The 71,100-nt window shown below is 44.8% G+C and overlaps 2 protein-coding genes across 3 annotated transcripts; both read left to right on the plus strand.

Moving 5' to 3' along the window:
• The first annotated feature begins 2,345 nt into the window (after nucleotides 1-2,345).
• Nucleotides 2,346-41,265, plus strand: DHDDS (dehydrodolichyl diphosphate synthase subunit). Of its 2 annotated transcripts, XM_070383261.1 has the most exons (10): nucleotides 2,346-2,432; nucleotides 2,962-3,077; nucleotides 5,036-5,152; nucleotides 9,933-10,075; nucleotides 13,434-13,550; nucleotides 14,495-14,596; nucleotides 28,451-28,565; nucleotides 30,756-30,863; nucleotides 39,062-39,301; nucleotides 39,986-41,265. In XM_070383261.1, the coding sequence occupies exons 2-9, from the start codon at nucleotides 3,015-3,017 to the stop codon at nucleotides 39,299-39,301; spliced, it is 1,005 nt and encodes a 334-aa protein (XP_070239362.1). In that variant the 5' UTR covers nucleotides 2,346-2,432; nucleotides 2,962-3,014; the 3' UTR covers nucleotides 39,986-41,265. The 2 variants fall into 2 exon arrangements, with proteins under 2 accessions (XP_070239362.1, XP_070239370.1); XM_070383269.1 differs by having other exon boundaries at nucleotides 39,065-41,265.
• A 1,229-nt stretch (nucleotides 41,266-42,494) lies between these two features.
• On the plus strand, nucleotides 42,495-46,137 carry HMGN2 (high mobility group nucleosomal binding domain 2). The gene is made up of 6 exons (XM_070383279.1): nucleotides 42,495-42,694; nucleotides 43,722-43,766; nucleotides 43,961-43,990; nucleotides 44,317-44,367; nucleotides 44,759-44,854; nucleotides 45,272-46,137. The coding sequence occupies exons 1-6, from the start codon at nucleotides 42,680-42,682 to the stop codon at nucleotides 45,305-45,307; spliced, it is 273 nt and encodes a 90-aa protein (XP_070239380.1). The 5' UTR covers nucleotides 42,495-42,679; the 3' UTR covers nucleotides 45,308-46,137.
• Nucleotides 46,138-71,100: the final 24,963 nt, after the last annotated feature.

A 71,100-nucleotide genomic window follows, 5' to 3' on the forward strand; every position in this document is an offset into this window, starting at 1 on the left:
GAGCAATGAAGGGGGCCTTCCATGTAGAAGGTGGGGCTGGGAGACCACGAAAGGAAAGATGAATGTATATCCAAGTCACTCAGGAACTTTCATGCAGGTGCAAGAAACTTATGTCAAAGTAGCCACAAGATTGTTTAATAGCAGACGGACGAATGTAACTCCATGTTTACTGCTAGAAACCAAAGCTTTGTATGAAATCTTGAATTTAATGGGGAGGGAGGGAGGGAGGGTAGAAAAGCATGTACCCATCTGTTCTTTTCCTCATCCCTTCTCATTCCTGAACTGCAGGACACATAGCCCCTTGGGCTTTGGCGACCCCATCTGGGCAGTGTTTATTTGATGGCTGATTTTGCTGTGCCAGGTACTTCCTTTCCCATTTGCTATCATTTTGTAACACACACGCTGACCCTTTTCCCTTTCCTTTGTTTTCCTTGGGAATATACAATGAATAAAAACTTATTGGTACCGAAACTGTCATCTTGGTTGATACTTAAGGCGCCTTCCTCCGACTGTTATTTCCACCTTCTTGGATTGGGACTCAAGTCATGAGAAGAACCATTAAGTTTTTGGTTCAGCCATTTTCTTAGGAGTGAATCTTGAAAGTTCAGTCTTTTTAGCACCTCATTACAGTGGATTTTTGTTTCTAGTTAGGGCCTCTTGTCCTTTCCTTGGAAGCTGCCACATTCAAAGGGGATTAAGGGCTTGGCATGCATAAGAATGGGGTTGCCTGTGCCACTGGCTGGGATGAAAGGATGGGGCCATGGCTTGGGGCATGAGACCCTAATAATACTTTGTCCCTTGCTCCTCAAAGCCCTTTACAAATCTTAATTAATTAACCCCCTGTAGCAACCCAGGGAGGGAAATACTGGAAACTGGGGAAAGTGAGGCCAGAGGAGATAACACTGACTAGTTACAAACACATGTTAACAAGTTCGCTAGCCTTCTATTTCTTAACATCTAGCTTCCCCCATAAAAAGAGTTTATTTGATTGGAAGCATACCAACTATCACACAAAGTGCAAAAAACCATTAACAAAAACAAGGGTAAGAAGTTTCCCTGGTGGCTCACTGGTAAACAGTTATGCAATGCAGGAGATGATGGTTTGATCCCTGGGTCAAGAAGATCCCCTAGAGAAGGAAATGGCAACTCACTCCAGTATTGCCTGGGAAATCTATTGGACAGAGGATCCTGGCGAGCTACAGTCCATGGGGCTGCAGAGTCAGACATAACGGAGCAACTAAACACTCCAGGGACTTCTACCAAAAGTCAAAGCCGGTCATGGAAGATGTTAAAAGCAGCAAACTACTGGATTTCAGTAAATGGTTTTCCTGCAAAATTGAAGTAATCAGATAGGCACCCTAGATGCCAAGCAGGAAGGATGAAAAAGAAATTCATGGATGGGTTACTCATCTCTAGAGGGCTTTGATCATTTCACTCAAAAATAACCCTTTTATCATAAAGAGTGGAAGACAAAATAATGAATTGGGAGTTATGACTGCAGTATCTCTTGTTTCTTTGATGACACTGGAACAGGAAGGTTCTTTGAAAATGGTAGTTTTTGTTTTCCGCCCTTTGATTTTGAGAAAACCAAACTCCCAATTCCTTTTGTGAGTTAGTAACTTGAATTCCTGAAGCCCTTTTCGTTAAAGGTTTGGTACAGAAAGAATACCCCCGATTTTTCTGTCAGGGTTAGTTGATGGCCTTATAGTTTAGAAGCCATTCTTAAGCAGAGTTCTTTCTGACCTTAATCCTTTTTTTGAGTTCCTTGGGTAGGTCCTGCAAATGCAAACTCTAAAATGTGTGTGCCTTAAGTCAGCACAAAATGGATTGAGGTTAAGTGTCTTGTAAGACTAACGAGAGCCTGGAACTTCGCAAACGATTAAATCCACTAAATAAGACAAAACGGTGTAAACACAGGCTTTTTAAGACTTGTATCAGCTCTAAAGCCAATTCTGCAGCCTTACAGTTAGCAGAACACTGCCTTACCCCTTTATCTCAGCAGTCCTACTCTGCTGCTGGCGGCTGAGAAGTCCCGGCATTTCTGAGATGAGGCTCCCCTGACTCCTAATTCCTGTCCTGTAACCGGATGGTCTACAGACTTAGCGGCTCTCCCAGGTGGTCTGGACCCCTCCTTCCCCAGCGAGGTCCCTGACACTTGGCCCGAAGCCGAGTCGCCCGCCTCACCGCTTCCCGAAAGCCCGGCTCTCGCATTCGCCTCACCCCACCCAGCCCCCAGGCGTTCGAACGGCCGGGAATGCTGGCCTCGTCGCTCCTCCTCCTCAGACCGCGAAAGCGCAGGCTAGGGCTCCGCCCCTTAGGTGACGGGAGAGGCGTGTCCCAGCGCCCAACGATGACGTGTTCTTCTAGCGCCACGTCGTGAGGAAGTGTCGGTTCACTGGAGCAGTTGGAAGGCGCTGGTGGTGCTTGTCAAGGTGCTGGATTCAGGGTGGGGTGGACTGAAGGAGAGAGATTGACTGGGCAAGAGGCAGCTGTGGGACAGGCAAAAGGAACAGTGGAAGTGACAGAGAGTAAATAATTGGGAAATCTCTAGGATAGGAGGTAACGGGTGCAGTAGCTGAAAGGGTTGTCGACCTGGTGCACCGAAAGTCAGAAGCTGCCTGGGGGAGGATGGAAAAGGAAGAAGGGGGAAGGATCAGGATGTAGGCGCTACGATGTGACAGGAAACAGACGTTTTCAATAGATGTTCAGAAAAAGGCGGTGCAGACACTGAGGGAGAAGGGAATATAGCAGCAAGCTCCACCAAGCCCGTGGAGCCAAGAAAAGACCTCTGCCCTCAAAGTCCTGTTGTCTTAAGTCTGGGTGGGGAAAGACTAGAGGCTTAGGCCAGTGCCTTTGGGTTCTAATGCTGGCTGCTCTCTACCATTTTTGGTGAATCCCTGCAAGTCAAACGTAGTTGTTTGCCGGCGTGGTGACTTATGGTTCTCTTTCTTGTTTATACAGAGTTACCTGGTTGGTGTCTGATCGTCCTGTGCTGCTTCTCCAGGGCGGGAACTATGTCATGGGTCAAAGAAGGAGAGCTGTCATTTTGGGAGCGGTTCTGTGCCAATATCATAAAGGTGAGCAGTGGCCCACAGCACCAGCTGGCCTTTTGGTTTGTTGGGTAAACTTATATCAAAACCTGTTATTAAAATTGAGTAACCCCTGACGTTTATGGATTTGTAAGAGAATTTAGCAGTGTTAAAGAATCTTAGAATTGCAAGTCTACGTTTCTGGCAAATTATTGTCCTAACTCCCGCGTTTTCAGGAAACCTAGGACCTCCTGGTGTCACTGGGCAGCACGGCTGTTAGGTTTTCCTGAAATTTGTTTCCGTAGAACTTTGATCGGTTATTCCTAGTACTGTCCTCTGGGTTTAGATAAAATAACTAATCTTTCTTTGATGTGATGGTAGAGCATAATGGTTAAGAGTTTGGGATCTGGAGGCAGACAACTGTGAATGAACATTCTATTGTGTCATGTACTAACCATGTGACTTTATATGGTGGTTTTGAGGATTAGATGAAACTACATAGAAAGCCCTCAGCACAGTGTCTAGCAGTTTTTAATTACTATTGTTGGGGGTGCCTTTCAGCCATTTGAAGACTATAGTCACTGTTTCCTACACTCTCCTTGGTTCCCCTGTCTCTTCCCTCAACTTTTTCTCTAGGAATCACAGCAAAGTTATATCCTCTGCATATGAAAGGTTTGAGATTGGAGCCAGTCAGCTTGGTTTCAGCCCCAGGCTGCCAAGCAGTGGGTAGCAGTGAATTTATGAGTAAGCCTTGAACACCACCTCCCCACACACAAAAAATGCCAAGTGATCTCAGGCAGTGCAGGAAATGGAAAGCGTCTCCTTAGGGAATCACTGCAGTCTTGTGTTGGGAAGAACAAACTTCATGACTTTATTGGAATATTTTTTGGGGGAGGGGCCTATATGTAGGGCAGAGAAGGCGATGGCACCCCACTCCAGTACTCTTGCCTGGAAAATCCCATGGACGGAGGAGCCTGGTGGGCTGCAGTCCATGGGGTCACTAAGAGTTGGACACACGACTGAGTGACTTCACTTTCACTTTTCACTTTTATGCATTGGAGAAGGAAATGGCAACCCACTCCAGTGTTCTTGCCTGGAGAATCCCAGGGACGGGGGAGCCTGGTGGGCTACCATCTATGGGGTCACACAGTCAGACATGACTGAAGCAACTTAGCAGCAGCAGCAGCTCTATGTAGGGGTGAAAATAGAAAATGTCAGAGAGTTGCAGGGGAAGCGGTCTATGAAGAAACCCTCCAATGAGGGAAAATAGTCCAAGGAGTGAATTTTTGCTATGGTGTACAATGTAAGGCTGCTCTAAGCCAGATAAGAAGTTTTGTTTGCCTCCCAAATGCCTTTCTTGTTTGTTTTGAAGTGGCTCCTGACATTGAAATTTTTATAAAAATCTTGAGTGTCTTTTCTTGTGAAATAAGAAGATCCAACAATTTTAGGCCTCTATTCCTGTGTGACAGGACTCAGATGGAAGTGGATGCCTGTTTTATGAGGGGGATGCCCTCTACATTTGACCACATCCATCATTATCTTTCTTGTGTCTTCCAGTTGAAAGCTAATGAAACCAAGCTGGTGGTTAAGGGCATATGGTTAAGGCATGCACTCTGAAAGCACACAGACCTCAGTGTGAATCCCCACTTTGTCTCTTCTTAGCTGTGTAACTTGTGCAGGTCACTTGACCTCTCTGAGCCTCAGTTTTCTCATGTGTAAAGTGCAGATAATACTATTTACTTCATATGTTTGTATGATGGAAAAAAAGCTAAGGTGAAGTATAAAAAATCTAGTATAGCCCTTGATATGTAGTAAGGGCTCAATAAACACATAAATAAAAATAAATAAAAGTGCTTAATGCTTATATATTGAGCAAAAAAATACAGAATACCCAATTCCCTTCCTCAGGACTTTTATCATATAACTCAAGCCTATCATCTTGGCATATTGTCTCCTTTTATCTCTGAGTATTATGTGATGTGTCCGTTTGTCTTCTTACTTGACAGGCAGGCCCCATGCCCAAACACATTGCGTTTATAATGGATGGGAACCGTCGTTATGCCAAGAAGTGCCAAGTGGAGCGGCAGGAGGGCCACTCACAGGGCTTCAACAAACTGGCAGAGGTGGGTATGGGTGGCAGAATCAAGGGTGAATGGTCTGGGGAGAATTGGATTATAGTTAAAATCCAAGCCCTGAGTTTGCTGTGGTTTGGGAGTGCTTTTATAGCTGTTTGTTTTCTTCCTTGCTTGTTTGCTAGCTGTAAGTCTCATACCAACATTCACAAAAAATTAAATCGTCTAGTTAATCATTACAAAGTATTAGATATAAGAGCAAAATTGTCTCCTCTTACCACTTTAATCAACAGTTTATATTGTTCTGTGCCTCATCCCAGTCCTTATAGTATGTTTGACATGACTTAACATCCGTAAAATTATATCTATGCTTTTGAAAAAAATTGTTTATTTTTCAGTTCAGTTCAGTCGTTCAGTTGTGTCCAACTCTTTGTGACCCTATGGACTGCAGCATGCCAGGCCTCCCTGTCCATCACGGACTCCCAGAGCTTACTGAACCCACGTCCATTGAGTTGGTGATGCCATCCAACCATCTCATCTTCTGTCGTCCCCTTCTCCTCTCGCCTTCAATCTTGCCCAGCATCAGGGTCTTTTCCGATGAGTCAGTTCTTTGCATCAGGTGGCCAAAGTATTGGAGTTTCAGGAATACTGTGTTGGTTTCTGCCGTATATCAACATGAATTAGCTATAGGTATACATATGTCCCCTCCTCTTGAACCTCCCTCCCACCTCCCACCCTTTCCCACCCCTCTACGTTGTTATAGGGGGTTTGGGTTCCCTGAGTCAGTCATACAGCAAATTTTCATTGGTTATCTGTTTTACATATGGTAGTGTATATGTTTTATGCTACTCTTTCCATTCATCCCACCCTTTCCTTCTCCAACCCCCCACCCATGTCTGTTCTCTATGTCTGCTTCTCCATCGCTGCCCTGCAAATAGGTTCATCAATACATTTTTCTAGGTTCCATATATATGTTTTAATATATATTTATATTTGTTTTTCTGACTTTCTTCACTCTATATAATATGCTCTAGGTTCATCTACCTAATTAGAATTGACGCAAATGTGTTCCTTTTTATGGCTGAGTAATATTCCATTGTGTATATATACCACAGCTTCTTTATCCATTTGTTTGTCTATGGACATCTTGGTTGCTTCCATGTCCTAGCTACTGTAAATAGTGCTACAGTAAACACTGGTGTACACGTGTCTTTTTCAGTTATGGTTTCCTCAGGGTATATGCCTAATAATGATATTACTGGGTTGTGTGGTATCTCCATACTGTCTTCCTGGACATACTGGAGTGGGTAGTTGTTCCCTTCTCCAGCTGATCTTCTCAACCAGGGATCAAACCCAGATCTCCTGCATTGCAGACAGATTCTTTACCAGCTGAGCCACCAAGGAAGCCCAAGAATACTAGAGTGGGTAGACTATCCCTTCTCCAGGGGATCTTCCCCACCCAGGAATAGAACCAGGGTCTCTTGCATTGCAGGTGGATTCTTTACCAGCTGAGCTACCAGGGAAGCCCATGATAGTTTTATTCCTAGTTTTTTAAGGAGTCTCCATACTGTCTTCCATAGTGGGTATATCAATTTACATTCCAACCAACAGTACAAGAGGGTTCTGTTTTCTCCACACCCTTTCCAGCGCTTGTTGTTTGTAGATTTTTTTGATGATAGCCATTCTTACTGGGGAGAAGGCAACGGCAACCCACTCCAGTACTCTTGCCTGGAAAATCCCATGGTCGGAGGAGCCTGGTAGGCTGCAGTCCATGGGGTCACTAAGAGTTGGGCATGACTGAGCGACTTCACTTTCACTTTTCACTTTCACGCATTGGAGAAGGAAATGGCAACCCACTCCAGTGTTCTTGCCTGGAGAATCCCAGGGACAGAGGAGCCTAGTGGGCTGCTGTCTGTGGGGTCACACAGAGTCGGACACGACTGAAGTGACTTAGCAGCATTCTTACTGGTGCGAGGTGATATCTCATTGTAGTTTTGACTTGCATTTTTCTAATAATGATGTTGAGCATCTTTTGATGTGTTTATTAGCCATCTGGATGTCTTTGGAGAAATGTCTGGGTAGGTCTTTTACCCACTTTTTGATTGGGTTGATTGTTTTTCTGCTATTGAGTTGTATGAGCTGCTTGTATATTTTGGAAATTAATCCTTTGTCAGTTTCATTTGCTATTATTTCCTCCTGAGGGTTGTCGTTTCACCTTGTTTATAGTTTCCTTTGCTGTGCAAAAGCTTTTAAGTTTAATTAGGTCCCACTTGTTTATTTTTGTTTGTATTTCCATTATTCTAAGAGGTGGGTTATAGAGGATCTTGCTATGATTTATATCATACAGTGTTCTGCTTATATTTTTCTCTAGGAGTTTTATAGTTTCTGGTCTTACATTTAGGTCTTTAGTCCATTTTGAGTTTATCCTTTTACATGTAGTTGTCCAGTTCTCCCAACACCAATTATTGAAGAGACCGGTCTTTTCCCCATTGTATATTTTTGCCTTCTTTGTCAAAGACACGGTGCCCATAGGTGTGTGGGCTTATCTCTGGACTTTCTATCTTGTTCCATTGGTCTGTATTTTATCTATAGCTTTGATAACCTTGTTTTTTCTTGACATTTGGGCAAGTATTTTTCTAGGTTCATGTATAGCCTTTCTACCTGTATGTTTTGATGACTGTGGAACATTTTATCCTGAGGATCTGACATGGTTTGTTCAGCTGCTCCACTGTTATTGGACATTATAAATGGTACTGGGCTTCCTTGGTGGTTTTGACAGTAAAGAATCCCCTTGCGATTCAGGAGACTTGGGTTCGATACCTGGATCAGGAAGATCCACCGGAGAAGGGAATGGCTACCCACTCCAGTATTCTTGCCTGGAGAATCCCATGGACAGAGGAGCCTGGTGGGCTACAGTCCATTGGATCACAAACAGTTGGATACAACTGAGCAACTAACACTTTCACTTTTCACTTTGATAAATGGCACTAGTTTAGAATAAATTCTTAGACGTGACATTTCCAGAGCAAAAGTAGGGGGTAACTACCCATCCTGAGATTGAGGTGTTTTTCAGGACACGGGCCTTTAAGTGCTTAAACTAGGAAAAGGACCAGACAAACAAGGACATGACTCCAACAGAGGTCATCAGCATTTTATGGTTTTAATGCCTATTGCAAATTGGGAAACATTAAATTTAACGATAACAATGGACTGTGTTGATCTTTGTGAAACTCTAGCCCATGGATCTCAGCTTCCTGGCACAAGAACACAGCCAGCACAGTGATACTTTTTGCCTTGAATGAGTGGTTGTGGAGTTCTCTCCAACATTGTGGAGTCTTCAGGTCTGTTGACCTGAAGTTTCTCTTTTATGACTAGAGGCGGTTTTGCCCTAGTGCTTAGGAGCTTAAGCTCTGTGGTCACTTAGAATTCATCGGCACCCCTGCTCTGCCACTTCCTGGCTCTGTGACCTGCTTTAAGTTACATAGCTTCCCTTTGCCTCAGTTCCTCCATCTACAATATGGGGAAATAACATAAGGATTAAATAATATGGTTCAATGAAAAGCATGTGGCACATGCTGGCGTAAAGGAAGTGCTCAAAAATTGAAGTTGTTATTAGCATCTTTACTGACTGAGGTCAGTGGTGGGCTCCAACCCAGATGTACCCACTAAGTTCGCTGCCTGGTAAGGTCTTCAGGGCCCAAGCCTATTGGCAGTTAATGTGTTTGTGTATCTGATAGCGAATTAGAAAGGTGGTTCTTCAGCTTTATTTCTTCAGTTCTGTTTGAATGTCCTCTATCCCTTGCCTTTAACCTCTAGGCTCCCTGTTTCAGCACTGCTGTTCTCAGCTCCAGTTTGTTCTCCACCTTTAGTGGCACTGGGTTAGAGAAGTACCAGAAGACTGAGTTTAAATTTGAGTTTTACTTCTCTTTTCATTGAGATGTAATTTCATACAGGGAAATGCACAAATTTGGGGTTTTGACAATTGCACTTGTCTGTCTATTCCACACCCCTATCAAGATATAGAACATTTCCATCTTTCTAGAAGGTTCCTTTGTGGCCCCCCCCCACCCCAGTGAAAGCCTATGCTACCTCCTCTTCCTCTCTACAGGCACCCACTGTTCTGATTTCTGTCACTCAGTGTGATGAATGTTTGCTGTTCTAGAACCTCACATAATGGATTCATACAGTAGAGCTGTGGACTTTTGATACATTTCTTCACTTTCCCAGGCTCAGTTTTACTATCTGTAAAGTAGGCATGAAAACAATAATGCCTTTCTCAAAGGGTTGCTTGAAGAATCAAATGAAAAAATGTATGTGGAAACACTTTGGAGACTTAAATGCTACACACTTGTGCAGTTGTTGCGTGTTTTCTTGTAACTCATCAGCCTCTCAGTCTTCTGGAATAATGATGCTATGGGCACCTGTGTTCTTATGTACCTTTAGCCACCTGGTGAGGGATGGATTGTGATGCTGTTTCACAGATAAGGAGATTTAGGCCCTGAGAGGTTAAATGATATGCCTGCAGTCACATAGCTAGTGCATGATGGAGTCAGGGGCTAGGACCTAGAACTTTACTCTCTCAGTGAAGAGTTCTTTCCAGTAAACCACAGTAGCATCAGCGTAATAATACTCATTAAGTTCGCATTTTTCAGTCTCTCAATTGGTGGCTTTCTGCTTGTTTGGTTCACTATTCTGGTATTATCCTAGTTCTACCCAGAGTGGGAAGGAAGAAAGTCTGTCTCCCACTTCCAGCACTGAGATGGGGCTGAGGCATGCCCCGTTTCCCTTCCTGCTCTTCCTGGATCCTAGCTCCTTGCCTTCTCCCCCTCAGACTCTGCGTTGGTGTTTGAACTTGGGCATCCTGGAGGTGACGGTCTATGCGTTCAGCATCGAGAACTTCAAACGCTCCAAGAGTGAAGTAGACGGGCTAATGGATCTGGCCCGGGAGAAGTTTAGCCGCCTGATGGAAGAACAGTAAGATGCTGTCAGAGGGGAGCGTGCGTCCTTCCACCACCTCCAGCCTTATCCTAACCCTCAGCTCTCTTTTCTGGGGCTAGTTAAGGAACTCTAAATCTTTCTGCTGTTAATAAGACCTCTTCAGTGGCAAGTATGACAAGCTAGTTTTTCTCTTTTTTCAAAGGAATCATTTATTTGAGGGTATGGAGGTATTTCATAGAATTCAAGGACACGTACGACCAGCCTCAGGTAGAACTGAAGTCAGGGATTGGAATCCGTTAGATAATGGATTCTAAATGCCTCCTTGGACATTTACTTCTTTGGCTCCACAGACCAGCTTTGTCTGCTTCAAGAGCACAGCCCAGAATGAACTAAAACCCTAGTTGGTTCTAGTTCTAAGCAGCCCACCTTAGATCAGATTTCTATCCTGGGACCAGTAAGCTGTGACCAGGGGAGTAGAGTGAGAGAAACTTTGAAAAAGTCATTTTCTGTGGTGCAGTCATCCCTAAAAAGCAACTATGCTTCCCTGTATATTCCCTTGGAAGGAACTGGATGATGCACAAAAGGCCTTTATGGGGATGAGTCAGTACTAGTCTTATCTGTCATTATGTTTAAGCCTTAACTCAGGGAGCAAAGCCAGAATGGGATGAAGAGGAAGTTTGGTGGAAATTATTTGCTCCAAAATGTGGAACTCTCTCCAGCCCGGACTGCCCCAAAGTCTTCATTACGACCATTTTCTGCCCAGCTCCTCCTCACTCCAGGACCAGGAAGAGGAGAGAACAGAATACTTAGAGCTCTAGCAGAGCTGGGCCTAGGACAGTTCTGTCATTTCTGTCCCTGTGTGGGTCTGGGTGAGGGGAGAGTAGCCAGGCTTCTCTGTCCATGTTAAGATGGTGAAACTCTGAGTCACAGAGATTACTGCCTCCTTTGTGGCTCAGAAGTCACACCCAAGGGACTGGGGACGGAGGTAATGGGGATACGTTTCAGGTGTTCAGATTCTTCTGTATTTCACACTAATTTTGCCTTTTTAAAGTGCTTATACTGTGTGTCAGGCCCTGAGCCTAATGTGCATTCTCGTTTAATATTCACATTATCCTGTGAGAAAGGTATTATTATCCCAGTTGTAGAGAGGAAGAAAGTAAAAACCAGAGAAGTTTAGGTGTGTATCTTGGGTTGTGCAGCTATCAGACAGACAGAGCCAAAACAGACAGAATCTTTTTGACTCTGGAGCTAAGCTGTTGTCTATTATACTGCACTCCAAGAGACAGGAGGTAATCTTAGAGTTCTTAAAAGGTGCTCCTGAGATTGTTCTAATCAGTCAGTAGTAGAGGACATGGTCTTAGGTTATGAAGTCCTGGGCAGAGCAATAAGAAGCCTCAGCAGTGGTTTTTCTGTAGTGTGCCACAGAACCCCAGTGTTGTGAGGGCGGGCGTGCAAGGGCCCAGAGGGGACAGGGTATGCAGTGCCGCTTTGTCTTTATCTTTTACATATTGGGCATCTGTTTCAGATTTGATTCAAAGAAAGAGTTGTTTGGCTAAAAGAAGTTTGGAAAACCACTGGTCTAGTTTGGTTTCATCAGTTGGGAAACTAACCCTGGTGGAAAGAAGAGAAAGGCTTGCCCATGGTCACACAGCAAACCAGTGGCAGAGCCAGGCTGGGAACCCAGGTCTCCTGGCTCCTTGCCAGCACTTTCACAGCTCCTTCCCTGTAGCCCTCCTTCGGGTCATGTGCACTTTCCCAGTAAGGCAGAGATGGTTAGCACCCCCAGTTTACAAGGTAAGAGGCTCAGCGAGGCTAAGCAGTTATGCTAGGTCAGATAGTAAGCAGTAGCACTAGGGCTTGAATCTAGGTATTCTTTCTCTTTTTTGGCCGCATCCCAGGGCACGCTGGATCTTAGTTCCCTGACCAGGGATTGAACCTGTGCCCCCTGCAGTGGAAGTGCAGAGTCCTAAAAACTGGACTGCTAAGGAATTCCCAAATCTAGGTGTTCTTATTCAAATATTGCCTTGATTTTGAGTATACATTTGTCTACTAGTACTCAAGTGGGTTCTCAAAACTAGGTGATTAGATCTTGCTTCACTCTTGGAAGAAATGTGGTTGAGGGTTGCAGTGTGGAAAGGCTGTGGGTGCAGCCTTCAACTCTGGATCAGGGTTCTCCAGAACCTGCCAGATACCCTCACCCCACAGTATACTTCTTGTTACGGAGCTCCTGTTTTCCAAACATTAGTCATTCTGTTTCTCTTTAGCATTCCCAAGTTCAAGAAGCTGACTAGGAAACAGTGAGCTCATGCTCACTCTGCCATTTGGGAGTTACTATATAGAGGCAGTGTAATGTCGTGATTAAAAAGACAGGCCCTAGAACCAGACTGCCTTAATTCAGTATCTGACTTTCTACTCACCAGCTGCCTGATCTTGAATGAATTAACCTCCCTGGGCCTCAGTTTCTTCATCTGTAAAAAGGGAATAATAATGGTGTCTGCCTCAAAGGTAGATGTAAAAATGGAATGCATGTAAAACACTTAGACCAATGTCTGAAAAAGTGAAAATGAAAGTTGCTCAGTGGTGTCCGACTCTTTGTGACCCCATGGACTGTATAGTCCTGAATTCTCCAGGCCAGAACACTGGAGTGGGTAGCCTTTCCCTTCTCCAAGGGATCTTCCCAACCCACGGATCGAACCAAGGTTTCCACATTGCAGATGGATTCCTTCCCAGCTGAGCCACAAGGGAAGCCCAAGAATCCTGGAGTGGGTAGCCTATCCCTTCTCTAGTGGATCTTCCCAGCCCAGGAATCAAACCGGGGTCTCCTGCATTGCAGGCGGATTCTTTACCAACTGAGCTATCAGGGAAGCGCAGACCAATGTCTGGCAATTAACAAACATATAATTAATGTTAGATGTTGCTATACTTATATTTCACGAGAAGTTAACAAAAGTAACTAGTAATACAACTCCTGCCCTTGAGTTTGTTTGCCTGTCAGAATGGGACAGATAGCAGAGAATCCATGTGATGCAGCTTGCCGACAGGGACACGTGAGGCAGTGTAATATGTGTTAAAGAAGTTTGGGTTCTCAAATCAGACAGACCTAGGTTTCAGTCCTGACACGGCTCTTGATGGTTGTTTTGACTTTGGGTAATCCCTATCTGAGCCTCAGCCTATTCTGTCTGAGCCTCAGTTTCCCGCTGGAGAACAGGGAATGTACTAAACTCCTTTCACAGACATTGAAGGCATGCAATGAAATAATACATGTAGAATGGTGCCTGACACACAGGAAAGCACTCACGCTGGTAACTGAGTATTATCTAAGCACTTTGCTCTCTCCAGCTCAGCAGGTGCTCTGTCCCAACTCCCAAACCTGCCTCCTTTCCCCCCTGATTAGGGAGAAACTGCAGAAGCATGGGGTATGTATCCGGGTCCTGGGTGATCTGCATTTGTTGCCCTTGGATCTCCAGGAGCTGGTCGCACAGGCTGTGCAGACCACCAAGAACTACAACAAGTAAGTTTTCAGATTTTCCCTTAGGGGCCTGTATCAATCTTTGACTCCCTCTAACTTTGGGGAGACCTCCTGGGCCTTTCTTGGCCTGCATTTGGTACAAGAGGCAACAAGGACTTGGTTTCGGATGCTTAGAAGCTTCCTCCTTCAGCTATAGGGCAGATGGAGATGTTTCTGCAGTACCTGTTACATGTGTGTATGTTCACACGTGCAGTTTCTTATCTTCATCCCTCATGGGCCTTGCCCCCTCCTATATATATGCACATATATATACACACACATACATATTTAAGTATATAAATATATACATATATTTGTGCATGTATATATATGTGTGTGTACCTGTTTACATACATTTAATGTATATATATACATATTTAAATATATATGTTTGTGTTTGTGTGTATTTTTTAATTGACAGAGGATGGGGTAGGAATGTATCAAGCATTATCCCTGTCTCTGAAGACAGATCCCTCAAGAAATTCTCTTTCTGTCCCACTGCTTTGACCAGTAGATGGGATGCCCTGGGGAGGGCATGCCGATGCATTGGGAACAGAGTTTAATCATCCAAACCTCATTATGTGTGGCTTTGCAATGTAATGTATATTTGGCAGTGGATTTGTTTCACATCAGATTTCCTTCCTATTCTTCTCTACTTGTTCTAATAATCACAATGAATTCACATCCTCTGAAAGCCAGGTGCTAGCAGAAGGCAAGAAGATTAAGTGAATAATAAGGATCAGTTAGTATTATTCTTACTACAAAACTAATGTTTTTTCCCCCAAGGAAAATAGGAAAACTCAAAAAACTAATAATCTCGCCTTTCAGAGGTAACCATGGTTAACCTTTGATGTGTGTTCTACCACAGAGGGGGTGCTCTGTAATCAGGGACTCTGCTTCTTACTCCCTGTCCCTCTCGGTAAATTATTCTGTTCTTCCCTTCTCAGGTGTTTCCTGAACATCTGTTTTGCTTACACATCCCGTCATGAAATCAGCAATGCTGTAAGAGAGATGGCCTGGGGAGTGGAACAAGGCCTGCTGGATCCCAGGTACCCACAGTTGTTCAGCATGGTGACTGATAGGGAAAGCAGGCATGCACCAAACCATACAGTCCCTCCTAAGTCATGTGCGTGGGTCAGAAGTCAGAGCAGGAATGTATGTGGAAAGATTCAGGTGAGGGTGATTCCCCTCACTTAGAGTTTCAGAATGACTTCTTATAGCCTGCTTTAGAATTTCTCTGTGTTCACCACATACCAAGAACTTCCAGAAAAATGGCATAGCAGGATAGCAACACTGTGGCATGCAATAAACATGATGCCCTCCTGGTGCTCTGGCAGAGTTTTTCTAGGAATGATTTTTCAGGAATGCAGCTTTTGGGGGGTATTGTCCTTCAGACCTGTCATGTTACAGTTCATACAAGATTCAGGTATTTTTCAAAAAGAAAGTTGTTCATCATTAACAGTGTGGTGGGATATTTAGAGCTGGGAGAGACTTTGGAAGCCATCTGTCTGCTCAGTCTCTATTATGAGTATAACCTTTGGTAATAATATTAGTAAACTAACAACAGCAATAGTAAAATAAAGTAGCAAAAAAAAAAAAAAAAACCCAGGTAATACATTATGCTTTGTATTTTATTAAATTAATATTCTTAAGTGTAAGAGATTTGAGTCTTTTCTCCATTTTATAGATGAGAAAACTGAGCTCACACTGAAATGACTTTCCCAAGGTCATTCTGCTAACAAGTGCCAGAGCTGGGACTTCTATCAAAAACTGTCTTGATTCCAGAGGTTTTGTCCTGACATATGGGGTCTTGGGACCCAGGAATTTTTCTGACTCGCCTCTTGGATATAATTTTATTTTCCTGGGAAACTAAATTAAAATGAAGTTTCTCAATGAGAATGAAAGTATATAAGAAGAAAAAGAGATAGTTTTTAAGGCTATTTTATGAATCCCTCTTCTCCCCAATAGCTGAATGATCTTTCTGTGCTACATAATTTTATTCATTCAATCAATCATTCATTCGTTAAACAGATATTTTTTAAGTGCCTACAAAAGGCCAGGCAAATTGCTATATATAGAGGATATAGTGGTAAGAATAAAAAACATGTATTTCCTGTTTTCATGGAGCTCTGGCAAGGGAAGCAAACATTATCAAGGTCATACAAGTCAGCATAAAACTATATTGATGCTAAGCGTGATAAAGGCATTGGTGCGTGGTTCAATAAGAATTTATACTTAAGAGGAATGGACCTAGTATGGAAGGCTCTCCAAAGGAAATGAGTGATAAGTGACCTCCCAGGGGGGTGGGTGGATAAGTAATAGCTGGGGAAAGAGGCAGTCGTGTGAGGAGCTTGTGAGTTGCACAAATACTGTTGGGAAAAATTCAAGCAGAGAGTACTTGGAAGGGAGCTTAAATTATGGTGGTGATGGTGGAATAGCCCAGAGTGAATCAAGAGTAATGCAGCAGATCAAACTGAGAAGACTTGGTGGGCTGACGCTGGGAAACTTGGTGGGTGACTCCAGGTGGGTGTTACGGGTGACTTTGACTTATGCAACAGAGGACAGTGGTGCCCTTCACTGTGCTGAGAACCCTGAGAGGATGCAGTTTGAGGAAGAAGGTCAGGAGTTTGGTCTAGGATATCCTGTAGTTGTTGAGCATAGATGTCAGGTCTACAGTAGAGAGGAGGGGTGGGGACTGGGGTAACAGTATGGTAACTGATGCAAAGAGAGGGCCTAAGGAATCTGAGGAGATTCTAGAGTGAGAAGAAGAGAAGGCCTAGGATGGAGTTTTGAGAAAACTGGCTGGGTAGAGGAAAAGAAGCCTTAAGGGGAAAAGAGAATGAACAACCAGAAAGGTTGAAACAAAAGCACTGCCAGTATTAAAGAAAGCAAGTAAAGAAGGTGTTCATCAGCGCAGGTGGGGTGGGAGCAACAGTATCAAACAGTGTACACAGGTCAGTTAATATGTGGATTGAAAATTAGCTATTAGTGGGAAAAAATGAAGATACAGGCTAAGTTGGCAGTGTGGGGCTGGGCAGGAAGATGAGATATAAGTAGATGAGGGATATATAAGTAGATGCAAGTTACTGGTAATTTTCTGATTCTTGGATGATTCTACAGTTGTTCATTATATTCTTAGTGCTTTACAGTTAACATTTTATGCATTTACAAATATTTGTGCTAAAAAGAAAAGAAGCTATTTAGCAAGCAGATTTAACATCCTTCATGCCTGGGACTAGAGCTCTGATCTCTCCTCCTAGTGCAGGATGATTTATGTTCCTCCCACATTGCATAGCCACGGACTTCTTGCTTTTTGCCTAGCAAATTTTCTCATATCCATTTTTTCTACCCTGCATGGTTTAGTAACTTGCCTGTGTGGGTTAGTCATGCAGACATGGTGTGGGCTGGGCAGGTTACTCGGGTAAGGAGGCTGTCTCTCAAACCACCAGTTCAGGAAGCTTGATGTTCAGCTCAGATTGGGCTGATCAGGGCCTGAGGCAGTGCTCTTTATGTTCTTCAGTTTTAGGCAAATCCATATTTATAACAGAGAGTCAGTGAGTTCACTACAGCCAGGCTCTACTCTTCTCATAACTGGAATTTTTCTGTTCTCTCATTACCACTATCCAGCTCCTCATTTTCCTTTCTTCCAGGGTATATATATTTTTTCTAGCAGCCATATTAATAGATTGTTTTTTGAGTCTCAAATTACAGAAGAAGGAATTAGGTTGAGCATAAATGATAGTTAATAAACTCTTCTGGAATAGGTCTTAACACTCTGCAGGCCTCTATCTTCCCCTTAAAACAATAGTGTTAATAATAATTGCTAGTGTTTACTAAGCATTTTCTTTGCAGCCAGCACTTGATAAGTAGTCCATGTATATACTTCATTTAATCCTTAGATAGACGCTTTGAGGTAAATACTGTTTTTATAAATTGAACCTCACTATGAGGTTAAATCGGAGAAGGCAATGGCACCCCACTCCAGTACTCTTGCCTGGAAAATCCCATGGACGGAGGAGCCTGGTGGGCTGCGGTCCATGAGGTCGCTAAGAGTCGGACACAACTGACTGACTTCACTTTCACTTTTCACTTTCATGCATTGGAGAAGGAAATGGCAACCCACTCCAGTGTATTGCCTGGAGAATCCCAGGGACAGGGGAGCCTGGTGGTCTGCCGTCTATGGGGTCGCACAGAGTTAGACATGACTGAAGCGACTTAGCAGCAGCATGAGGTTAAATGGGGCTTCTTTGGTGGCTTAGTTGGTAAGGAATGTAACTGCAGTGCAGGAGGCCTGGGTTTGAACCCTGGGTTGGGAAGATTCCCTGGAGAAGGGCATGGCAACCCACTCCAGAATTCTTGCCTGATGAATCCCCATGAACAGAGGAGCCTGGCGGGCTACACAGTCCATGGGGTTGCAAAGAGTCAGACACGACTGAGCGACTAAGCACAGCACAGCATGGGGTTAAATAACCAAGTTCACAAAGTTGACTAGGATTTCCAGCCTGGCTCCAGAGCCTATGCTGTCTTTCACTGTGGTATACCGACTGCCTTATAGGAAGGTTGAAATAAGCAATAATAAAGTATAAAAATAAAAATTAATATCTAATAGTTATCAGATCTTATATGGCAGGCACGAGACTGAGTTTATCATGCATAGTCTCATCTGATTTTCATATAAGGTAGTGACTATTATTTGTCCCACTTTATAAGACCACTCATGTTGTTTAGCCACTAAGTTGTGTCTGACTCTTTGCAACCCCATGGGCTGTAGCCTTCCAGGCTCCTCTGTCCATGGGATTTCCTAGGCAAGAATACTGGAGTGGTTGCCATTCCCTTCTCCAGGGGATCTTCCTGACTCAGGGACTGACCCTGTGTTTCCTGCATTTTGACAACGGGATTCTTTACCACTGAGCCCCCAGGGAAGCCCTAAGATTGGCTATGTGCATGGGTGCGTGCATGCTCAGTCATGTCTGACTCTTTGCAACCCCATGGACTGTAGCCTTCCAGGCTCCTCTGTCCATGGGATTTCCTAGGCAAGAATACTGGGTGGGTTGCCATTCCCTTCTCCAGGAGATCTTCCCGACATAGGGATCAAACCCACGTGTCCTGCGTCTCCTGATTGGCATTCTTTACCACTGTGCCATCTGGGAAGCCCAAAACTAAGGTTTAAGAAGATTAGTTGGGACTTCCCTGGCAGTCCAGTGGTTACAGCTGTGCTTCCACTGCAGCGGGTGTGGGCTCAATCCCTGATGGGGGAATTAAGATTCCGCATGCCAGGTGGCACAACCGAAAAATTAAAAAAAAAAAAAAGGTTAGTTGCCCTGCCTAACATAAAGTCACATAAACTAAGTGGGACAGCCTGGACTCCACCTCAGTGGCATCTGCTTCCATAGCCTGTGTTCTTCACCACCTTCTTTATAAACTGAATGCTAGAGAAGTGCACTATGGTGTTATCACAGGGCGCATTTCTGAGTTTGTACCTTCTAGAACAGGGTCTGTGTTTCCAAGATGGTCCTGGGAACAGTGACACGTGCTTACTCTCCCTTACGGGCCATTCACTGTCTTGCTGATACTCACTGTTGCCAGGCCTCCCTTCCCAAAGCTGATGTCATATCTCCATTATAGGTTTTTAATTGATTTTATTTTAGGTTGGCCATATCCTGAAATAAGGAGTTTACTAGGGAGGAGCCATTATCTTGTGGAATATTTGTACCAATATCCTTCCAGAAGATGTTTTACTTTTTTTTTGTGATAAGACATGCATAACGTAGATTTTACTGTTTTAACCATTTTTACTATAATTCAGTGGCATAAAGCCCAGTCACAGTGTTGTGTAATCATCACAACTATTTCCAGAAGTTTTCCATTATCCTAAATAGAAATACTTCTTTTAAAAAGAATACAACCTCCCCGCAATATATGCATACTTTTATAAAAGTCAGAGGTAATCATTAGAGAAAATTTGCAAGCTATATAAAGATGAAAAATTAAATCTCTCAGGATTCGACCCTCAGCAACAGTCCTGGTAACGGGTTTATTTTTCTGGCAGTGCTGGGTCTTTGTTGCTGCTTGGGCTTTTCTCTAGTTGTGGTGTGTGGGCTTCTCATTGCAGCGGCTTCTCTCATAGCGGAGACGAGCTCTTGGGCTTCACTAGTTATGGTTCCCGGGCTCTACAGCACAGGCCCAGTAGTTAGAGAGCACCGAGTTGTAGCGCACCAGCTTAGGTGCTCTGAGACATGTGGAATCTTCTCGACCCAGTGATCGAACCTGGGTCTCCTGCACTGGTAGGCAGATTGCCTGCCCCTGAGCCACCAGGGAGGCTGCCAGGTAAAGTTTTGATTTGAAGTATTTCCTTCTGAGCCTTCTTGTGTGCTTATGTATGTGTGTGTGTTTAACTATCTTTTCTAGCAAGCTGTGACAATGTCTGTTACTTGTGTTTGAGTTCTAGGTTGTTTAAAAAGGTACATAGTCAAATACGTTTTAGATGTATTTATATTTGGAAAACTAGTGAATATTTATTTCTGAGATCTGTTTTCAGTGGTTCATTGATTGATTTATTCGAACAAATCTTCCTCTGTCCTGGCAAAGTCCTCTGCTAGAAGAACAGGATAAGGGCTTGCCCTCAAGCAGTTCACAGTCAGGTGTGTGTACACTAATACGTAATCCATGGTGCCATGTACCACAGTAAGGGATGTGATGTGCAAGGCACAGAGCTGATGCTGACAAAAGTGGTGATCAGCTATGGTTGGGAGTTCAGCCAGAGTCATCTTTTTAAAACACTAATCCAATAATGACATAAATATTTTTATTTTTTTATTTTTTTAATTTTATTTTATTTTTAAACTTTACATAATTGTATTAGTTTTGCCAAATGTCAAAATGAATCTGCCACAGGTATACATGTGTTCCCCATCCTGAATCCTCCTCCCTCCTCCCTCCCCATACCATCCCTCTGGGTCATCCCAGTGCACTAGCCCCAAGCATCCAGTATTGTGTATCGAACCTGGACTGGCAACTCGTTTCTTACATGATATTTTACATGTTTCAATGTCATAAATATTTTTAACAGAAGAAATTACACTGTGAACAACTTACAACCTTAATCATGCTTTGTTGCTTATTTGTAATATGAGCACTCTTCCATGTCCCATGTTTTTAATAATTCTTCCCTTTATTTGTTTATTTATTTTTGGCTGTAACAGGTCTTAGTTGCAGCATGTGGGATCTTTCCCTGTGGTACACAGGTTCAGTAGTTGTGGCTCACAACCTCAGTAGCCATGAGGCGTGTGGGATCTTAGTTCCCTGGCCACGGATTGAACCCTCATCCCCTGTATTGGAAGGTGGATTCTTAACCACTGGACCATCAGGGAAGTCTTCTTAATAATTCTTCATATCATAATTTTTAATGGCTACAGAATATATCTTGCTTTAATTTCACTTAAATCACTTAATCACTTTGCTGTTGGTTCTATAAGCTATTTCTAATTTATCATCATTACAAATAGGGCTACAGTGAAATCTATGGCCTTAATTCTTATCTGCATTTTGGATTGTTTCCTTAGGATCTGGATCTGGATGTGTCTGTTTCACCTTATTTTTGCCAAGATTTTTTATTTAATGTAAACTAGAGTTTTGCCAAGAAAATGCACTGGTCATAGCAAACACCCTCTTCCAACAACACAAGAGAAGACTCTACACATAGACATCACCAGATGGTCAACATCGAAATCAGATTGATTATATTTTTTGCAGCCAAAGATGGAGAAGCTCTGTACAGTCAACAAAAACAAGACCAGGAGCTGACTGTGGCTCAGATCATGAACTCCTTATTACCAAATTCAGACTTAAATTGAAGAAAGTAGGGAAAACCGCTAGACCATTCAGGTATGACCTAAATCAAATCTCTTATGATTATACAGTGGAAGTGAGAAATAGATTTAAGGGCCTAGATCTGATAGATAGAGTGCCTGATGAACTATGGACTGAGGTTCGTGACTTTGTACAGGAGACAGGGATCAAGACCATCCCCATGGAAAAGAAATGCAAAAAAGCAAAATGGCTGTCTGAGGAGGCCTTACAAATAGCTATGAAAAGAAGAGACGCGAAAAGCAAAGGAGAAAAGGAAAGATACAAGCATCTGAATGCAGAGTTCCAAAGAATAGCAAGAAGAGATAAGAAAGCCTTCCTCAGCGATCAATGCAAAGAAATAGAGGAAAACAACAGAATGGGAAAGACTAGAGATCTCTTCAAGAAAATTAGAGATACCAAGGGAACATTTCATGCAAAGATGGGCTCGATAAAGGACAGAAATGGTATGGACCTAACAGAAGCAGAAGATATTAAGAAGAGGTGGCAAGAATACACAGAAGAACTGTACAAAAAAGATCTTCACGACCCAGATAATCACAATGGTGTGATCACTCACCTAGAGCCAGACATCCTGGAATGGGAAGTCAAGTGGGCCTTAGAAAGCATCACTACAAACAAAGCTAGTGGAGGTGATGGCATTCCAGTGGAGCTATTTCAAATCCTGAAAGATGATGCTGTGAAAGTGCTGCCCTCAATATGCCAGCAAATTTGGAAAACTCAGCAGTGGGTACAGGACTGGAAAAGGTCAGTTTTCATTGCAATCCCAAAGAAAGGCAATGCCAAAGAATGCTCAAACTACCCCACAATTGCACTCATCTCACACACTAATAAAGTAATGCTCAAAATTCTCCAAGCCAGGCTTCAGCAATATGTGAACCATGAACTTCCAGATGTTCAAGCTGGTTTTAGAAAAGGCAGAGGAACCAGAGATCAAATTGCCAACATCCACTGGATCATCGAAAAAGCAAGAGAGTTCCGGAAAAACATCTATTTCTGCTTTATTGACTATGCCAAAGCCTTTGACTGTGTGGATCACAATCAACTGTGGAAAATTCTGAAAGAGATGGGAATACCAGACCACCTGACCTGCCTCTTGAGAAATTTGTATGCAGGTCAGGGAGTAACAGTTAGAACTGGACATGGAACAACAGACTGGTTCCATATAGGAAAAGGAGTATGTCAAGGCTGTATATTGTCACCCTGCTTATTTAACTTATATGCAGAGTACATCATGAGAAGCGCTGGGCTGGAAGAAGCACAGGCTGGAATCAAGATTGCTGGGAGAAATATCAATAACCTCAGATATGCAGATGACACCACCCTTATGGCAGAAAGTGAAGAGGAACTAAAAAGCTTCTTGATGAAAATCAAAGTGGAGAGTGAAAAAGTTGGCTTAAAGCTCAACATTCAGAAAATGAAGATCATGGCATCCGGTCCCATCACTTCATGGGAAATAGATGGGGAAACAGTGGAAACAGTGTCAGACTTTATTTTTTGGGGCTCCAAAATCACTGCAGATGGTGATTGCAGCCATGAAATTAAAAGACGCTTACTCCTTGGAAGGAAAGTTATGACCAACCTAGATAGCATATTCAAAAGCAGAGACATTACTTTGCCAACAAAGGTCTAGTCAAGGCTATGGTTTTTCCTGTGGTCATGTATGGATGTGAGAGTTGGACTGTGAAGAAAGCTGAGCGCTGAAGAATTGATGCTTTTGAAGTGTGGTGTTGGAGAAGACTCTTGAGAGTCCCTTGGACTGCAAGGAGATCCAACCAGTCCATTCTGAAGGAGATCAGCCCTGGGATTTCTTTGGAAGGAATGATGCTAAAGCTGAAACTCCAGTACTTTGGCCACCTCATGCAAAGAGTTGACTCCTTGGAAAAGACTCTGATGCTGGGAGGGATTGGGGGCAAGAGGAGAAGGGGACGACAGAGGATGAGATGTCTGGATGGCATCACTGACTCGATGGACGTGAGTCTGAGTGAAGTCCGGGAGTTGGTGAGGGATTGGGGCAAGAGGAGAAGGGGACGACAGAGGATGAGATGTCTGGATGGCATCACTGACTCGATGGACGTGAGTCTGAGTGAAGTCCGGGAGTTGGTGATGGATAGGGAGGCCTGGTGTGCTGCGATTCATGGGGTCGCAAAGAGTTGGACACGAATGAGTGACTGAACTGAACTGATTCTAATTTTATAGGTAAAAATTGGTATTTTACTTTTCTTTAATGGAAATTATTTCTTAAAATTTTTCATGTGGCCAGATAATACCATATAGTTGGTAGTTTTTTCCTGGCCAAAGCACAGATACTCTATTTTCATTTTGTCACTTTTGTCTGTACCTCCTTAGATTTCTCTTCTTTTTGAAAATAATTCTGCCCACTGCATACAGTAGACAGAACAAACTTATTGCAGACACATTTGAAATTCGGAGGGTTTATGTAGGGATCCCAAGTCCCCCAGCATGCTGCTTGGTCTGGAAATAATCTTTATTCTTCTTATGTATGTAGCATTTTATAGTTCCTAAGGTGCACTCAAATCTGTATCTCACTTGAGTTGACCCTCTCAGTAACCTATAAGTAAACAGTACAAATGTGCCTATTTCAAAAACAAAGAGAGCTGAAAAATTGTTGATTGTACAGATTTTGCCTTTTTTTTTTTTTTTTAATTTTGGCCACAGCACACAGCGTGTAGAATCTCAGTTCCCCAACCAGGGATTGAACCCTGCCCACAGCAGTAAAAGGGCTGAGTCCTAACCACTAGACCACCAAGGGGGGCTCCCTGATAGCTCAGTTGGTAAAGGATCCTCTTGCAATGCAGGAGACCCCGGTTCGGTTCCTGGGTTGGGAAGATCTGCTGGAGAAGGGATCGACTACCCACTCCAGTATTCTTGGGCTTTCCTTGTGGCTCAGTTGGTAAAGAATCCTCCTGCAATGTGGGAGACCTGGGTTTGATCCCTGGTTCGGAAGATCCCCCGGAGAAGGAAAAGGTCACCCACTCCAGTATTCTGGCCTAGAGAATTCCATGGACTGTATAGTCCATGGGATTACAAAGAGTCGGACACAACTGAGTGACTTTCACTTTCAGACCACCAGGGAGTTCCCATGTTTCACATTCTTAATGAGAAAATTAAAATCATGCTGTCAAGACAAGACTCGGGGGCTTCTCTGGTGGTCCAGTGGTTAAGAATCCACCTGCCAATGCAGGGGACACAGGTTTGATCCCTGGTCGGGGAAGATCCCACATGCCCCAGGGCAGCTAAGCCCCTGTGTCAAAACCACTGAGCCTAAGTGCGTCAGCTACTGATGCCCACAGGCCTAGAGCCCATCCTCTGCAACACCAGAAGCCTCTGCAGCGAGACGCCTGCACACCACAACTAGAGAGTGGCCCCCGCTTGCCACAACTGAAGAGAGCCCGTGAGCAGCACTGAAGACCCAGCACAGCCAAGACTCAGATTATCAGGGAAATCTGAACCAGAGCCCTTCCTATTGCCCAGACATAAGTGAATATTATTTCTCAAATGATGGTATAGAACATAAAGCTGTGGTTTGCAAAATGATGACTGAGAGATGGACTTACTGAAAGACACACAACTAGTAAGTGTAAATCCTTGTTCTGAATACTCAGCCCAGATTGCTCTGCCTTTTTTTTTTTTTTTTTTTTTATTTTTTATTTATTTGTTTTTGGCTCTTTGTTGCTGCATAGGCTTTTCATTAGTTTTGGAGAGCGGGGGCTGCTCTCTGGTTGTAATGCGTGGGCTTCTCAATGTGGTGGCTTTTCTTGTGGAATGGGGGGCTCTAGAGCACAGGCTCAGTAGTTGTGGCACATGGGCTTAGTTGCTCTGTGGCATGTGGGATCTTCCCAGATCAGGGATCAAACCCGTGTCTCCTGCATTGGCAGGCAGATTCTTTAGCCCTGAGCCACCAGGGAAGCCTTTCTGCTTTTTTTGACTACACTCCCAGAAGAATGTTCCCACCAAGAAATTTTGTCTTCTAACCTCTTCCCGAGATGCAACTCTTACCACTTGGAGATTCTAAATTCTGCCTCTTGGTGCTTGGTAGGATAGGTAAACAGCATTCCTAGAACCACCAGACACCAGTCTTGCAAATACCCTCTTTCATTGGACAGAAAAGTTTACCTTAAGATAATTACTCCCAGTCCCCATTCTTCCTTCATTCCATCTCCTTTCTGAGTGTCTGCTTGGAAAAGTAGCTCTTATCAAATATAAGAGGGCCGATCATTTTGCTGGTTTTCATATCCTATGTGGATTTTTTGCAGTGTTTCACTGTCCATAGGACTTAAATGTAAGGTTTTAAAATTTCTATCTATAATAAATTCAAACCATAGCCAAAGTATATAAAGTAAAAAAAGATAGTCTTTCCTTCTTATCCAACCTTCCAGAAATAATCACTGTTAATAGTATGGTGTATGCCTTTTTAGATTTTGTTTGCATGTATCTATGTATATATGTATTCACAAGTGTGAGGGTTTCTGTGTGTGTTTTCCACACTATTTTTTTCTGAAACTTCCTTTTTTTCATTTAATGTTACGTCTTAGACATCTTTCCAAATCAGTGCACTTAGGTTTATCTGTATTAAAAACAGTGGCATAGTATTTAATCAAATTGCAAGGTCCTAGGGTATATGCATTTTATTTTTAAAAAAATATTTATTAGGTTGGTGCAAAAGTAAAAAAAAATTGCAGTTTTGCATTGTTGAACTTTGCTGTTTGATATTGGAATATATTCTCAAATATGGTTATGTTATACATCATTTTAATGCACATTTCTAGCTTTATGGTTTTTTGCTAATGACATTATTGCTTTTTTTTTTTTTTGCTGTTTATATTTATTTTAGACTATAGAAATGATGTTAGACAAAAAGCAAATTCAAGCAGTTTTTTTATTTGAGTTCAAAATGGGTTGTAAAGTAGCGGAGACAACTGGCAACACCCACAGCGCATTTGGCCCAGGAGCTGCCAACAAATGCACAGTGCAATAGTGGTGCAGAACGCCTCACAAGGGAGGCAGAGCCTTGAAGATGAGGTGCTCAGTGGCCGGCCACTGGACGCTGACAACGACCAGTTAAGAACAGTCATCGAAGCTGATCCTCCTCAGACTACACAAGAAGTTGCTAAAGAACCCAACATCAACCATTCTATGGTAATTCAACATTTGAAGCAAGTTGGAAAGGTAAAAAAGCTTGATAACTGGGTGCCTCGTATACTGACTGAAAATCAAAACAATTATTGTTTTGAAGTGCCATCTTCTCTTAATTGTGCCCAACCACAACAAGCCATTTCTTTCTTTTTTTTTTTTTTGCAATTAGAAAATGAAACTTTATTGACAGAGCTTTAACAGTCAAATATACAACATAAGAACAGCATAGATGGTTTCAGTTTATCTTCTTTCAAGCAAATGGCTGCCCTTCACCTGCTTCTGGCATTTCAACAGGCTCTATATTTGATGCAAACTCCTCCCTGACATCAGGACCATCTCCACCTTCACCCCCAGTCTTTGCCTCAGCCAATTGCTGGAGATCAGCTTCCAGGCCAGAATCTTCAAAGGGATCCTTCTCCTCTTCTTCATCACGATTCACTGGATCCTCTCCATGTACTTCCTCCTTTCTAGGTGTGATATCCTGAATCTCAGCTGGCAGTTCCTCTTGTTGAGGTTGCTCAACACTGGGCTGCTGGTCAACCACAGGTTCATCCACCTGGGAGCAATCTTGATTTGTAGGTCCCAATTTTGATGCCACTTGCCCACTCATATTTCTCCCTGGTGAGTCTCAAGTAGTGAGAAAGAACCGGGACTGATTAAACACACCCGTCTCAGGCCCAACGCTCCTCACAGAATGCTCAGGAAGCGACAAGCCATTTCTTGATCGGATTGTGACATACAACGAGAAATGATTTTATATGACAGCCGGCGACAACTAGCTCAGTAATTGGACCAGGAAGTGGCAGAGTACTTCCCAAAGGCAGACCTGCACCAGAGGAAGGTCCTGGTCACTGTTCGATGGTGTCTGGCCCACTACAGCTTTCTGAATCCCAGTGAAACCATTACATCTGAGAAGCATGCTCAGCAAATCGATGGGATGCACCAATGACTAACTCCTGCAACCAGCATTGGTCAACAGAAAAAGACCATTTCTTCCCCATTTCTTCTCCACAGCCATGCCCGACCACCTATCACACAACCAATGCTTCAAAAGTTGAACGACTTGGGCTACAAAGTTTTGCCTCATCTGCCATATTCACCTCACCTCTCGCCAACCAATTAACCACTTGTTCAAGCATCTCAACAACTTTTTGCAGGGAAAATGCTTCCACAGCTAGCAGGAGGCAGAAAATGCTTTCCAGAAAATGCTTCGAATCCTGAAGCACGGATTTTTATGCTACAGGAATAAACAAACTTATTTCTCATTGGCAAAAATATGTTGATTGTAATGGTTCCTATTTTGATTAATAAAAATGTATTGATCCTAGTTTTAATGATTTAAAATTCACCGTCCAAAACTGCAAGTACTTTTGTTCCAACCTAACATTTGGCTATGCTGGGTCTTAGGTGTGGCATGCAGGATCTTTAGTTTTGGCATGTAGCATCTAGTTCCCTGACCAGGGATTAAACCTGAGCCCCCTGCATTGAGAGCATGGAGTCTTAGTCACTGGACCACCCGGGAAGTCCGTGGTGTATGCATTTTTTAAAAAAAGATGTTTTACATGAAGGACAACACATGCTCTGATGGGTACATCTATTTTAGGCCTGCAACTAAATTACTTTGGGTGAAATTTTCATCTTCTCTTGAGCTTCAGTTTCCTTATCTAAAAAGTAAGGATAGAAATATCTTATGTAGTTGTGAAAATTAAAATCATTCTTTAATTTATCAAGCATTTATTGAGGGCCTTCTGCATGCCAGGTAGAAGTAATGTATTTGATGGCGTCCTATAAACTGGGAAGCTTTATGTAAGGAAGTTCATCGTGAGAGTAATTCAAGAGGAGATATGTGCTTATCTTTGTCTCTTCCTCACTCACCTTAGCGATGTCTCTGAGTCTCTGCTCGATAAGTGCCTCTATACCAACCACTCTCCTCACCCTGACATCTTGATACGGACTTCTGGGGAAGTGAGGCTCAGCGACTTCCTCCTCTGGCAGGTAGGTCATTTCCAGCCACTATTCTGTTTGTGTCAGAACTGAAAACTGTGACTGCACCCGCAGAACAGATTGGAGGGGGAGCTAAAATCCAGAGTACTGTCTGCAGGCTGCGCCTGGTAACATTTGTTATCCCTTCCTCATCCACCCCTGGCTTTTTGAGTCTGTGTGGTTCTTGCTGCCTGGAATGCCCAGAGGAAAAATCAAAGCCATCCTGCTGTAGTGGAAGCTTTACTTGTGCCTCTGTTCAAGGAACTGGACTTCTGCCTTATGTCCTGAGCACAAGCTCCTGCCTTGGTAACCTGCCATGTAACCTGCACCTCTAGGCTGGAACCTTGCCTTGAATTTACTGATTTCTCTCTTTCAGAATAAAGGGCTGCATTTACACAGCACAGTCCACAAGGGATATAAACTATATGCAGACTCTTTCTTTGGGGCCTGCCATTGCCTCTCAGCTCAGTTATCCCAGTGTAGGTAGTCATCTGCAAGCTCATACTCAGATAAGTTTGTCTTGGCTTGAGAATCTCCATCGTCTGTTCGCTTTGCCCCTGGGTAGCACAGGGCTGGAGAAAATCTTGTTCAAGGAGAGGCTGGAGGGAGAGACATGAGTTGGAAACAATTCACATGGTAAATTCCAGAAATTTTAATGGCCCGTAGTCTCAAAAGCAAACTAACAAGATTCAGCTACTGAAGATACTTTTAGTCTTTGATTATACTAAAGAAGTGTAACATGCAGCTTATGGTTTTATGGCCCGCTCTGTTGGTCAGATGATGTCGGAAGAATTTACATCTGGGCACTGAGTTTTAAGAGATTGCACTGGTAAACTAGAGGACTTAGCAGAAGAGGCCAACCAGAAGATGGCCAGGAATCTGAGACTCATGTCCTCTAAGGCATAAGTGAAGGATGATGGTCTGGAAAATAGTTTATTCTCTTGAGGGGAAAAAAAAAATTGAGTTCCTCCTTGGTGCTGGGAATATGGCAGTGACCAAGTTAGAAATTGGAGAAGGTAATGGCACCCCACTCCAGTACTCTTGCCTGGAAAATCCCATGGACGGAGGAGCCTGGTAGGCTGCAGTCCATGGGGTCGCGAATAGTTGGACGTGATTGAGAGACTTCCCTTTCACTTTTCACTTTCATGCATTGGAGAAGGAAATGGCAACCCACTGCAGTGTTCTTGCCTGGAGAATCCCAGGGACGGGGGAGCCTGGTGGGCTGCTGTTTATGGGGTCGCACAGAGTCGGACACGACTGAAGTGACTTAGCAGCAGCAGCAAGTTAGAAATAATCCCTACTGTCTTAAAACTTACAGTTTGTCAGCAAGGACAAACTGAACAAGTCATTACAGCCTTGGGAGCAGATAACAGGTAGCTGTCACCTGGCCTTCCAAGATGTGAAAAATGTCACTTTGGAAAAGAAAGTTGTTCCAGAGAGAAGACCTTAGACCTTGGTAGGAGTTCCAGGGAAGGTGACACTGGTTTAGCTTAATGAGCTCTTTGACAGCTAACATATCCCCCTTTAGGCACTGAATTCCTTTCCACTAAAGGTCTCAACAGTGACTGTCAAGAATGTTCCAAAATCAGTAATGATTGTTAAAAGTTCACTCAGCTCTGTGCTTTGTTTTATGTATGTTATCTTATTAAATTTTTATAGTACCTTATAATACAAGATACTCTTATATACCCAGAGAAGTTAAGTAACTTGCCTCAGGTCAGATAGATGGTAAATGGTGGAGCCAGAATTCAAAGCCAGGCAGTCTGGCCCCAGAGCCCATGCTCTTAACCATTGTGCCATACTCTGCTACTTAAAAATAACAATGGCAGCTACCATTTATTCATTGCTAACTTTTATCAGACACTGTGTCTCTGAGATGACCTCTGAGGGCCAAGAGCCAATAACATAATCCAGATGTTATTTCATAGTCCTAAAATTGGCTCTTAGAAAACTCCTGGTGGAAATGTTGATCTCGCCTTGCTTTAGTTCTGCCTTGCTACAGGCAGGTGACCTTACTGCCTCAGATGACCCTTCCCCCATCAGTGAGTGGATCCGGGCTGGCAACAGCAGCTGCAGCTCAGGATGCCTGGGCCACCTCATCTCTGGACATGATCAGCCTGCTCCTTCTTTGGAACCTGACTAGGGATATGTTCCAGTGACACGTTACTAAACCAAACTCTCTTCCTTCCCCACCTTTCCCAGACCTCCCACTCCTGCCTGGTGTTCCAGCCTGTTCTGTGGCCAGAATACACGTTTTGGAACCTCTGTGAGGCCATCCTGCAGTTCCAGATGAACCATAGCATGCTTCAGGTAAGAGTTCATGGCTGGTCTGACTGGATGGGATGGAAGAAAATATTAGCATTGATTGACCCCCATGACTGTATATGTCAGGCACTTGCTACTGGCATGTTAATGATAATGATGAGTAGCTACCACTTACCGAGTATTTACTGTGTGTCAGGCACTGTGAACAGTGTATATCACCGTCTCATTTAATGTTCCCAAGAACCCAACAGCCCCACTTGTGCAAATGAGTAAATCAAAATTATTTAGTTAAGGACACAGAACCAATAAAAGACCGAACTGAGATTCAAGTTACAAGTCTTTAATCTTTTCACTGTGGAAACTCAGGAAATGCTTCTCAGAGAGAATGGCCATTATTCACTGAAGGAATTAGCCTAACAAAAGATTGTAGAAGTGGAAGTATGCAACATCCAAGACTCTTCCAGAGGGATTAAAAACAAAATAGCACTATCTTCCCATTGTATAAAGCTGTGTTCTACCAGGACTTGAAGTTCTGCTTTCGGTTTTGATCACTAGATCTTGAAACAGGTTTCATTAGGAGGGAGATTCACCTATATCTGATTAGGACTCTTCATCATAATGACAATGTGTATGCTGGTGGCAGCTAACTTATTGAGGGTCTGCTAAGGCACTTTGGTGTTTTCATATTTAACCCTTCCAACAATCCAGCAGCTTTGGTGTCCTCATTGTTCAGATATGGAAACAGAGGGATACGGTAACTGTCTCAAAGTCACAGAATTTTAAGCCCAAAGCTGGTGATGCTTCTTGAGTCTGGAGAGTTAATGGCCAGGAGGAAATAAAGATATAAGTCGGGGCTTCTCAGTCCCCCTGGCATCGGGGACTCCTTGGAGAAACTGATGAAAGTCATAGACCATCTCCCTAGAAAAACTGCAAAGGTCACTCTAACACATGGCATCTTGCATAGAATTGCACGAATCACTGAAGCACGTAAACTACTTCTGGAGGTTCACATAACTCGTGAAATCTTTCCCTGAATCCCAAGTCCAGAACTCCTGGAATAAGTCAGTGACATTATGTGCCTGATCATTTAGGCTCAGAATATGAGGAAACTGAAAGAGGAAGTTGAGTTCAATTGAAAGGAAAAACAGCAAAGTCTCAATTATCCACTGTCAGTGAGGAATGAATATCAGTTTTTCCACATGACCAAATCTCCCTTTAAGAACTAAAACTTCTTTATCCTTTTTTGATAGAGAACTTTCTGAAACATGTCCTGTGTGTAATTCATTGACACCTACTGTGTATTAGGCACTTGCTAATAATTATGATGATCAGAATAATCACATTCTACTGATGCTGATAGTGATGGTAGTGATCCCATCTTGAAGCACTTCATTGTCCAGGATGGCCTTGAAAGATGGGATTCTTTCTCTAAGCTAGAATACTTGACTCTAAGTCTGCAAATACTTGACTTTAGAATTTCTTGTTTATGGTCAGTGGCTAATTTTGACAGCATTTCTTCTTCCCTTCTCTTCCTGTTTCCAGTTTTAAATGAGCTACAGGTAAGAAAACCAGTCAACCAAGCTTGTTAGAATTATATCTGTAAAGAAAGAGTAAACTGGCCTTTCATGAAGCCCAGAGGATCTTGGTGTACGAGCTTTTGTGTATGGCTATTCTTGTCTCTGGGCTTCCCTGGTGCTCAGATGGTAAAGAATCTACCTTCAGCGTGGGAGACCTGTGTTCAGTCCCTGGGTTGGGAAGATCCCTGGAGAAGGGAACGGCTGCCCACTCCAGTATTCTGGCCTGGAGAATTCCATGGACAGTGGAGCCTGGCAGGCTACAGTCCATGGGGTCACAAAGAATCAGACACGACTGAGTGACTTTCACATTACTGTCTCTAATTAGGAAGCTCAGAAGTCTTTTAGTAATTCAGATTTCTCAGATACTTTCCCACATGGCTATCAGAGGAATTACCTCAAGTTGCACACATTCCGTTCAGTTCAATACAGTTCAGTCGCTCAGTCGTGTCCCACTCTTTGCGACTCCATGAACCGCAGCATGTCAGGCCTCCCTGTCCATCACCAACTCCCGGAGTTTACTCAAACTCATGTCCATTGAGTCGGTGATGCCATCCAACCATCTCATCCTCTGTCGTCCCCTTCTTCTCCCGCCTTCAACCTTTCCCAGCATCAGGGTCTTTTCCAATAACTCAGCTCTTGCATCAGGTGGCCACAGCCAATGTCTCATTCTATACATGTCTGTTACCGAGCACCTGGTCTGAGTCAGACACTATGTCAGTATTCCACACAAGAGATTGAAGCAGTTAATTGGCCAGACAAGATCCCTACCTTCATGGAGATTATATTTTTACTTGAGGAGACAGATAATAAGTAAACAAATATATGCAATAAGGCAGTGAAGAAACAGAGTGTTGTCCTAGAAAGGAAGGAAGCAAGCAAGAGGTGCTGAGTGGAGCAGTCAAGGAAGGTCTTGATAAGCCATGATATTAAAGATGAGAAGTAGCAGACATGTAAAAATCTAAGGGAGAAGGATCATTCTCTGTAGAGGGAGCAGGAAGTGGAAGGATGCTACAGTTATATAGTTTAGGTCTTAGAAGAACAAAGAGGCCAGCATGCATGAAGAAGGATGTGAGATGAAGCTGGGTAGGAGTCAGGCCTCTGATCATTCATGGCCTTGTAGGCTATGGGGACACATCTGAAGACTTCTGATCAGAGGGAATGGCAGGATCTAATTTACATTTTGTATAATTCACTCAGGATTTTCACAGGGCAGGAGTCAGAGATCAAATTCCTAGAGTTGTCCAGGTGGGAGGATGTGGCCTCGAGGTGGGGTGGCGGCTGCAGAGAAGGGAAGGGCTGAGTGGACTGAGATGGAGGAAAAACAAACCTTAAAACAGAAACAAATGAAACTAAGTTGATAATACAACCTTCAGAGAAAGGGATTAATTCAAGTTACCTGAACATAGTTCTCTGATTATACATCTTCAGCAGTATATATTCTAAGAATAATACAAACTGGAAAGCAAACTTAAACATCACTTAAGAGGTTTATCAGTGGTAATGTTAATGATGTAATTCTGAAATTCTTTCATGCCTCTTGTAGGAGAAAACCAATGAGCATGAATATTAATGTTACTAGGAACCAAAACATTTAGGTTTTGGCCTGGGGAGTTGGGTGGATGGTTCTGCTGTTTTCTAGAATGGGGTGGAACATGTTTAAGGACAACCTTTAAGAGTTTCATTTGATACCTAAGAATCATAATTCCAGACATTTATTGAGTTCTTACCACGTGTCAGGCATCCTTTTACTTGATTCTACGTAGTTCTATAAGGTATATACTACTCTTAATTGCCTCCATTTTTAGAGTGAGGAGACCAAAGTAATAACAGATATTGACTGTTCTGAACTCTTTCTCAGCAGACCCCATGGGGGTTTTGGCCAGATTTCCTCTGCCCAGGAGCATTCATACTGTTTCTAGAAATCTTAGCACCTCAGCAGAAGCATTAGCAGTATAGTCCAGACTAAACATCCTGGCCAGTATGCTGTCAGACTAGAGAGCTGATCTTTCTGATATCCGCCTTGTATGTGTTCTGTATCCTCACCAAATTGGATTGTTCAGTTCCTTATTCTCATCCCCTTTGGTTTTCTGCCTCCACATCTGTGTTCTTGCCCCATCTCCCAAATTCTTATTGTTCAGTTTGAGCTTCTCTGTCTCTAAGCCCAGCCCAGTGTGTCCTGATGCCCTGCAGGAAGCCAAGGTAGGGAGCTGGGTTCTTGACCTAGCTCACTGGGATGAGGGCAGGTGCTGGATGCTAATGGAAGCAGAGACTCAGCTACAAATTGTTGGAAGCTAGATCCTGGTATCTGAAGGGATCGTGAAAGTTTCCAGGTGGTCACCCTTCATCTTAGAGAATGGGGTCTAGCAAAGGGAAGCAATCTTGACGATGACACAGTAGGACAGAGAAAATCAGGGTGGGGAAGGGTTGGGCAGCAGTACAGAGCCACTGATTCTCAGTTACAAGCTGCATGGATGGTAGGTCCCCGGGGATCTTTTCTCAGCGATGAGGAGTAATAGTGTGGTCCACCTGATCTGTAATGATGTAGAGGGAGAAGATACAGGTTCCCACTAAACTTCCTTTGATGCATCTGTCAGAGGTTAAATACTAGGCTGGATCAATCAACCATTTTATTTCTAGTACTCTAAAGGTAGTCAATGTCTTCTCCTCAAGAGAAGTTAGAAAACTTCAGCTGTTATCTCAGACATTCCTGACTTTGAATCATAGTGCTTCCTACTGGCTATGTGACTGACTAGGCAATTACTTAACCCTTCAGAGAATCACTTTTCTCATCTGTAAAATGAGAGAAGTAATGATAATACCTGCCTCACAAGTTTGTGATCAGCCTTCAGTGAACTAATACACCAAGAGAACTGAGTGCAGTGGTGGAACAGAGTTCATTTTCAGAGACTGGTGGTCAGTATAGTTCATCATGTTTGTCTCTGGGCTCTTCATTAGACTTCATCTGTCTCCAGAAAATCCACAGACACTTAGCACCCTGCTCATCCCGTCCCTAGGACAGTTCCCTTGGCACGGAGACTCTGGGTGCTCGTCAGAATATCATGTTACCAGCAGGAGGTGCTGTCTCAGCCCTCCGAAATGCATCCCACTTGCTACCAACCTGGGGAGATGGGGACTCAAGAGAGGACTTATTAGCTGGTGAATGTTTTGAAGCCCAAGACCTGTATCCTCTTTCCATGCCCTAGTGAAGTCAGTGGACCTGAGGATTTATGTACTGTGGAGGGGCCATTACATCTGGTTCCCTAATTCTGCTGAAGAGAGAACAAGAGCAGAGAGTCTTAATGCCCAGGAGAGGTTTATATTGATAGTTTAGAGTCCCATTTCTCAAAATGAGCTCCATGAAGCCCTTACACCAAGACCACAGAAGGTCTGTATAAGAAGTATCTACGGTAATTATTAACGCCCTCCCCCAATTGCTCCTTATACAGGGAGAGTAGACAGTATGGTCAGGGAGAGAGAAGTTGACCATTAGGACCTCCATTAGCCTAGATTTTCAGAGGCTGAGTACCTGAGAAGAACTTGGAACACCTTTGAGGCGGGGTAGTAGATCCAGACCATCTGGTTGCACAGAGGCATCCAGATGCAGGTCACTGGTTCCCCACTCCACCCCTAGAAAGTACAGCTTATCCAGAGGCACACAACACATGTCCTATAGATCTTTCAAGAAGTCACCTTAGTGGAAACCAAGGGAACTTTAACTCACGTGTGACTTAGGCCAAGTCCCTCCCTAGCATGGCGTCATTGTCTGTACAGGAGAAGTATAGAGCTGATGGGCTTTCTGCTCTCCCCTGACTCTGTCATCCTAACAGTGAATTGCTGATTCCTGGCAAATTAGGGTCCAGACTCTGCCCGACTGCCACCTTTCTTCTCAACACTCAGTCTCGGGCTGCCATTTGGAAAAAGCCAGAGCAATTTTAACCAGCTCCACATCTCCTGCCTCTGTGGCTGGCTGGCCTCGTCCTTTCTGTTTGGCTAGAACTTTGCCTACCTAGTCTCAAGCAGTGGTGACAGAAGAATAGCTACCTGTTAATAGCCAGGCACCAGATTGGGCATTCATTATCTCCTTTTTCTTCAAACCAATGAAATGGATGTTATCATCCTCATTTTGCAGATGAAGAAATAGGCTTAGTGAGGTGAGGACATTCTTGGAACAGAAACTTCTCAGACCCCAATGTTCCAGGCAGACTCACTGGCCTAATCACCCTCTCTGATTTCATGAGTCTGCCCATTATTCCCCTGCCTAATATTCTCCTCCCCCATACACTCTACCTTTATCTGACTCTTTCCCATTGGTTAAATGGAGAAGGCAATGACACCCCACTCCAGTACTCTTGCCTGGACAATCCCATGGACTGAGGAGCCTGGTAGGCTGCAGTCTATGGGGTCACTAACAGTTAGACACAACTGAGCGACTTCACTTTCACTTTCATGCATTGGAGAAGGAAATGGCAACCCACTCCAGTGTTCTTGCCTGGAGAATCCCAGGGATGGGGGAGCCTGGTGGGCTGCCATCTGTGGGGTCGCACAGAGTTGGACATGACTGAAGTGCCTTAGCAGCAGCAGCAGCATTGGTTAAAGTTCATCTGGTTCTGCCTGCCCATGAGATTCCACTGCCCCTTGACCTTCATCAATCACAATTTCTTTCCTCTGAATTACTCAGCCCTTTCCCTTACCTTCCTGATGACCCTTACCACATTCCACCAGTACTATGGCATTTGGGTACATCTCTGTGTTCTCAGCTTGTGAGCATATGGATTGTGGTGACTATAGCCTATGCACTTCTGAACCCCCAATAAGGTCCCACATGTGGGACCCAGGGTCCTCCCTGACCAAGGCCAGGAAGAAGCCCTTCTAGCAAGATGGAGACACTTAAGCAGCAACTTCTCAAACTTGTTTAGCCTTCATAGCACCACACGTGAGTTCGTTATCATAGCAGAAGAGTGCCCTTGAATGCCTTGGATCATTTAAGAGCCTGAGGGGGTATTTTCTAGATTTTTCATTTCTCATCTTTGTGGTGGTGGTGGTGTTTAGTTGCTGAGTCATGTCTGAATCTTTTGCGACCCCATGGACTATAGCCCTCCAAACTCCTCTGTCCATGGGATTTCCAAGGCAAGAATAGTGGAGTGGGTTGCCATTTCCTCCTCCAGGAGATCTTCCCAACCCAGGGATTGAACCCACATCTTCTGTGTCTCCTGCATTAGCAGATGGGTTCTTTACCACTGTGCCTTATTCATGCAATAAATCTTTATTGTTGAGAAGATACTAGAAAATCACTTCCCTACTCTGAATCTCCATGTCTATCTCCAGCAGATAGAAAATCCCTTCCTAGCTCTATTGTGAGGGTCAAGTGAGACAACAGATGAAGTGCTTGTGTATGTGTAAGATATTCCTTAAAGGAGGAACACAGAGCAGTCCAGGTGTTCACAGGCTGAGTAGGACACAGACAGGTATCCAGATACCACAGTACGAGGTAGAGTGTGGTGGAGGGGCACCAAAGGTATAGTTGGCAGCAGGATGGGAGTTTCTCCAACATGGAATAGGACTGACAGGAGGAACTCTGAGGCTAAGGTTCTGCAGCCTGTTAGCAAGAGCAGAGAGCATCAGTAAGGCACAGCATGGCCTTGGTCCTGCTCCAAAAGGATTTTCGCCTCCGGTGCCAGGAACATCCTCCATGGCCTCCTGGGGGCATACGGTCAGTCTGTTGAACAGGTACAGGGTGCCCCAAGTGCCAGAAAGAAAGAGCCACAGTCTCTTTCCTCTAGGAGTTCATGGTTTGTCTGAAGACACAGTATGAGAAGTGCTGCCAAGGAATGTAATCACTTACCTGGTGTCAGAACTGATTCCAGGAGCCCGAGGGCTCTATGGAGCCTTCAATGGCTCCTTTTCTAACAGAAATGGTGGACTGTGGTCCTAATGCCTATTCTAGAGGCAGAATGCAGTAAGTGGCTTAGGAAAGCTGAACCTGCTCTCAGAATGTTCACAGGAGGGTCATTTGCTGAGCAGGTCAGCCTGGTCTCACATGAGAGGCAGTTCTGGATCCAAACCCTGAAAAGTAACTTAGGAAGTTGGGAAGATGACCCCCTCAGAGTGCCTGGGGAACCAAAAGAAATGACCCAATGGATATGCCCCAGGCAGGAATAGAACCTTCCTTGCATCGGAGAATAGGCAATAATAACTTGTAAAATTGCTATTTCTGTTTGAGAGCCTGCTAATATGCTGGAGGGGTTTTGCATATATTATCTCTAATCCTTAAAACCATTCTTCAAGATAGGCACAACCTCCACTTTACAGATGAAGAAATGAGGTTAGGAGAGGATTTGTCCAAAGCCACAAAGCTAGGTGGTGGGAGAACCAGAAGTCAGACCCAAATTTGCTGGTTTCCTTCCAAGTACACACCTGAGAAGAATTTCGAGAAATACAGAAGCTCACCCCAAAGAGACCAACATGGATCCAGAACTGGAGCGCCCTGCCTGTACAATGTGGGCACCACCCATTGCATACCTACTCCCAGATCTTTCCAAATGTGATCCAAACGCCCTACTGTTCCACTTAACTTGGCCAGTCCTGCGCCCCACCCCCACCTCCTCCATTCCAATTCCACCCAAACCTAAAGATGATTTCCCCACCCCAAACCCTGCTTTTCTCTAGCAGAAGGCCCGAGACATGTATGCAGAGGAGCGGAAGAGGCAGCAGCTGGAGAGGGACCAGGCTGCAGTGACAGAGCAGCTGCTGCAAGAGGGGCTCCCGGCCAGTGGGGACCCCCAGCTCCGACGGACACGCTTGCACAAACTCTCAGCCAGACGGGAAGAGCGGGTCCAGGGCTTCCTGCAAGCCTTGGAACTCAAGCGGGCTGACTGGCTGGCACATCTGGGCACTGCATCAACCTGAGTGAGGCTGGCCTCCTGCCACTTTGCCCTACCCTTGGCCTCCAGGGCCCCACTCCCCTTTCTTTTCTTGGCAAAAGGCACCTCCCTCCTGATGGATGAATTGTGTTCCTTGGCTTAGCAAGGAAGCCCGAGGCTAGGTCTGCTGGCCAGATATCTATGGGCCACCTGGGACAGTGCCGCTGGGGAGAGGGATGGGGGTGAGTCTCAAGTACCCTGAGCCCAGCTGTGATCACCGTAGGTCTGGGGAGCAGAGGGCCCCAGCTCTTCCATCTTTGCCACCTCTACCTGTACTTCTAGGTGCATTTTGGTTTTCCACCAGCACATCCTTCAACACACAAAATTTGGGGGAAGAGGTCTCCCACAAACCTTGGCCCTTTACCCATCCATCTTAGCCATCACAAAAGATGTGGCCCCACCATGGATTTGCTGGTAAAGAGCTAATAGATGGCCAGCATGATTTAGGCAAAGGGGAGGCAGAGACAGAAAATTTGCCCATCTGCTGCTCCTCCTCCTTGGCTCTCCACCTGGGATTTGCTATTGAATCTTACCCCCTCCCACCATGCTGGGCTGATTGCTCACTGAAAGGCTCAGCGCCCCCAATGGTGCGAGGAAGCCAGGCGGGTGATTACAATCCAATTACCTATTGTCGACTCAGCCCACACAAGCTTTTCTCCTCCTCTTGCAGGGCATGGGGCCAGGCTCCACTCCCCAATGAGACGGGCCCCCTCCATTGCCACAGGGTAACAGAAGAGCCTGTAGGCCCTGGTGAGTCTAATCTAGCACAGGCGGCCTCCCATGGATCACATGAGGACCAAGAGCACAGAAACCAGCCCATCTCCCAACTGACTGCCTCCTGCCCTCAGCATCTCGGACTCTGCTTCCCACCTCCACAGCCTTTGAGGCTTTTCTCAGCTTTTGACCTGGCCCCCTAAGTAGGCTGTGAGATGATTTAGTCTCAGCATGGCAGAGTCTCACCTTGTGAGGGCCAAGGTTGCCCAGCAGGGAGAAGAGGGCCAAGTCAAGGGTTGTGTCCTTTCCCTTACCTCTCCCTGCCAGGCCTGGCTACAGAGCTGCTGAGAGGATTAGTGCCTTTGAAGAGCTGTCTGTCTGAGCAACTCCATGCTTCAGGTGCCCCACAGCAGCAAGCACCAGCGGGTAGTACCAACCAAACGCTGTCTTCCCATTTTACTTTCTGCAAACTATTTCCCCAGCACCTCCCTCTAGGGGAGAGGTGGGGTCTTGCAAGCAGTGCTAAGAACATATTCTTTAAAACCCCTAACTTCCTTGTATTCCAATCATCTCCCCTTTCTGTGCCTGGATACCTGGCACAAGAGACCCCTTGGCCATCATCACTGCTCCCAGAATCAGGCATGAATGCCAGACACTGTGATGGAAAAGCCAATCAGTGCACCCTTTGGCAAGTCCCCCACACACACCTGGCACTCCCCACTACCAATGGCTGGCACAGGGTTCCCAGAGAGCAGGTGCTGTACATTTTCCAGCTTTACAATGAGGCTGTTGACAGCCTTAATTAGGGAGGCATGAATTATGCGGCTATAAAGGCAGAGCCCTACAATTAAGGCGGGAAAGAGGGGCTGGAGACAGCAAACGGAATCTGCCCTGTGAGCATGGTAGTTGAGTCCTTGTCTCCTTTCTGGGTCTGACTTTCCCTAACGTGATCAGGGGTACCGCAGAGGTGATTAATGGGCAGGTATCTCTCCGGCCTGAGGTCCTGTATTCTGGGAGAGGTACACGGGGTGGGGGAGGGGCGAGGGGCTGCCTCGGGAGGCACGGGAGAGGTGAAAAGCAGCTGAGGGATCACGGATGCTTTGAACCGGGCTGCAAATAGTTGATACGAAGTCACCGTGATTGCTTTCGACCGGTATGATTTGTACAAACCAGCTCAACCCTTGCCTCAAGAAACTCGGTGCGACCTATTTAAATGTCCTCCCACCTGTGAGCCAACCCCCCCCCCCAACTTGAGGATATTTATCGTGTTGTGTTCTCTTGGGTGTCAAATAGAATTTTAAAAATTCTTTCTTAGAGGTAAAACTTGTTTGCGAGGGCAACAGAAGACCGCGTTTTGCTGCAGCAATTGTCCACCTCCCTCAGGTGCACTCGGCCACTTCCAGGATCCCTAGCTTTGGGGGCGGAGGGCGGGGAGCCACTGGAAGAGCCCTTTTGCCATCGCAACACCTGTTCTCTACTTGTTTCCTAATCCCTGGACGCTTTCCTCCACCCTCCTTTTCCTCGCGCAAGTGAAAGGAAGCCAGCCTGCCAGTGTGGAAGGAGGGATTTCGCCAGCTGCGTTAGCAGCGCCCAGGCTTGGTGGCCGCGTCGGGTGGGGGCAGCTGAGCTTGATGTCTCCGAAGCGGGTGGAGCTTAGGGGGAGGGGAATGCTAGTAGGCCGCCTTGGCGGCCACTCTCCATCATTCGGTGGCGGGGTTCTGAGGTACGGGAATACAAGGACCTAAGGGAGCCCAGCCGCCCGACAGGCTTCGGGGGGCGGTGGCGGGGGGGGGGCTTTGTTGGTATTTGGGGAGGCGGCTGAGCAACGGGTGCTGAAAGGACAGCTCCTACCTGCCCCACTGCACCCGAAAGGCACCTCTACGCATAAAGTCTCCCCGCTGGATCCTCCACCCCACCTCGAGCGGTCCGCCTTCCAGGTGAGGTGCACGAAAGGCTTCCTCTGAGTGGCAGCTTAGAAGGATGCACGTCCGGCTGCGCCAAGCTGGCTTCCCGGCTGTTTCCCCACTTCAGGCGTCAGCCTCGGCCCTGGGAACTGCAGCCCATGCCTCCAAGCCGCGCGCTTCCTCCCGCCTCCGGCGGAGAAGGGCAGTGCGGCCAGGCCTAGCAAACCCCTCTTCTGGGGCCCCCAGCGGGAACAGGAAGGAAAGCGGCTGAGATGCGCCCTAAGTGTCGCACGGCTTGGAGAAGTGGGTAGCTCGGTTGCATAAGGTGGAAGGAACTTGGTAGTTTGCAAAAGCCAAGCTCTTGGCGGGAGCCGAAACCCAGAGCCCGCCGACTCATACCACAACCACCACCACCCCCCCATTTACTGCCTTCGACGCGCGCCTCCCCCACTGCGCCCCCACCCCCTCGGCGCGCCGCCGTCTCGCGCGCCCTACCCCCCCATACTCCCTCCAGAGGAGGTGAGTTTAAACCCCGCCCACGTGACCCCAGCTGGGCCAATGAGCGGCGGCGGGAGGTGAAATCCGGTTCTAACCGGTCCGGGGCTCCCAGCGCTATAAAAACTTTATAAACCCCCCGGAGCCCGAGCAGTGTGAAGAAGAGGCGAGAGCGACCCCTGGATCGACTTAAAGCCCGCGCGCCACTGCATCCCCGTGTCCAGCTCCTACGTCCCGCCGCCGCAGCCACCATGCCCAAGAGAAAGGTACGTGGCGCGAGGGCCCCAGGCGCTGGGCCGCCGCCGCCGCCGCCACTACCCACCACCGTCAGTGCTGCTCCGCCGCTCTCCTCGGCTTCGGGGCGCGCGAGCCGGCTACGATGCTGGAGCAGGCTCAGCCGCCCGGCGCAGCGTCTCGAGGCGGTGTCAGGCGGCCCCAGGCTACCCTGCGCGGTTCGTCTGCCCGCGGGCGCCAGAGGCCATATTGGAGGAGCGGCGGCCGCGGCGGGAGGAGCCATGTTGGCGGCTGTTTATCCCGCTCCCCTCGGGCTCGACGTGCCCTCCCCCCATGGCTAAGCTCTCCCTCCCTCCTCCCGTCCCTTCCCCGCGGGCGGGCAATTCAAACCCGAAAGGGCGGGAAGGCGGCGTTCTGGGTTGGCGGGCGGGGGGAACGCGCTGCCGCCAAAAAACCGCCGCCGTGAGGGGGCGGGACCCTCCCTCCTGGGGGGCGGGGCTTCGATGCGGCCCCGCCTCCACCCGCGCACCGCCCACGGCCCCAGCGCACGAGACTCGGCGCCGGTGCGCGCCGCTGCCGCCCACGGGTTCCCCCCCCCCAGCTGCGTGCGCCTGCCGTCTCCCGCCCTCGACGGCTGCCATGGCAACGGCGCTTGGGCCCCGCCCCCGGAGGGGTTTGTTTGCTCCCTGTGCAGCTGTTGCTTCTGCCTGGCGCGGCGGCGCGGGCCGCACTTCGCGCGCCTAGCTCCAGGTTTCCCCGCGTTTTCCCAGGCTGATTGGGGCTCTTACGCTCGCTGTCTAAGCGCGGTTCGAGCCTGCTCGGGCGTGCAGCTTGACACAAAAGGTCACTCCTAGAGCTTTCTAAGCACTTGGAGGATTTGCAGAGGAGCTGGAGATGCTACAAACTGACGATTTGTATGTCCTGGAAAAAGTTGTGTACAAGATTCCCATTGATCCCCCCATCCCCGGGACTTAAGTTTACTGAATCATTAAGAATTGCTTCAGAAGCTGCAACTTTCTTAGCTTTTGCTTGTTTTTTTTTTTTTTTTTTTCTTTTTAGGCTGAAGGGGATGCTAAAGGAGATAAAGCCAAGGTGAAGGACGAAGTAAGTCTTTCTACTTTTGGAATCTCACAAAGCTTTGGGCCCCTTCAGTGGAGCCCAAACCATATCCTTAGTCCTGAATTCACCTCAGTAAGCTCTCTTTAGTCTCTGGAGTCCAGAACAACTTAGCTCCAAAGCTTATGTTTTTAAGTGCTTCCACTGCCCTATTTGTAACTTTTTTCCTTTTTTTTTAATAGCCACAGAGAAGATCTGCAAGATTATCTGCTGTAAGTGCGTCTGCCTCTAAACTTTCATGTTATTCCCTGAAACTAAAAAGTGCTGGAAAACAATTCCCTTTACTTCCCATGAGTTACAGTTAGTCTCTTGCCCATTGGAGTTTGCTCGTTGTGAAATTGTGTTGACTGGAGCTAAAGTGGGACACTTCTGCGTGTTGTTTGAGTGGGTTTCTAAAGATAAGTTCTAATACAAAGCCCACTGCAAACTTTACAAAGCTGGAGAAACTTCTATGCCAGTGATACTGTGGTTTGGTTGTGGGTGGTTTTCTTTGGTCTATTGTACTAATGTTTTCTGCTTTCTCTCCCCCAAATAAAAGAAACCTGCTCCTCCAAAGCCAGAACCCAAGCCTAAAAAGGCCCCTGCAAAGGTGAGCAAGATGGTGAGACAAACATTGCTTATAGGATTTATGCAAAAGTCTGAATAGTTGTCTCATGTTGCTGACAGGGAGACCTGCTATAAACAAATTCTTTTGTTGACACAAAGTTGAGATTTCACAAAGTTACTAGGGCTGGTCCTTAACCAAAACCTCTGTCTTCAGTTTACAGCAAATTCTGCACTTGGGTATTAAAACACCCAAGTGTTTAAACTGTTTTATTCTATTATTTGCACCTGAAAGATTCTGTATATTGAAGACCACAATTGGTTTTGTTTGTCAATGGGGGAGGCATTTGTCTTATATTTGATAAAGCAGACTGTATCCTGGTGATATGAAATGAGGAGAAACAGCTTTTTTTTTTCCCCCTCCCTCCCCTTTTTAGAAGGGAGAGAAGGTACCCAAAGGGAAAAAGGGGAAAGCTGATGCTGGCAAGGATGGGAATAACCCTGCAGAAAATGGAGATGCCAAAACAGACCAGGTACAACTACTATTTTCACTTTCTTTAGGTCTCCTCTTTCAGTTACTGATCCCAAAAGCTTTTATGGCCTTTTTCTTGCATCTGCATCACTCCCCAAGTGTCCCTTTTAATCCAGAGTTTGCTTGTGGTTTTTTCCCCGCTGTGAATTTAATGTGGATTCCTGAAGTCTCTGCCATCCAGTATATGAGAGCCTTGTGCTTGGCTTAAGCGTCACACTCCTGCTACACCATGGTTTTCAAGCGGGGAGTCACCTCAGACCTTGTCATGCTGATGTGTCCCCTTCCCCAATTTCACAGTAAGATCCAGAGGGGAAGTGACTTAGTAAAGTTACCTACTAAGTCGTTTTAAAGAGAAGTACAGAGTCTCTAAGATAGTTTCCAAGTCTGCTTATTGTATTCTTCTGTCCTTTTCTTGCAGGCACAGAAAGCTGAAGGTGCTGGAGATGCCAAGTGAAGTGTGTGCATTTTTGATAACTGTGTACTTCTGGTGACTGTACAGTTTGAAATACTATTTTTTATCAAGTTTTATAAAAATGCAGAATTTTGTTTTACTTTTTTTTTTTTTAAGCTATGTTGTTAGCACACAGAACACTTCATTGTTGTTTTTTGGGGGAAGGGCACGTCACTAACAGAATGTCTCCGAAGCTGAATTGACGTGGGGGAAAAATACCTTTCCCGTCTAGTTTTGAGAGACTTCCTCTTGGTTCCCAGGAAGGAGGGATTCCTTGGTGTTGACACACATGAGCCACCGTGGCACAAACGCCTTGTGGTGTGGGGAACTAAACTTTAGTTTTCATGTCCTCTTCTCCCTCTCCACCTCAGCACAGACTTGACTCCCCTAACCCAGAGACCTGTTGGAACCTGAACCCCGTGCCCCCCCAAAATTGATGACCAGTATGTCAGGCAATCTGGACTTTGTAGTGTCACCATTGAGATGGCGTCCTTCAAAAGAGCAGTGGTTCCTTTTTTAGACTGTGGCTCCTCAGAGTGACACTTCTGCCATTTTCATTTCCATTTCCTGAAAGTCAGGGTCGGCTTGTGAAAAGTTGTTAAACAACATGCTAAATGTGAAATGTCAACCCTCACTCTAAACTTTCCCTGTTCAGAGCATCACATGAAGATTTCATTGGGTTTTATAGTGGCTTTCTGATTTTGGTAGTCCATTGAAAAAGGGAGTTTGAAAGTTGTATACTGTTAACGATTGTCTGCCCATGTCCTGCCTGAAATACCATGATTGTTTATGAAAAGTATCTTTAATAAAGCTGGATACAGTTTGGCTTGGAATGCTGCTTTTAATCTTTTCCCAGGAGTGGGGGAGCCTGGTTTCTCCCAAGTCTCTTGGGACAGGATGCATTCTGATGTGAGGTGTAGAGGCTCCATGTACAGTCGATCTTTATGGTCCATCTATAGAACACAGTGCTGCATGGAGTTGGGAAAGATCCCAGGAGCAGACTGCTGGTGAGGCTGGGAGCAGAGAAGTGGTTTCTGTACTTGGTTATACCTGAAGTGTATCTTTAAATGCAGGTATCTGGTAGGTCTGATGTTTTGGCCTGGTAGGTGACAGTAAAAGAGCCTTTCCACTTCACTCGCATTTAAGGTCTCTGTAAAGTTAGCAGATTAATAGATGCAGCTATATATTCCTTAAGCACACCAAAGGAAGTGCTTTGGTGTCTACACAGTTGGCCATAGGATGTGTAAGGCAGATGGCACCCTGCTCTTGAGAAGTGATTATAAATTCTTGTCCTTGCTGGTGAAGTATTCTAGCTCCACAAACAAAGATGTTAGTGGGGACTTTACTCATTGCTTTAGCTTGAAGACCCTTCAGAGAAACCCTTTCTTTTAGAAAAATAGCAAGAACTCATCTGTTAGAAAATCAAACTTGTAATAAATTGACAGTTGCAATTTGAATTTGCTTTCACAGGTCATCTCTTATTTGAGGGGAGTTAACGTATTGGGTTGGCCAAAAATTTGAAAGTGTTTATGGAAAAACTTCTTGGCCAGCCCAATACTTTTTTTTTTTTTTTTAAACCTTATGTTACTTTATCCCTTTAATCAAAAAGGTAGAGCTTTCATATGGGTTAAGCTCTTTGTTGGTAACTTTTCTATTGTCTCTGACCTTCAATTTTGAGACAATTGTGTAATCCAAGTGTTAACACCCTTTTTACTAATGGGGAAATAGATGAAGAAACTTGTTCAAGGTTATATGTACATCTAAGGAGTAGCAAAGTCCTGGTTCAAACCCCCGACTTTAGTGAAAAATAATTTCCAAGTTCGACTTGTACTAGGGGCACTATCAGGAGAAGGTATACTTTGCCCACTTGGGCAGTTTCAGGCATTTGCCTCCATTATTGCTGAAATAGTTCTAGGGTGTTGGTGGTTAATTTTTATTCAGGGATGGTGTCATTTTCCAGAGTGGAGCCTGTTACAACTGTTAAGAGTCGGGGTATGGCAACTTGTTATTGCACAGAAGTTGCAGGATTTGAGAAAGCCACAGTTAAGGTTACCTTATCAGTATTTGTTAAGAGTTCACATTGTTGAGACCTGTTGAGACATAGACCAGGCTAGGAGTTTGGTCACTTTCTGTCCTTTACTCTTTGGGTCAGTCCTGTGTAGATGTTATCCCCATTTTATAGTTAAGTGATTCAGAGGTGAAGTGACTGGCTTAGATTATATTCAGTAACCATCTTTTTCTCTTACCTAGAAAATAGGATGAGGAAGGTGAGCTTGAATTTTTTTTTCCTTCCTGGAAAATATTTACTGACTTGACTGACTGTGGAGCATGAGAGTGCCTGGGTTTACAAATCAAGAAAGTAGATGAAAACCTTGTAAGGACATTTAAGACAATCCTACAGCTTGATCAGTGGCAGTCCTGACCTGAACATCTTATAAAAACATTCCCTTCCCCGTGCCCTGTCTCCAAGCCCAATTGGGAAGAGTTGCCAGTAACCTGCCTTGGGCTGCTTTCTTGACTCTTTAAAAAAGAAAAAAAAAAAAATCAAATGCCTTAAACAGGAGGATTTCTGTCCCTAAGAAAACTCCTGGCTTAGAGTGGTTTCTAAGAACCCAGGTGGTTCTTTCCAGCTTTTCTGCCCTAAGAGTGTGGTCCACCCACCACCCCTCCCCAGTGAGCTGCCGCAGACCTCGGCTTCACACCCGTGTGCAGAGGCAGAAGATGGTTTGTTTTTTTCTTAAGAATAATGAATTATTTCACAGATGTGCCTCAGTAGCTTGAGTCTAATTGGGCAAAAGTAGATCACCTGCTCACACTTAAGCCAGTCATAGCAAGAGGGATGGAACCACAGAATCTGTTGAGGATTCAGCCAGAATTACTGAAATTAAATAGGGTAGAGATGATAACAGAAGAACTGAGTGGATAATCACCACTGTGATGTGTCCAGGCCTCACCTTGCCAGGCTTGACTGCAGCATTTAGTATTGCTGAGCACAGGCCCCCGACCTTATTTCAAAGTGGGAAAAAATTCACCCCGTAAATTCCACCATTTTAACACATAATTGAGTGGTTTTAAAATATTCACAAGTTTATACCACAGTTTCCACTATGCAGAATATTTTTAGCACTCCAGAGAAACCTCATAGCTATTAGCAGTCATTCCCCGTTCCCCTTCCCACCAACCCTAGGCAACTGCTAATCCCCATTGTCTTAATTTTTTAAATTTTTATTGAAGTAGAGTTGTTCCACATTGTCTTTAGTTTAGCCAATCAAAGACATTCTATCTAAATGAAGTCTTGGAATACATAGTCTTGTGACTGGCTGATCTCACTAAGCATGTGCATGCAGGTATTTCATTCCTCCTATTGCCAAGTGTCCATCGGATGGATGATAAACCGTATTTTATCCATTGATGAGTTGGGCATTCAGGTTTCCTTTTTTGGCTATTATGAATACTGTTTAAAATATTGTATACAAGTTTTTTGTATGGACATGTATTCAGATTGGGGCATATACATAGAAGTGGAATTGCTGGGGCATATGGTATCTCTTAGGTTTACCTTTTTGAGGAACCAACAGTTTTCCATAGCAGCCGTGCCATTTTACATTCCCACCAGTGATAAATGAAGGTTCCATTTTCCCCACGTCCTCACCAACGCGTATTGTTTTATTATAGGCATCCTGGTGGGTATGAAGTGATGTTTCATTGTGGTATTGACTTACGTTTCCCTTATGATTCGGACGTTGAGCATCTTTTCACATGCATCGGCCATTTGTATACCTTTTTTTATTTTGGCCAAGGGCTTACAGGATCCTAGTTTCCCAACTAGGGGTTGAATGTATGCCTCCTGCAATAGAAGCACAGGAGTTTTAACCACTGGAATGCCAGGAAATTTATTTATTTATTGAGAAATGTTTATTTAGATCCTTTGCCCATTTTTAATTGAGTTATCTACTGTTGAGGTGCAGGGGTTCTTTATATATTCTGCATACTAGATTCTCATCAGGTATATGATTTGCAAGGACTCCCATCTTGTGGGATTATATTTTTTTGTCCTGTGACTATAGCAGTCTTTATATGTGAAATTCAAGAAGGAAACAGCTGTGTTCCAAAGCAGACTCTCAGGTCCAAAAAATGAAGGTATTTTTTGAACTGCCGCCTTCACTCCAAAGCCCATCCATCTTGGCATCCAAAGATTAAGGACACGTTCTGCTTAGCTATTTAATAGAGTGGCAAGCTCTGCACCACTGACGCCACAGGGCAGTTGCCTATGAAACGACGTCTGCCGCGGGGCCCCAGCTTCACTTTCTCACATTTATCATCTTCGTCCGGGAGAGCGGTTGTCTGAGCATCCCTCTAGACTGTGCTCATGCTGTGCTGCCAAGGCTATGCTGGCAGGGCAAGAGCAGGCATGGCTTCAGACTCCAAGAGGAACGGCTTTTCAAAGCTATAGTTACTTTTGGCAGCAATGTCATAGTACTGAAGATTCTTTCTGGGGAAGACAGTTGACTTTGCCTTAACCTTTCTGTCCTTAACATCTACTTCGTTGCCACACAACACAATGGGGATGTTCTCACACTCGTACCAGATCTCTATGCCAGTTAGGCACATTGTTGTATGTAACTCTCAATTCAACATCAAACATCCAGACGGCACACTGAGCCTTGGATATAATAGTCATCTCTCAGTCCACCAAATTTCTCCTAATCAACTGTATCACATATGTTGAATTTAATAGGTCCTCTGTTGGTATGGAACTCAAGGAGATGGCCCTCAACACCCAAGGTGGTGGTGGTGGTTTAGTCGCTAAGTCGTGTCAGAATCTTGTGACCCTATGGACAGAGGAGCCTGGCAGGCTACAGTCCGTGGGATTCTCCAGGCAAGAATACTGGAGTGGGTTGCCATTTCCAAGGTGGCTACATAATCTCAGAGTCACCAGTCAGATGTTCTACCAGTTTAGTTTTTTCTAGTACCACCATCACCAGGCAATACAAGCTACTTGGAACTGAACTTGGGGTTCTCCTTGGTCAGCCATCGTGGTCTTATTTCCGGAAGTGTCTCCATGCCCATCTGACTGAGGGGCGGGTTTTATTATTTAATAGTTGTGTTTTGGTTGGTTGTGATAAATCCATTGCCTAGTTCAAGGTCATAAAGATTTACATTTAACATTTTTCTAAAAGTTTTAAATAATTTTAGTTCTTAAATTTAGCTCTGAACCATTTGAGTTACTTTTTTGTATGTTGTGAGATCTAAGCATTCCTCCTTTTAAAAGCTGTTCTAGACCTCTTCCTGGGCCTTCCCATTTTCTAAGACACCGTTTATCCATGTCTTTGCCTTATGACCACTCAGACTCCTTTGAGACCCTCTTTTCTACAGTTTCTCCTAGTAATGTCATCCAGTGACTCCCATTTTCATCTTCCACATCTCTGGAGTTTAGTGTTCCACCATTGCACAGATTCTCCTGTGCAGTCCCATCTAGACATACCACAGACACCCCAAGTTAAGCATGACTCACATGGAGTTCATCTTGCTCACAAACTGACCTCCCTGGCTTGTCTCAGGTCTGGTAAAAGCACCATACCCATTCCATCCCTCAAACTATCCTGAAGTTTAGCCCAGATACCCTGCTCCCTCTCCATCATCACACATTTCCAGTGAGTGCGGAAATCATGGAGACCTTTGGGGAAAACTTTTTTCATATTTTTGTCATGAAAAATTTTAAATGTGCAAAAGTAAAATAATGTAACAAACCCCAGTGTACCTATCACGTTGTACAGTTGCTAAGTCTTGTCCGACTCTGCAACCCCATGGACTGTGGCATGTCAGGCTTCCCTGTCCTTCACCATCTCAGAGTTGGCTCAAACTTATGTGCATTGAGTCAGTGATACCATCCAACCATCTAATCCTCTGGTGCCCCCTTCTGCCCTCTAATCTTTCCCACCATCAGGGTCTTTTCCAATGAGCTGGCTCTTTGCATCAGGTAGCCAAAGTATTGGAGCTTCAGCACCAGTCCTTCCAATGAATATTCAGGACTATTTTCCTTTAGGATTGACTGGTTTGATTTTCTTGCTGTCCAAGGGACTCTCAAGAGTCTTCTCCAGCCTCCAAAGTTCGAAAGCATCAATTCTTCGGTGCTCAGCTTTCTTTATGATCCAACTCTCACATCTGTATATGACTACTGGGAAAACCATAGCTCTGAGTGTACAGACATTTGTTGACAAAGTAATGTCTCTGCTTTTTAATACACTGTCTAGGTTTGTCATAGATTTTCTTCCAAAGAGCAAGTGTCTTTTAATTTCATGGCTGCAGTCACTATCTGCAGTGATTTTTTAGCCCCCTAAAATGATGTCTCTCACTGTTCCCATTGTTTCCTCATCTATTTGCCATGAAGTGATGGGACTGGATGCCATGATCTTAGTTTTTTGAAGGTTGAGTTTTAAGCCAGCTTTTTCACTCTCTGACTTTCATCAAGAGGCTTTTTAGTTGTTCTTCACTTTCTGCCATAAAGGTGGTGTCATCTGCATATCTGAGGTAATTGATATTTCTCCCAGCAATCTTGATTCCAGCTTGTGCTCCAGCCTGGCATTTCGCATGGTGTACTCTGCATATAAGTTAAATAAGCAGGGTGACAATATACAGCCTTGACAAACTCCTTTCCCAATTTGGAACCAGTCTGTTGTTCCATGTCCAGTTCTAACTGTTGCTTCTTGATCTGCACACAGATTTCTCAGGAGGCAGGTCAGGTGGTCTGGTTCCCATCTCAGAATTTTCCACAGTTTGTTGTGATCACACAGTCAAAGGCTTTAGCATAGTCAGTGAAACAGAAGTAGATGTTTTTCTGGAATTCTCTTGCTTTTTCTATGATCCAATGGATGTTGGCAATTTGAGCTCTGATTCCTCTGCGTTTTTCTAAATTCAGCTTGTATATCTGGAAGTTCTCAGTTCATATACTGTTGAAACCTAGCTTGAAGGATTTTAAGTATTACGTTGCTAGCATGTTAAATGAGTACAACTGAGTGGTAGTTTGAGCATTCTTTGGCATTGCCTTTCTTTGGGATTGGAATGAAAACTGACCTTTTCCAGTCCTGTGGCCACTGCTGAATTTTCCAAATTTGCCGGCATGTTGAACGCAGCACTTTAACGGCATCATCTTTTGGGATTTGAAGTGGCTCGGCTGGAATTCCATCACCTCCAGCACCTTTGTAGTAGTGCTTCCTTTGACCCACTTGACTTCACACTCGAGGATGTCTGGCTCTTAAGTGAGTGATGACACCATTGTGGTTATCTGGGTCATTAAGACCTTTTTTTATACAGTTCTTCTGCGTATTCTTGCCACCTCTTCTTTTTATTTATTTATTTATTTATTTTTTTACCACCTCTTCTTATATCTTCTGCTTCTATTAGGTCCATACCATTTCTGTCCTTTATTGTGCCTATCTTTGCATGAAATGTTCCCTTGGTATCCCTAATTTTCTTCAAGAGATCCCTAGTCTTTCCCATTCTATTGTTTTCCTTTGTTTCTTTGCATTGTTCACTTAATAAGTGAAAAGAAATTCCTGTCCCATAGCTTCAGTAACTATCAGCTCATACATGGCCAGTCTTGATTTAATACCACTGTGTACTTATTCCTCTTAACCATACATAGCCTGACATCATATTTCATCCAAAAATACTTCAGTATATATGGATATGAACTTTTTAAGATACACGATCATAACAGCATATCAAAAACATGAATTCCTTAATGTTATGAAATACTAAAGTACTCAAATTTCTATGTCTTTATTTTTCACAAATTCATTTATTTGAAAATCCAAACAGGGTTTTATATTAAAGTTGGCATATTCCTTGAAGTCTTTTTGAGCTGGTAGGTTCCTCTCCATCTCTTTCCCATTCTGGCTTTTGCTAAAGTGTCATTTAACAGGTTTCTTTACCCTTTGTATTTCCTGTTAATTAGGAATAGACCTGGAAGAGTGAGTGAATTCAGATTTAATGGCAAGAAAACCTCACAGATAGTGTTGTGTGTTTTCATCAAAGATGCATCATGTCTGATTGTCTCTTTTTCTGTGTTGCAGCCATTGAAGCTCAGTGCTTAGATTGCTTATCGAAGCAATAAGCTCAGTGCTTATCCAAGTTTGCAACATGGTGATACCACCTTTTCACCATTCCTTTCCTTACAATACCTGAAATACCACTATAAACGGAAACTTATCTACATTACTGTTCATATTGGAAAGAGGAAAAGCGTCCAGATTTTTTGCCAGTTTTCTCAATAATGAGTTGGTTTACTCGCACCCTCCAAAAGTGACAAGTAGGCTGTGGTTTTTTATTATTGTTGTTAGTATCAGAGTTACTGAATTAAATACATTTTATGTGTTTCAGTTCATTGCAGTTATTAAACATCAGTGATGCTTTAATTGTCCTTAATTTTGTCCAGTGGCCGTCTCTTCAAGTTGGCTCCCAAGTCCTTTTGATACAACTCTTTTGATAGTAATATTTGGTAACTTCTTCGCTATCTAGTATGATAAGATGTTCCAAACATATCCTGTTCATTTTCTGCTCCAGACCTGGAGTCAGTTATTTTTAGGGGGATAGAACAAAACAACAAAATCCATTGTTCTTTTTAGTGATGAGAGGTAAATCTAGGCTCTAGAAGGCCCATTGCTGCTGTTTTGGTCATTGTTTCTAGGCCTTTTTAGGGCACAAAGCTAGGATACATAGTTTAAGATAAAACACACAGATACTTCTGTTCAAATTCAAGACTTCAGAGTATTTTGTTTTTAATATTTATTTATTTGGCTGTACCCGGTCTTATTTGCAGCATGTGTGATCTTTGATCTTCATTGTTTCGGCACACAGGATCTTCAGTTGCAGCATGTGGGGTCTATAGTTTCCGGACCAGCGACTGAACCCATGCCCACTGCAGTAGAAGTGTGGAATCCTAGCCACTGGGCCACCAGCAAGGTCCCTCCTTAAAGTTGACTTATGTAAAATAATTACGTAGTTCAGGTCTAATCGTTAAAACAAGATATATTCAGACAAGTCTAATTTCTGTTCCTGTATCATCCTCTGGCTTCCCAGGTGGCTCAGTGGTAAAAGAATCCACTTGCCAATGCAGGAGACATTGGTTCTATCCCTGGGTCGGGAAGATCCCTGGAGAAGAGAATGGCAACCCACTCCAGTATTCTTGCCTGGGAAATCACATGGACAGAGCCTGGAGGCTACAGTCTGTGGGGTCGCAAAAGAGTCGGACACGACTGAGCGACTCAACAACCACCAATCATCCTCTACCATATGCCCTTGCTTCCCACTGAGGGACTTTTTGGTTAATTTTTTTCCTTAAAAATTTTTTTTCAACAGATAAATAATGTTATATTCCCCCTTTCTTATATGAAGATAACATATTTCTCTGCTTACTCACTTAATACAGTCTGGAGATGTGTAATGCCCCTTTTACAGTACTGTTTTGTGTTATATTTATGTGTATTTCAAGTCTTTTGTATATAGTTCTTCTTACATAGTATAATTTTTATCTTTTAGATGTTTTTAAAAAAATTTTAGCTGCTTTTGGTATTTAAAAAGGTGTGTGTGTTTGCTCAGTGGTAGTGAGTAATTACCATTACTTTAAACGCCATTACTTTATAGTAATGCCTTTATATGATAAACTTAGTCTCTTCCAACCCCAAACTCCCAATTCATTGGCCTTTCTTAATTTTTCCCCAGCAGTCACTACTTTTCTCTGCCTTCATTTCCCTTCTCACACCTTAGGCTCCACTGTCCAGCACTGAAGCCACACCCCAGCTCGCTTCTCCCGCCTCCATCACTCTCACCAAGCACTCAACCAGCATGTGCACACAAGCAGCTGAACGTCACAGAGGACACCTGCCACCACGCAGCCAGAATCACTTGACAGTTTAGACCACGTTTCAGATGGGGCCCAAACCCTGCCGACCTCCCTGTTAGATTTCTCTGAAAGACTCGGCTTTCCTCTCTGCGTCTATTCCATACCATCACCTCTCCCATCTGCAGCACCCCATCTCCATCCTCATTGGTCACTTCCATTCAGACTTCATAGTCATGGAAGATGCAGTTGAGAGGAGCCCCCTTGTCTTCCTGCCACCTGCATATCCCCCAAAGGTGGGGGAACACCTCTCTTCTTTAGTCCAAGCCTTTGACTTGCTGTCCAGATCCATGCCGCTCAGCTCCTCTGAGACTAAACCCACAAGGTGTCCCCTTTCTCTCCTGCCTTATCCATTTCTCCTCTCCTGGATTGTTCCTGCCTGCAAACACACCAGGCCTCAAGAGCATCCTCCCTTGGCCCTTTGGAGTCACCACCCCATTTTTCTGCTCCCCTTTATGGTAGAACTACTCAAGGAACTTGTCTGTCTTCTCCATCATCACTTCCTCTTCGCCTAGTCTCTTCTCAGCCCATTCTAACAAGGAGGCTTTGCCTCTCCCCCACCTGTTGTTTAAGCCACAGTGGTGTACATCTTGCCAAAGTAAAAAATTCTGCCTCATCTCCTTTTTGCTCTCAACCAACCTCTTTTCTTAGATGTTGACAACCAGTATTGTATTCTGACTTTACCATCTACATGTGTGATTGCTCAGTTGTGTCTGACTCTGTGACCCTGTAGGGTGTAGCCTACCAGGCTCCTCCGTCCATGGGATTTTCCAGGCAAGAGTACTGGAGTGGGTTTTCTACTCCAGGGGATCTTCCCAACCCAAGGACTGAACCCGCATCTTCTCATTGGCAGGTGGATTTGTTACCACTGAGTCACCTGGGAAGCCCACCGTCTACATGACAGTGACTCAAATTCCTATCTCCAAGCAGAACTTCTCCCCTCAAATCCAGACTTAGGGCACTTAATAGACTTCACCAATCTAACAAAAATTTATTAATTTTTATAACAAAGAATCTTTCCCTCAAGCTTTCCCCATCTAAGTAAACAGGACCATCATCCACCAAAACCTTGATTTCTCTCTTTGCCCGTCCATCACTCCATTCACGATCAGTCCATCAATAAATTCTTTTGGTCCAATTTGAAAAATCTGTTTTGGACCCAACCAGTTTGCAGTGTCCTAACTACAGAGGACACAGACTCTATGAGATCCCTCAGACTCCTCAGCAGCCTCTGCAGCTCTCATTTGGACCCCACCTGCACCCAGTCACCCCTCTACTTTCAGACTTGGATGAAAGACCACTCTTGGGCCACGAGATCTGACTTCCTAAAAGGCAGCCCAGCGGCTGGTTAATTTGGTCCAGAACTGTGGAGACATTTGCTCCCTAGAAACATGGGGGACGGGAGATGAATGGTGAGGGAGCTGTGCTAGTGAACGCCTCTGCCTCCCAAGTTTCCTCCTTTCAGCCCTTCCAGAAAACTCTGTTGTGCCAAGGAAGTCCAGCCTGTGGATGGCCTGCGGCGTCTGCAGATGGTTGGGAAGCAGTAGCCGGCGTGTCAGGCATCCCGTCTCGTGACGCTGCCTCTTTCCCCTTCCTCACCCTTGTCACCCTGGGCTTGCTTAGATGAGTAAAGTTTCAGTCACTAAATCATGTCTGACTTTTGCAACACCCTGGACTGAAAAACATCTGCTTCACTGACTACGCTAACGTCGATGATAGTGTGGATCACACCAAACTATGGAAATTTCTTAAAGAGATGGAAATACCAGACCACCTTACCTATCTCCCGAGAAACCTGTATACGGGTCAAGAAGCAACAGTTAGAACCGGACATGGAACAACTGACTGGTTCAAAATTGGGAAAAGAGTATGTCAAGGCTGTCTCTTGTCGCCTTGCTTGTTTAACCTGTATGCAGAGTACATCATGCGAAATGTTGGGCTGGATGAAGCACAAGCTAGAATCAAGATTGCTGAGAGAAACATCAGCAACCTCAGAAATGCAGATGATACAACTATAATGGCAGAAAGCAAAGAGGAACTTGATGAGGGTGAAAGAGGAGAGTGAAAAAGCTGGCTTAGAAGGAGGAAAAGTGGAAGCAGTGACAGATTTTATTTTCTTGGACTCTGAAATCACTGTGGATGGTGACTGCAGCATGAAATTAAAAGATGCCAGCTCCTTGGAAGGAAAGCTGTGACAAACCTAGACAGCGTATTAAAAAGCAGAGACATCATTTTGCTGACAAAGGTCCATATAGTCAAGGCCATGGTTTTTCCAGAAGGCGTGTATGGATGGGAGTTGATTCATAAAAGAAGGCTGAGCACAAAAGAAGTAATGCTTTCCAATTGTGCTGGAGAAGACTCTTGAGAGCCCCTTGGACGGCAAGGAGATCAAACCAGTCAGTCCTAAAGGAAATCAACCCTGAATATTCATTGGAAGCTCCAGTACTTTGGACATCTGATGTGAAGAGGTGACTCATTGGAAAAGACCTTGATGCTGGAAAGATTGAGGGCAAGAGGAGAAAGGGCACCAAGAGGATGAGATGGTTGAATGGCACCATTGACTCAGTGGACGTAAGTTTGAGCAACCTCTGGGAGATAGTGAAGGATGAGGAAGCCTAGTGTGCCTCAATCCATGAGGGTCACAAAGAGTCGGACACGAATTAGCAACTGAACAGCAGTAACATGGACTGCAGCCCGTCAGGCTCCAATGTCCATAGGATTTCCCAGGCAAGAATATTGAGTGGGTTGCCATTTCCTTCTCCAGGGAATCTTCTCAACCCAGGGATTGAAACCCATGTCTCCTGTATTGGCAAGTGGATTCTTTACCACTGAGCCACCAGGGAATCCCCTCAGGTAAAATATCAGTACTTTAGTCCTTTCCTCAGCCTTTTCTTTCCCAAGGAACAAGGATAATACCAGTGTAAAACACAACCCCGATCCAAGCCAGTGTTCACTGTCTCTGGGGCAGTGCCTCAGAACACCTGTGAACCTGTGAGCAGTGCAGGTCTGGAGCCCCACCCGAGACCCGCAGAGTTGGATTGCTGGAGAAGGGGCTCAGGACTCTGATTTGAAAAGTTCTTCAGGTGATTCTTGTGCCCATAAAGTTTGAGGAAGAAAGAGTTTCTAGAGGGGAAAAACCTGCTGCTATCTTCCTCTCATTAACTCCCTGTTTGGTGGCGTATGAGGATGTGAATCTTGGAGCTGCAGCAACCGCTCTGTGACCATACGGCCAAATGTTGCCAATGCACAGGAGATGACAGAGCAGAAAGCCTGGGACAGCCCGAGCTGCAAGCTCATTTTAGAGCTACCAGATCTAGATACTTTTTATTTTTGTCTGGTAATATTACATGCAGCTGAAAACAGCCCTAACTGATTCCATGTGTGTATGCCCAGTTCGGTTCAGTTCAGTCGCTCAGTTGTGTCCGACTCCTTGTGACCCTATGGACTGCAGCACGCCAGGCCTCCCAGTCCGTCACCAACTCCCAGAGCTTACTCAAACTCATGTCCATTGCATCAGTGATGCCATCCAGCCATCTCATCCTCTGTTGTCCCCTTCTCCTCCCACCCTCAATCTTTCCCAGCATCAGGGTCTTTCCCATTGAGTTGGTTCTTTGCATCAGGTGGCCAAAGTATTGGAGTTTCAGCTTCAACATCAGTCCTTCCAATGAATATTCAGGACTGACTTCAGAATTGACCGGTTGGATCTCTTTGCTGTCCAAGGGACTCTCAAGAGTCTTCTCCAACACCACAGTTCAAAAGCATCAGTTCTTCAGTGCTCAGCTTTCTTTATAGTCCAACTCTCACATCCATACATGACTATTGAAAAAACCATAGCTTTGACTATACAGACCTTTGTTGGTAAAGTAATGTCTCTGCTTTTTAATATGCTGTCTAGGTTGGTCATAGCTTTTCTTCCGAGGAGCAAGCATCTCACCGCACCACCTACTGTTTTCTACCACTGAACCTTTGAAGGTACCAGCTTCCCTACTGGTACCATACCCCACAAAGTCTCCAGTAACTCTGTCTCTTCCTGGGGCCACCAGACAAAACTGGCCCTCGGAACCCCATGTCCTACGGAGATGTACTTTTCTTACAAAGTTTTATTTACTTTGGCTGTGCTGGGTCTCTTGCTGCCCAGGCCATCTTCTAGTTGCAGTGAGAGGGGACCGCTCTCCAGTTGCAGTTCCCGAGCTGCTCGTTGCGGTGTGTTCTCTTGTTGCAGAGCATGAGGTCTAGGGTGTGCAGACTTCAGTAGGTGCAGCACGTGGGCTCCGTAGTTGTGATTCCCGGGCTCTACAGCACAGGCTCAATAGTGGCCCATGGGCTTAGTTGCTCCTTGGCATGTGGGCTGTTCGCCAATCAGGGGTCAAATCTATTATCTCCTGCATTGGCAGGCGGATTCTTTACCATTGAGCCACCAGGGGAGCCCCTACCCACTACATTTAACAGAAAAAACGTTAGCCCCTCTCACTTCCTTTACCAAAGCTGGAGGTTTAGTCCAGCCAAGACTAGTTTCTCGAATGTTTTTCTTCTTACTAATGTCACTTTGTGGGACTTCCCTGGTGTTCCATTGGCGCTCCCAATGCAGGGGACCAGGGTTCAATCCCTGGTCAAGGAACTAGGTCTCTCCTGCCATAACTAAGACTCAGCGCAGCCAAACAAGTAAATAAAAATCACTTTGTGCCAAATATGACATACATATCTCATTTAATCCTCATGACAATATTTTACAAAAAGAAGACTGAAGCACCGAACAGTTCATGAGTTGTCCAAACTACTGCTGTCCATGATGGGAGAAGGCAGTGTCCATGGGGCCAGAGGGCGCTTCTCCCATGTTCCTGATGCAGCCCCAGTCCAGACACCTGGGCCCCCAGCAGGCACCACCGCTCAGCAAGGGCACCATTTCCACTCCCAGCACAGGGGCCCAGACCCCTCACAGTCCCTGGGCCCAAGAGGAACCTTTTGGGCCACTCTGACCTTTGGCTGTTCTGGAGCTGGGGTAACATGGTGGGACCTTGACAGGGTCTGTGCGGGAAGGGGCCAGCCAGAAGCTGGACGTTTCCCCAGAGAGTTTTAGCGACTGAGGGCACAGTGGTCACTGCTGGGCAGTGAGTCAGTACTGACTGCTGTTTCTTATTCTTCCTTGCCTGCCCATATGTTCTGAATTTCCCACACTGCCCGTGTATTCCTTGAATGAGCTGGGAGGGAAGTGTTTGGGTGGGGGCAGTGTTTGCCTTCTAAACACAAATGTTTTGCCTGCTCACTATAAAAATGTTATTTGAAACAATTTAAGGATTAGAAACAGAGTAAACGTGAAAATCCCCGTCACCTCTCCAGACCTTCTCTCCTCCCAGAGACAGCCACAGCCATGCTGATGTGGAGCCCTCAAGCCACAAGAAAGGCCTGAGGGGAAAGAGCTGAGCCCAAATGTGTCCAGTCTCCAGCTTCCTCAGTCCCCTTGGCTCTGCTCCTGCGGTCTCTTTTCCAAACCAGTTGAGAAGCTCAGCCCCTTTCTGGAATCTACCCTGAAACTCATGTGCCCTGAGTGTTGGTCAGCCAAGTGGACTTCACAAAGGGTTTGGAAGTTCCTTGAAGGGTTCACATGGTACCCCACGCAGCAAACAATTTTAAGCAGCATCTCTGTGATGGGTTCAAAGTCCTTTCACCCACCTCTGCCAGTAAGAAGTGCCCCGTGGTTCTTTGCCCCATACATCCCACCATTTTGCCCCTGGCCCATCCTTCCCCAACTTGGGAAATTAAAATTCTCCTCCCTTCTCTCCCCAAGCAGTTCAGCTCCCCTGCTCCTCATGGAGCCAACACAAAGGCCTTCCATGGTCCTGGGCCTGCCCTCCGTGGCAGGCATCTGTGGTTGTACAGTTCGTTTTTTCCTTCTGGTCTCATGGATTGGGGTTGGCGATCTCATCAGGAGGCTTTTGCTTACATCTGGGTTACACGCTTAACATATATAAATAGTTCGGGGGTGGAATTTTCATTTGTTTGTTTGCACAAGTGAGATCTTGTTGTACTGAGTGTTCAGCAACAGGCTGGTTTCACTCAGCCTAAAGGACAGACGTCTTAAAGGTCACCAGTAACAGTGGCTGATCTTCTTAAGAACATAGCTTGTGCTGGGCACTTAATATCTGCGCTATCCCAACCTGATCGCCACTAGCCACACGTGGCTCCTCAGCTCTTAAAATGTGGGTGGTGCTACTGAGGAAGAAGGTTTACATTTTTATTTAAAGTTTTAAAATTCATTTATCCGGCTGCACCAGGTCTTAGCTGCAGCATGTACGATTCAGTTCCCTGCCCAGGGATCAAACCTGGGCCCCCGGCATTGGGAGTGGAGTCTTTGCCTCCGGACCACCAGGGAAGTCCCTAATTTTAATTCAATTTAAAAATAAAATATTTGCTAAATACTTTATTTTTTGGTAAGACTATGTTTTATTACATTGCGTAAGAGCTCCAACCAATGCATTCTAAAGGAGATCAGCCTGGGATTTCTTTGGAAGGAATGATGCTAAAGCTGAAACTCCAATACTTTGGCCACCTGATGCGAAGAGCTGACTCATTGGAAAAGACTCTGATGCTGGGAGGGATTGGGGGCAGGAGGAAAAGGGGATGACAGAGGATGAGATGGCTGGATGGCATCACCGACTCAATAGACGTGAGTTTGAGTGAACTCCGGGAGTTGGTGATGGACAGGGAGGCCTGGTGTGCTGTGATTCATGTGGTCGCAAAGAGTCAGACATGACTGAGCGACTGAACTGAACTGAACTGAAGACGTTGTATAGCTGAAATGTGCTATAGGTATAAAATATACACCAGATTTTGAAGACCTAGTAAGAGAAAAAGAGTGAAAAGTAGCTCGATAATTTTTATATTGATTTCATGTTACAATGATATTTTGGATATATTAACATATATATTATTAAAATTAATTCTACCTGTTTCTTTTTACTTTTTAACATGGCTACTAGAAATCTTAAAATCATAATGTAGGTTGTATTATTTTTCTGTTAGCGCTGCTTTATACATTACCTCATTATTCCACAGACTTGTTCAACAAATGTTTATTGAATAGCTGTGCCAGCTGAAATGACTGAAACAGATCAAAATCCTGCCCTTAAAGAGTTTCCATTCTAGGTTCCAAATTTTTTTACAATAACTGTATCAGGTAGATACTGTTGTTAGCCCATCTATAAAATTAGATGAGGAAACAGAGACACAGAAGAGTTAAATAACTTTCCCAAAGTCACAGAGCTAATGAACGGCTGAGCTGGGATTTGGATTCCAGCATTCCAAGTCCACTGAGGTTAAGTTTTGTATTGTACAGTATTAATGTATTAAAATTTATCCAACCAGGCCTCTACTGTTGGATGCTATATAGGAAGCAAACAATAAATGTTATGAGAACAAGTAAACTGTGGTTGAGGGCAAATATAGACGTTGAAAAGAGACAAGCTTCAGGTCAAAGGTCATAAGCAGGGCCAGGGATAAGACAATAAGGGACATGTTCAGAAAAGATGCTCAACATCACTAGTTATTCGAGAAATGCAAATCAAAACTATTGATACAACGAAATATCTGATCTCACACTGGTCAGAATAACCATCATTAAAAATTCTACAAATAACAAATTCTGGAGAGCATATGGAAAAAAGGGAACCCTCGTACACTGTTGGTGGGAATGTGAATTGGTTCAGCAACCATGGAAAACAGTATGGAGGGTCCTCAAAAAACTAAAAACAGAATTACCATATGATCCAGCAATCCCACTCCTGGGCATGTATCCAGACAAAACTCCAATAAAAAAAGACATACATTCCCTACGTTCATGTGCTTTATGCTGTGCTTTATGTCAAGTCCGGCCGGTTTCATTCATACCCCGTGGACTGTAGCCCACCAGGCTCCTCTGTCCATGGGATTCTCCAGGCAAGAATACTGGAGTGGGTTGCTGTGCCCTCCTCCAGGGGATCTTCCCAACCCAGGGATCAAACCCAGGTCTCCCGCATTGCAGGCAGATTCTTTACCATCTGAGCCACCAGGGAAACCCAAGAATACTGGAGTGGGTAGCCTTTCTCTTCTCCAGGGGATCTTCCTGACCCAGGAACTGAACCTCGGGCTCCTGCACTGCAGGTGGATTCTGTACGAGCTGAGCTACCAGGGAAGCCCCGTGTTCACAGCAGCACCATTCACAACAGCTGAAACAACCTAAGTGTCCATCAGCAGGTGGATGGATACGGATGCATGAGATGCATGTATCAGCTCAGTTCAGTCCAGTCGCTCAGTCGTGTCCCACCCTTTTTGACCCCATGGACTGCAGCACGCCAGGCCTCCCTGTCCATCACCAGCTCCCAGCGTTTACTCAACCTCATGTCCATTGAGTCGGTGATGCCATCCAACCATCTCATCCTCTGCCATCCCCTTTTCCTCCCCGCTCCAATCTTTCCCAGCATCAGGGTCTTTTCAAATGAGTCAGCTCTTTGCATCAGGTGGCCAAAGTATTGGAGTTTCAGCTTCAACATCAGTCCTTCCAATGAATATGCCAGACTGAATTTCCGTAGTTTATTGTGATCCACACAGTCAAAGGCTTTGGCATAGTCAATAAAGCAGAAATAGATGTTTTTCTGGAACTCTTGTTTTTTTGATGATCCAATGGATGTTGGCAATTTGATCTCTGGTTCCTCTGCCTTTTCTAAAACCAGCTTGAACATCTGGAAGTTCACGGTTCATGTATTGCTGAAGCCTGACTTGGAGAATTTTGATCATTACTTTGCTAGTGTGTGAGATGAGTGCAATTGTGGGGTAGTTTGAGCATTCTTTGGCATTGCCTCTCTTTGGGATTGGAATGAAAACTGACCTTTTCCAGTCCTGTGGTCACTGCTGAGTTTCCAATTTTTTGGCATATTGAGTGCAGCACTTTCACAGCATCACCTTTTAGGATTTGAAATAGCTCAACTGGAATTCCATCACCTCCACTAGCTTTGTTTGTAGTGATGCTTCCTAAGGCCTGCTTGACTTCACTTTCCAGAATGTCTGGCTCTAGGTGAGTGATCACACCATCGTGATTATCTGGGTCATGAAGATCTTTTCTGTATAGTTCTTCTGTGTATTCTTGCCGCCTCTTCTTAATATCTTCTGCTTCTGTTAGGTCCATATCATGTATGTCCTTTATTGTGCCCATCTTTGCATGAAATATTCCCTTGGTATCTCTAATTTTCTTGAAGAGATCTCTAGTCTTTCCCATTCTATTGTTTTCCTCTATTTCTTTGTGTTGATCACCGAGGAAGGCTTTCTCCTTGCTATTATTTGGAACTCTGTGTTCAAATGGGTATATCTTTCCTTTTCTCCTTTGCCTTTCACTTCTCTTCTTTTCACAGTTATTTGTAAGGCCTCCTCAGACAGCCATTTTGCCTTTTTTGCATTTCTTTTTCTTGGGGATGGTCTTGATGCCTGCCTCCTGTCCAATGTCCAATGTCCTGTACAATGTCCTCCGTCCATAGTTCTTCAGGCACTCTGTTTATCAGATCTAACCCCTTGAATCTGTTTCTCACTTCCATTGTATAATCGTGTCCAAGATCCTGGACACTGATGAATGTATTTCAAGCCCAAGTACCCTGCCTGTGGCTTTGGCCCCACTCTTCAGTCACTCACCCAGGCTCAGAACCTTAGAGACCTTTTAAAAATGTATTTATGTATTTATTTTGGCTTTGCTGGGCCTTCATTGCTGTGTGCGGGCTTTCTCTGGTTGTGGTGAGTGGGGGGAGGGGGGGTTACTCTCAGCGGCTGTGCATGGGCTTGTCCTTCGTGTGGCCTCTCGTTGCAGGGCGTGGCCTCTCGGCACATGGGCTTCAGCAGTTGTACCCTGCAGGCTCCATAGTTGTGGCGCATGAGCTTAGTTCTTCCATGGCATGTGGCATCTTCGTGCATTGGCAGGCGAATTCTTAACCACTGGACCAACCAGGGAAGCCTTAGAGCCTTAGAGACCTTTGAATCACTCCCCTCCTCTTAGACATGTCTACCTCAGCTTTCAAACTCCATCTCCAGGGCATGCTCCTCCAGGAAGTTTTCCCTGACGCCCTCACCAGCCTAGTTCAGCGCTTATCTCACCAAGCCTGGAGTTATAGACATTCACATGCACTGCAGAGCTCAGGGGCAGGGCCAGGCCCAGCACCGAACAAAGGCCCGGGCCGGTTTCATTCAGCCAGAGCCCAGCAGGCCCTGAGATCGGCCTTCTCTCTCAGGACTTCTGCCCCTCGCCTGCGCTCTGGCTGCACGCGCTCCCTCCCAGGTCACTCCACACCTCCTCTGTGGTCTCTCCATCAACCTCCTCCAACTCACCGCCTCTGTGAGATGACACCTACCTTCATTTAGGTTCCTTCAACCATTACATATAGCAAAGACTATAGGTAACATTACTGCAATGTATATTTGAAAGTTGCCAAATGTACAATAGATGGTAAAAATATACAATATACAATATATACAAATATACAATAGATAGTAAGAGTTTTCATGGCAGGGGGAAAAATTTGAAACCATGTATGCTGACAGATGTTAACTAAACTTATTATGGTAATCAATTCCCAATATATCCAAACATTGAATCGAATAAAATGAGTACAATGTTATATGCTGATTACATCTCAATAAATAAGTTTGAAAAGTATACTGGGCCCTCTTTTGCATGCTTGGCTCAGTCCTGGGTGCTAGGGATATAATGGTAAATAAAACAACAGGTTCCCCATGTCTCCTGCATTGGCAGGAGCCGGCAGGGAAGCCTGGATTCCAGGAATTGTAATGGAGGATTCTCAGTGACACTGGTTTCTGGATAGAAAACATAATTTGATGTTATAGTCACATCATCTGGATTCTTAATGGGAAATGCAATTTAGTAAGTCGATGTGTATGCGTGCTCAGTTGCTCGGTTGTGTCTGGCAAAAACAGAAAGGAGAAAAAAGCAAAAGAGAAGGGATAAAAAAAGGCAGGTTCCATCTATTACAAAGCTCACACTCTATGGGGAATCTGACATTAAACCCAGAAGCCACCAATGGCCTCACAACTGCAAGCTGAGTCCTGCAGAAAAAGAGCGTGGTTGAAGGATCAGACTGCGGGGGACTGCCCTTGTGGCCTCCCTGCTTCCACTGCAGGGAGCACGGGTTCGATCCCTGATCGGGGAACTATGATCTCCCATGCTGCATGCCATGTCGTACAGTCAAAAAAAAAAAAAAAAATTGAAATCAATAAATGGCTTTCTAAAAAGAATCAGACTGTGGGAAGGAGGGACAAATCGGGAGGTTGGGATTGATATATACACCCTACTATATACAAAATAGATAACTAATAAGGATCTACTGTATAGCTCAGGGAACTCTACTCAATATTCTGTCATGACCTATATGGGAAAGGACTTTAAAAAAAGAGTGGATATATGTATATCCACTGGTTCACTGTCCTGTACTCCTGAAACTAAAACAACACTGTAAATCAACTATTGTGGTTCAGTTGTGTCTACTCTCTGTGACCCCACGGACTGCAGCACGCCAGCCTTCCCTGTCCTTCACCATCTTTCGGAGTTTGCTCAAACTCACATCCATTGAATCAGTGATGCCATCCAACCATCTCATCCTCTGTCATCCCCTTGTCTTCCTGCCTTCAATCTTTCCCAGCATCGGGGTCTTTTCCAATGAGTTGTCTCTTCCCATCAGGTGGCCAAAGTATCAAAATGATTTTTAAAATGTACAGAACAGAAAGGCATGATTAATAAAAAAAAAAAAAAGATGAAGAACCAGACGGTGGTCTCCTGAGGCCAGTATGGGGTGTGGAGGGGCCAGGTGAGGGACTGAGGCCGGGGAGAGGATGTCAGCCAGGGGGAACTGCTGGAGGGCCAGAGTGGAGTGTGATGGGAGGAAGGCCGGCTGGAGACTGAGGGCCCACATGACACAGACCCTGCGTGCACGTGAAGGCCTGCTCTCCCCTGCTGGTCATCCCCTGCTCCAGACCTTCCATGGAGCCCTCTGTTGGCCTCTGTGGCCCTTAGTTGGCCTTCGAGGTCTGCTCTGCAGGGAGAAACCTGAAGGTCATTCTCCTCTCCTTTCCCCTCTTCACCCCTCCATGTCCAGCCAGAAACATTTATCAAACGTCTCTGGTAACCAGACAACTGGGCATATATACACAGAAGGCATGTCTGGGCTTATACACAGCGGGCAGCCGAGTGGACGTAGCTCCTGCCCTTTTGGAGGTGACGGTCCGCCTGTGTCCTGAACGGCTCCCTCCAGCTCTCCAGCCATCACCTTTCCAGTCTAGCCCAGCCTTCACCTTGATCGCCAGTGGCTTCCTGTCTCCAACCCCACGAATGTTCCTCATGTGCTCTTCTCTACACTGAAACAAGGAGCACAGTTTAAAGATACAACTCTGCATTTCTTACGTCTGAGTCGTCCTGCGGCTGTTCATGTCTCGGTCTTGTGTTTGTTTCCTCTGTAGCATCACAGTCTGTAATTATTATCTTTTAAATATTTATTTATTTGGCTGCACCAGGTCTTCATTGCAGCAGGCATACTCTTAGTTGAGGCATGTGGGATCTAGTTCCCTGACCAGGGATGAAACTTGGGCCCCCTTGTATTGAGAGCACAGAGTCTTAGCCACTGGACCACCACAGAAATCCCTCAGTCTTTATTCATCTGTTTACTGGCTTAGGTAAAAACAGAAGCTCTGAAAATTATGGCAAATTGAACATATGCATCTAATTTCACTCCCTCCCCAAAGTTCACTAAAACTACAGTAAAGGGATTTTGTTTAAGGCACAAACCCTTTAACATGAGCAGAATGAGGGAGAAGACAAGACTAGGGCATTGGAAGCTGGAAAACAGATGGTCGGGTGGTAACTACACTGCAAACCCAAGGAAACCACTGCCTAACCTGGGTGTGGGGAAGGAAAGCCAACACAGTTTAGACCCCCGGCTCCCCTAAAAGGCTCAGGTACCTCTTTAAACGGGGGTGTGAATACGAAAAAAGGAGAAGAGGTTGGAAGATGTTTCTGGATCAGAACTGTTAGGTCCCTACGTCCCTTCCCCAGTCCTGGAAGGAAACTGGAGGTTTATTCTCTAGACAGAATTAAACAGGATCACTGGGACGGTAGACCATTGGCATAGTAGAGGGCGGGGGTATCTTTCCCAAATCAGGTGGTGAAGCGACTGTATACACTGGGAGGGCTGAGCCACCTCCCAGCCTGTCTCCCAGCTTGCCTTCCAGAAAGCTGGCAGCCATGGCTGCCTCCAGGAGGTAAGAATGGGATGTTCTTTTAAAAAGAAACCAACATCAACAACAAAAAATCCTTGAAATTAAAAATTCAACTGGGACTTCCCTGGTGGCCCAGTGGTTAAACATCCACCTGCCAATGCGGGGGACACAGGTCCAGGAAGATTCCACAAACCGAGGGCAACGAAAGCCATGCAATTACTCACGGTTACTGAGCCCAGGCTCTAGAGCCCAAGAGCCGCAACTACTGAAGACCATGAGCCTTAGAGCCCATCCTCTGTAACAAAAGAAGCCACTGCAATGAGAAGCCCATTCACCATAACTAGAGAGAAGCCCCCATTCACTGCAATTGGAGAAAGCCCTGGCACGGTAATGAAGACCCAGTACAGCCAAAAACATAAAATAAGCCAATAACTTAATTAAAACTTCAGTGGAAGGGTTGGAAGACAAATTTGAGGAAATCTTCCAGAAAGTAAAACAAAGAAAAACAGAAATAGAAAAGCAGAGAGAGGGGAAAAAAAGAAAATTAGAGTACTACTCCGAGACACTCAACATCTGAATAACAGAAATTAAAGAAAGAGAAAGCAGAAACAGAGAGGAAGTGTCATCAATTAAAAATCGAAGAAAATTCCCAGAACTGAAGGACATAATGTTTTCATGTTGAAAGGTGTCTCCAAGGCAAAAATATACAATGGAGAAAAGACAATCTCTTTAACAAGTGGTGCTGGGAAAACTGGTCGACCACTTGTAAAGAATGAGACTAGAACACTTTCTAATACCATACACAGAAATAAACTCAAAATGGATTAAAGATCTAAATGTAAGACCAGAAACTATAAAAGTCCTAGAGGAAAACATAGGCAGAACACTCTCTGACACAAATCACAGCAAGATGCTCTATGACCCACCTTCCAGAGTAATGGAAATAAAAGCAAAAATAAACAAGTGGGACCTAATTAAACTTAAAAGCTTTTGCACAAAGAAGGAAACTATAAGCAATGTGAAAAGACAGCCTTCAGAATGGGAGAAAATAATAGCAAACGAAACAACTGACAAAGAATTAATCCAAAATATACAAGCAGCTCATGCAACTCAATACTAGAAAAATAAATGAGCCAACCAAAAAACGGGCCCAAGAACCAAAGACATGTCTCCAAAGGAGACTTACAGATGGCTAACAAACACATGAAAAGATGCTCAACATCACTCATTATCAGAGAAATGCAAATCAAAACCACAGTGAGGTACCATCTCACGCCAATCAGAATGGCTGCCATCAAAACGTCTACAAACAATAAATGCTGGAGAGGGTGTGGAGAAAAGGGAACCCTCTTACCCTGTTGATGGGAATGCAAACTAGTACAGCCACTATGGAGAACAGTGTGAAGATTCCTTAAAAAAGTGGAAATAGAACCACCTTACGACCCAGCAATCCCACTGCTGGGCAAACATACCAAAGAAACCAGAATTGAAAGAGAAATGTGTACCCCAATGTTCATTGCAGCACTGTTTACAATAGCCAGGACATGGAAGCAACCTAGATGTCCATCGACAGACAAATGGATAAGAAAGCTGTGGTACATATACACAATGGAATATTACTCACGTATTAGAAAGAATGCATTTGAGTGAGTTCTAAAGAGGTGGATGAATCTGGAGCCTATTATACAGAGTGAAGTAAATCAGAAAGAAAAACACCAATACAGTATATTAATGTACATATATGGAATTTAGAAAGATGGTAATGACCACCCTATATGCAAGACAGCAAAAGAGACACAGATATAAAAAACAGATTTTTGGACTCTGTGGGAGAAGGCAAGGGTGGGATGATTTGAGAGAATAGCACTGAAACATGTATATTACCATATGTGAAATAGATCGCCAGTCCAGGTTCGATGCATGAAACAGGGCACTCACAGATGGTGCACTGGGAGAACCCAGAGGGATGGGGTGGGGAGGGAGGTGGGAAGGGGGTTCGGGACGGGGGGGGGGAACACGTGTACACCCATGGCTGATTCATGTCAATGGATGGCAAAAACCATCACAATATTGTAATTAGCCTCCAATTAAAATTAGTTAATGAATTAAAAAAACAAAAAAGGTGTCTCCAAGTGCTCAATGCCATGGATGGAAATGGACCTGTCCCAAAGGTACCATCTTGAGGTATCAGAGTTTGGGGGTGGCAGGTTGGGGGGAGGTGCGCAGGGGCCAGGAGATGCAGAAAAGACCCTGTAGCTTCCAGAGCAGAAAAGAGACCCCACACAAAGCACCAGGGATCAGGATGCCTTTGGACTTCTCACAACAACACTGAAAGAAAATAATCTCCAATGAGAGTTTTTTAATAATGAGAGCAAAACTCCTGTCACTTACGATGTGCCAGGCACTGTTCTAAGAGTTTTTATATATCCTGTACTGAGCCACATTATTAAGGGCGAAGATAGAATGAAGATATTTGCAGACTTGTAAGGTCTCAAAAATCCTCGTTCCCAAGAAACTGTTGGAGGAGGTACTCCACTGAAAGGAAGGGCAAAAAGAGAAGCAGTCCCAGGGATATCCAATGGAGGAGTAAGGTGAGAGATGCCCCTGAAGACCCCAGGATCAGGAAGGGGCTCACTTGGAAGCCTAAGCTTCTGAT

This window comes from Bos mutus, chromosome 2, assembly GCF_027580195.1.
Source record: "Bos mutus isolate GX-2022 chromosome 2, NWIPB_WYAK_1.1, whole genome shotgun sequence".
In the NCBI taxonomy this organism is placed as follows: Eukaryota; Metazoa; Chordata; class Mammalia; order Artiodactyla; family Bovidae; genus Bos; species Bos mutus.

What these genes read in the sequence shown, in the direction of transcription:
- HMGN2 (XM_070383279.1), top strand. An exon ending in AAGCCAAGGTGAAGGACGAA is followed by an intron (nt 43,767 to 43,960) that starts GTAAGTCTTTCT and finishes TTTTTTTAATAG; the next exon opens with CCACAGAGAAGATCTGCAAG. An exon ending in GATCTGCAAGATTATCTGCT is followed by an intron (nt 43,991 to 44,316) that starts GTAAGTGCGTCT and finishes CCCAAATAAAAG; the next exon opens with AAACCTGCTCCTCCAAAGCC.
- DHDDS (XM_070383261.1), top strand. Translation starts at nt 3,015, where the DNA reads ATGTCATGGGTCAAAGAAGGAGAGCTGTCATTTTGGGAGCGGTTCTGT. An exon ending in ACCACCAAGAACTACAACAA is followed by an intron (nt 13,551 to 14,494) that starts GTAAGTTTTCAG and finishes TTCCCTTCTCAG; the next exon opens with GTGTTTCCTGAACATCTGTT. An exon ending in TGAACCATAGCATGCTTCAG is followed by an intron (nt 30,864 to 39,061) that starts GTAAGAGTTCAT and finishes GCTTTTCTCTAG; the next exon opens with CAGAAGGCCCGAGACATGTA.